This window comes from Lissotriton helveticus, chromosome 5_1, assembly GCF_964261635.1.
Source record: "Lissotriton helveticus chromosome 5_1, aLisHel1.1, whole genome shotgun sequence".
Lineage (NCBI taxonomy): Eukaryota > Metazoa > Chordata > Amphibia > Caudata > Salamandridae > Lissotriton > Lissotriton helveticus.
Genome location: NC_136065.1, coordinates 845,828,438 through 845,900,526, shown reverse-complemented (window position 1 = coordinate 845,900,526; position 72,089 = coordinate 845,828,438).

Here is a 72,089-nt window from a genome sequence, read left to right as displayed (position 1 = left end):
CCCTTGTTCACTTGGCCACTGGATTCAAGATAGCCTGGCTGATGAGGATTATGAATCCGAAACCGGTCCCAGGATGCTTGTTTCCGGTCCAAGGAAGACATGGCTTGGCAGTTCGGGCTGGACTGTTCCCATAAGGCACAGGGTCAGATTGATTTGCATATAGCCATGTCTGAACTGGGGTGGCTGAGTGAACTAAAGAATGGTGATGGATTAAACCCAGATCAGTTGACTGGGGGTGAGTGTTTGATTTGTTCAAACGCTCTGTCCATCATCCCCTTTTGTATCGCTTTGTTCGACCTAAGTGTGGCAGGGTATGCTCAGACGTGAGTCCCTTGTTCACTTGGCCACTGGATTCAAGATAGCCTGGCTGATGAGGATTATGAATCCGAAACCTGTCCCAGGATGCTTGTTTCCGGTCCAAGGAAGACATGGCTTGGCAGTTCGGGCTGGACTGTTCACATAAGGCACAGGGTCAGACTGATTTGCATATAGCCATGTCTGAACTGGGGTGGCTGAGTGAACTAAAGAATGGTGATGGATTAAACCCAGATCAGTTGACTGGGGGTGAGTGTTTGATTTGTTCAACCGCTCCGTCAATCATCCCCTTTTGTATCGCTTTGTTCGCCCTAAGTGTGGCAGGGTATGCTCAGACGTGAGTCCCTTGTTCACTTGGCCACTGGAATCAAGATAGCCTGGCTGATGAGGATTATGAATCCGAAACCGGTCCCAGGATGCTTGTTTCCGGTCCAAGGAAGACATGGCTTGGCAGTTCGGGCTGGACTGTTCCCATAAGGCACAGGGTCAGACTGATTTGCATATAGCCATGTCTGAACTGGGGTGGCTGAGTGAACTAAAGAATGGTGATGGATTAAACCCAGATCAGTTGACTGGGGGTGAGTGTTTGATTTGTTCAAACGCCACGTCCATCATCCCCTTTTGTATCGCTTTGTTCGCCCTAAGTGTGGCAGGGTATGCTCAGACGTGAGTCCCTTGTTCACTTGGCCACTGGATTCAATATAGCCTGGCTGATGAGGATTATGAATCCGAAACCGGTCCCAGGATGCTTGTTTCCGGTCCAAGGAAGACATGGCTTGGTAGTTCGGGCTGGACTGTTCCCATAAGGCACAGGGTCAGACTGATTTGCATATAGCCATGTCTGAACTGGGGTGGCTGAGTGAACTAAAGAATGGTGATGGATTAAACCCAGATCAGTTGACTGGGGGTGAGTGTTTGATTTGTTCAAACGCTCTGTCCATCATCCCCTTTTGTATCGCTTTGTTTGCCCTAAGTGTGGCAGGGTATGCTCAGACGTGAGTCCCTTGTTTACTTGGCCACTGGATTCAAGATAGCCTGGCTGATGAGGATTATGAATCCGAAACCGGTCCCAGGATGCTTGTTTCCGGTCCAAGGAAGACATGGCTTGGCAGTTCGGGCTGGACTGTTCCCATAAGGCACAGGGTCAGACTGATTTGCATATAGCCATGTCTGAACTGGGGTGGCTGAGTGAACTAAAGAATGGTGATGGATTAAACCCAGATCAGTTGACTGGGGGTGAGTGTTTGATTTGTTCAAACGCCACGTCCATCATCCCCTTTTGTATCGCTTTGTTCGCCCTAAGTGTGGCAGGGTATGCTCAGACGTGAGTCCCTTGTTCACTTGGCCACTGGATTCAAGATAGCCTGGCTGATGAGGATTATGAATCCGAAACCTGTCCCAGGATGCTTGTTTCCGGTCCAAGGAAGACATGGCTTGGCAGTTCGGGCTGGACTGTTCCCATAAGGCACAGGGTCAGACTGATTTGCATATAGCCATGTCTGAAATGGGGTGGCTGAGTGAACTAAAGAATGGTGATGGATTAAACCCAGATCAGTTGACTGGGGGTGAGTGTTTGATTTGTTCAACCGCTCCGTCAATCATCCCCTTTTGTATCGCTTTGTTCGCCCTAAGTGTGGCAGGGTATGCTCAGACGTGAGTCCCTTGTTCACTTGGCCACTGGAATCAAGGTAGCCTGGCTGATGAGGATTATGAATCCGAAACCGGTCCCAGGATGCTTGTTTCCGGTCCAAGGAAGACATGGCTTGGCAGTTTGGGCTGGACTGTTCCCATAAGGCACAGGGTCAGACTGATTTGCATATAGCCATGTCTGAACTGGGGTGGCTGAGTGAACTAAAGAATGGTGATGGATTAAACCCAGATCAGTTGACTGGGGGTGAGTGTTTGATTTGTTCAAACGCCACGTCCATCATCCCCTTTTGTATCGCTTTGTTCGCCCTAAGTGTGGCATGGTATGCTCAGACGTGAGTCCCTTGTTCACTTGGCCACTGGATTCAATATAGCCTGGCTGATGAGGATTATGAATCCGAAACCGGTCCCAGGATGCTTGTTTCCGGTCCAAGGAAGACATGGCTTGGCAGTTCGGGCTGGACTGTTCCCATAAGGCACAGGGTCAGACTGATTTGCATATAGCCATGTCTGAACTGGGGTGGCTGAGTGAACTAAAGAATGGTGATGGATTAAACCCAGATCAGTTGACTGGGGGTGAGTGTTTGATTTGTTCAAACGCTCTGTCCATCATCCCCTTTTGTATCGCTTTGTTCGCCCTAAGTGTGGCAGGGTATGCTCAGACGTGAGTTCCTTGTTCACTTGGCCACTGGATTCAAGATAGCCTGGCTGATGAGGATTATGAATACGAAACCGGTCCCAGGATGCTTGTTTCCGGTCCAAGGAAGACATGGCTTGGCAGTTCGGGCTGGACTGTTCCCATAAGGCACAGGGTCAGACTGATTTGCATATAGCCATGTCTGAACTGGGGTGGCTGAGTGAACTAAAGAATGGTGATGGATTAAACCCAGATCAGTTGACTGGGGGTGAGTGTTTGATTTGTTCAAACGCCACGTCCATCATCCCCTTTTGTATCGCTTTGTTCGCCCTAAGTGTGGCAGGGTATGCTTAGATGTGAGTCCCTTGTTCACTTGGCCACTGGATTCAAGATAGCCTGGCTGATGAGGATTATGAATCCGAAACCGGTCCCAGGATGCTTGTTTCCGGTCCAAGGAAGACATGGCTTGGCAGTTCGGGCTGGACTGTTCCCATAAGGCACAGGGTCAGACTGATTTGCATATAGCCATGTCTGAACTGGGGTGGCTGAGTGAACTAAAGAATGGTGATGGATTAAACCCAGATCAGTTGACTGGGGGTGAGTGTTTGATTTGTTCAAACGCTCCGTCCATCATCCCGTTTTGTATCGCTATGTTCGCCCTAAGTGTGGCACGGTATGCTCAGACGTGAGTCCCTTGTTCACTTGGCCACTGGATTCAAGATAGCCTGGCTGATGAGGATTATGAATCCGAAACCTGTCCCAGGATGCTTGTTTCCGGTCCAAGGAAGACATGGCTTGGCAGTTCGGGCTGGACTGTTCCCATAAGGCACAGGGTCAGACTGATTTGCATATAGCCATGTCTGAACTGGGGTGGCTGAGTGAACTAAAGAATGGTGATGGATTAAACCCAGATCAGTTGACTGGGGGTGAGTGTTTGATTTGTTCAAACGCCACGTCCATCATCCCCTTTTGTATCGCTTTGTTCGCCCTAAGTGTGGCAGGGTATGCTCAGACGTGAGTCCCTTGTTCACTTGGCCACTGGATTCAAGATAGCCTGGCTGATGAGGATTATGAATCCGAAACCGGTCCCAGGATGCTTGTTGTCGGTCCAAGGAAGACATGGCTTGGCAGTTCAGGCTGGACTGTTCCCATAAGGCAAAGGGTCAGACTGATTTGCATATAGCCATGTCTGAACTGGGGTGGCTGAGTGAACTAAAGAATGGTGATGGATTAAACCCAGATCAGGTGACTGGGGGTGAGTGTTTGATTTGTTCAAACGCTCTGTCCATCATCCCCTTTTGTATCGCTTTGTTCGCCCTAAGTGTGGCAGGGTATGCTCAGACGTGAGTCCCTTGTTCACTTGGCCACTGGATTCAAGATAGCCTGGCTGATGAGGATTATGAATCCGAAACCTGTCCCAGGATGCTTGTTTCCGGTCCAAGGAAGACATGGCTTGGCAGTTCGGGCTGGACTGTTCCCATAAGGCACAGGGTCAGACTGATTTGCATATAGCCATGTCTGAACTGGGGTGGCTGAGTGAACTAAAGAATGGTGATGGATTAAACCCAGATCAGTTGACTGGGGGTGAGTGTTTGATTTGTTCAACCGCTCCGTCAATCATCCCCTTTTGTATCGCTTTGTTCGCCCTAAGTGTGGCAGGGTATGCTCAGACGTGAGTCCCTTGTTCACTTGGCCACTGGAATCAAGATAGCCTGGCTGATGAGGATTATGAATCCAAAACCGGTCCCAGGATGCTTGTTTCCGGTCCAAGGAAGACATGGCTTGGCAGTTCGGGCTGGACTGTTCCCATAAGGCACAGGGTCAGACTGATTTGCATATAGCCATGTCTGAACTGGGGTGGCTGAGTGAACTAAAGAATGGTGATGGATTAAACCCAGATCAGTTGACTGGGGGTGAGTGTTTGATTTGTTCAAACGCCACGTCCATCATCCCCTTTTGTATCGCTTTGTTCGCCCTAAGTGTGGCAGGGTATGCTCAGACGTGAGTCCCTTGTTCACTTGGCCACTGGATTCAATATAGCCTGGCTGATGAGGATTATGAATCCGAAACCGGTCCCAGGATGCTTGTTTCCGGTCCAAGGAAGACATGGCTTGGCAGTTCGGGCTGGACTGTTCCCATAAGGCACAGGGTCAGACTGATTTGCATATAGCCATGTCTGAACTGGGGTGGCTGAGTAAACTAAAGAATGGTGATGGATTAAACCCAGATCAGTTGACTGGGGGTGAGTGTTTGATTTGTTCAAGCGCTCTGTCGATCATCCCCTTTTGTATCGCTTTGTTCGCCCTAAGTGTGGCAGGGTATGCTCAGACGTGAGTCCCTTGTTCACTTGGCCACTGGATTCAAGATAGCCTGGCTGATGAGGATTATGAATCCGAAACCGGTCCCAGGATGCTTGTTTCCGGTCCAAGGAAGACATGGCTTGGCAGTTCGGGCTGGACTGTTCCCATAAGGCACAGGGTCAGACTGATTTGCAGATAGCCATGTCTGAACTGGGGTGGCTGAGTGAACTAAAGAATGGTGATGGATTAAACCCAGATCAGTTGACTGGGGGTGAGTGTTTGATTTGTTCAAACGCTCTGTCCATCATCCCCTTTTGTATCGCTTTGTTCGCCCTAAGTGTGGCAGGGTATGCTCAGACGTGAGTCCCTTGTTCACTTGGCCACTGGATTCAAGATAGCCTGGCTGATGAGGATTATGAATCCGAAACCGGTCCCAGGATGCTTGTTTCCGGTCCAAGGAAGACATGGCTTGGCAGTTCGGACTGGACTGTTCCCATAAGGCACAGGGTCAGACTGATTTGCATATAGCCATGTCTGAACTGGGGTGGCTGAGTGAACTAAAGAATGGTGATGGATTAAACCCAGATCAGTTGACTGGGGGTGAGTGTTTGATTTGTTCAAACGCCACGTCCATCATCCCCTTTTGTATCGCTTTGTTCGCCCTAAGTGTGGCAGGGTATGCTCAGATGTGAGTCCCTTGTTCACTTGGCCACTGGATTCAAGATAGCCTGGCTGATGAGGATTATGAATCCGAAACCGGTCCCAGGATGCTTGTTTCCGGTCAAAGGAAGACATGGCTTGGCAGTTCGGGCTGGACTGTTCCCATAAGGCACAGGGTCAGACTGATTTGCATATAGCCATGTCTGAACTGGGGTGGCTGAGTGAACTAAAGAATGGTGATGGATTAAACCCAGATCAGTTGACTGGGGGTGAGTGTTTGATTTGTTCAAACGCTCTGTCCATCATCCCCTTTTGTATCGCTTTGTTCGCCCTAAGTGTGGCAGGGTATGCTCAGACGTGAGTCCCTTGTTCACTTGGCCACTGGATTCAAGATAGCCTGGCTGATGAGGAATATGAATCCGAAACCGGTCCCAGGATGCTTGTTTCCGGTCCAAGGAAGACATGGCTTGGCAGTTCGGGCTGGACTGTTCACATAAGGCACAGGGTCAGACTGATTTGCATATAGCCATGTCTGAACTGGGGTGGCTGAGTGAACTAAAGAATGGTGATGGATTAAACCCAGATCAGTTGACTGGGGGTGAGTGTTTGATTTGTTCAACCGCTCCGTCAATCATCCCCTTTTGTATCGCTTTGTTCGCCCTAAGTGTGGCAGGGTATGCTCAGACGTGAGTCCCTTGTTCACTTGGCCACTGGAATCAAGATAGCCTGGCTGATGAGGATTATGAATCCGAAACCGGTCCCAGGATGCTTGTTTCCGGTCCAAGGAAGACATGGCTTGGCAGTTCGGGCTGGACTGTTCCCATAAGGCACAGGGTCAGACTGATTTGCATATAGCCATGTCTGAACTGGGGTGGCTGAGTGAACTAAAGAATGGTGATGGATTAAACCCAGATCAGTTGACTGGGGGTGAGTGTTTGATTTGTTCAAACGCCACGTCCATCATCCCCTTTTGTATCGCTTTGTCCGCCCTAAGTGTGGCAGGGTATGCTCAGACGTGAGTCCCTTGTTCACTTGGCCACTGGATTCAATATAGCCTGGCTGATGAGGATTATGAATCCGAAACCGGTCCCAGGATGCTTGTTTCCGGTCCAAGGTAGACATGGCTTGGTAGTTCGGGCTGGACTGTTCCCATAAGGCACAGGGTCAGACTGATTTGCATATAGCCATGTCTGAACTGGGGTGGCTGAGTGAACTAAAGAATGGTGATGGATTAAACCCAGATCAGTTGACTGGGGGTGAGTGTTTGATTTGTTCAAACGCTCTGTCCATCATCCCCTTTTGTATCGCTTTGTTCGCCCTAAGTGTGGCAGGGTATGCTCAGACGTGAGTCCCTTGTTCACTTGGCCACTGGAATCAAGATAGCCTGGCTGATGAGGATTATGAATCCGAAACCGGTCCCAGGATGCTTGTTTCCGGTCCAAGGAAGACATGGCTTGGCAGTTCGGGCTGGACTGTTCCCATAAGGCACAGGGTCAGACTGATTTGCATATAGCCATGTCTGAACTGGGGTGGCTGAGTGAACTAAAGAATGGTGATGGATTAAACCCAGATCAGTTGACTGGGGGTGAGTGTTTGATTTGTTCAAACGCCACGTCCATCATCCCCTTTTGTATCGCTTTGTTCGCCCTTAGTGTGGCAGGGTATGCTCAGACGTGAGTCCCTTGTTCACTTGGCCACTGGAATCAAGATAGCCTGGCTGATGAGGATTATGAATCCGAAACCGGTCCCAGGATGCTTGTTTCCGGTCCAAGGAAGACATGGCTTGGCAGTTCGGGCTGGACTGTTCCCATAAGGCACAGGGTCAGACTGATTTGCATATAGCCATGTCTGAACTGGGGTGGCTGAGTGAACTAAAGAATGGTGATGGATTAAACCCAGATCAGTTGACTGGGGGTGAGTGTTTGATTTGTTCAAACGCTCTGTCCATCATCCCCTTTTGTATCGCTTTGTTCGACCTAAGTGTGGCAGGGTATGCTCAGACGTGAGTCCCTTGTTCACTTGGCCACTGGATTCAAGATAGCCTGGCTGATGAGGATTATGAATCCGAAACCTGTCCCAGGATGCTTGTTTCCGGTCCAAGGAAGACATGGCTTGGCAGTTCGGGCTGGACTGTTCACATAAGGCACAGGGTCAGACTGATTTGCATATAGCCATGTCTGAACTGGGGTGGCTGAGTGAACTAAAGAATGGTGATGGATTAAACCCAGATCAGTTGACTGGGGGTGAGTGTTTGATTTGTTCAACCGCTCCGTCAATCATCCCCTTTTGTATCGCTTTGTTCGCCCTAAGTGTGGCAGGGTATGCTCAGACGTGAGTCCCTTGTTCACTTGGCCACTGGAATCAAGATAGCCTGGCTGATGAGGATTATGAATCCGAAACCGGTCCCAGGATGCTTGTTTCCGGTCCAAGGAAGACATGGCTTGGCAGTTCGGGCTGGACTGTTCCCATAAGGCACAGGGTCAGACTGATTTGCATATAGCCATGTCTGAACTGGGGTGGCTGAGTGAACTAAAGAATGGTGATGGATTAAACCCAGATCAGTTGACTGGGGGTGAGTGTTTGATTTGTTCAAACGCCACGTCCATCATCCCCTTTTGTATCGCTTTGTTCGCCCTAAGTGTGGCAGGGTATGCTCAGACGTGAGTCCCTTGTTCACTTGGCCACTGGATTCAATATAGCCTGGCTGATGAGGATTATGAATCCGAAACCGGTCCCAGGATGCTTGTTTCCGGTCCAAGGAAGACATGGCTTGGTAGTTCGGGCTGGACTGTTCCCATAAGGCACAGGGTCAGACTGATTTGCATATAGCCATGTCTGAACTGGGGTGGCTGAGTGAACTAAAGAATGGTGATGGATTAAACCCAGATCAGTTGACTGGGGGTGAGTGTTTGATTTGTTCAAACGCTCTGTCCATCATCCCCTTTTGTATCGCTTTGTTTGCCCTAAGTGTGGCAGGGTATGCTCAGACGTGAGTCCCTTGTTTACTTGGCCACTGGATTCAAGATAGCCTGGCTGATGAGGATTATGAATCCGAAACCGGTCCCAGGATGCTTGTTTCCGGTCCAAGGAAGACATGGCTTGGCAGTTCGGGCTGGACTGTTCCCATAAGGCACAGGGTCAGACTGATTTGCATATAGCCATGTCTGAACTGGGGTGGCTGAGTGAACTAAAGAATGGTGATGGATTAAACCCAGATCAGTTGACTGGGGGTGAGTGTTTGATTTGTTCAAACGCCACGTCCATCATCCCCTTTTGTATCGCTTTGTTCGCCCTAAGTGTGGCAGGGTATGCTCAGACGTGAGTCCCTTGTTCACTTGGCCACTGGATTCAAGATAGCCTGGCTGATGAGGATTATGAATCCGAAACCTGTCCCAGGATGCTTGTTTCCGGTCCAAGGAAGACATGGCTTGGCAGTTCGGGCTGGACTGTTCCCATAAGGCACAGGGTCAGACTGATTTGCATATAGCCATGTCTGAAATGGGGTGGCTGAGTGAACTAAAGAATGGTGATGGATTAAACCCAGATCAGTTGACTGGGGGTGAGTGTTTGATTTGTTCAACCGCTCCGTCAATCATCCCCTTTTGTATCGCTTTGTTCGCCCTAAGTGTGGCAGGGTATGCTCAGACGTGAGTCCCTTGTTCACTTGGCCACTGGAATCAAGGTAGCCTGGCTGATGAGGATTATGAATCCGAAACCGGTCCCAGGATGCTTGTTTCCGGTCCAAGGAAGACATGGCTTGGCAGTTTGGGCTGGACTGTTCCCATAAGGCACAGGGTCAGACTGATTTGCATATAGCCATGTCTGAACTGGGGTGGCTGAGTGAACTAAAGAATGGTGATGGATTAAACCCAGATCAGTTGACTGGGGGTGAGTGTTTGATTTGTTCAAACGCCACGTCCATCATCCCCTTTTGTATCGCTTTGTTCGCCCTAAGTGTGGCATGGTATGCTCAGACGTGAGTCCCTTGTTCACTTGGCCACTGGATTCAATATAGCCTGGCTGATGAGGATTATGAATCCGAAACCGGTCCCAGGATGCTTGTTTCCGGTCCAAGGAAGACATGGCTTGGCAGTTCGGGCTGGACTGTTCCCATAAGGCACAGGGTCAGACTGATTTGCATATAGCCATGTCTGAACTGGGGTGGCTGAGTGAACTAAAGAATGGTGATGGATTAAACCCAGATCAGTTGACTGGGGGTGAGTGTTTGATTTGTTCAAACGCTCTGTCCATCATCCCCTTTTGTATCGCTTTGTTCGCCCTAAGTGTGGCAGGGTATGCTCAGACGTGAGTTCCTTGTTCACTTGGCCACTGGATTCAAGATAGCCTGGCTGATGAGGATTATGAATACGAAACCGGTCCCAGGATGCTTGTTTCCGGTCCAAGGAAGACATGGCTTGGCAGTTCGGGCTGGACTGTTCCCATAAGGCACAGGGTCAGACTGATTTGCATATAGCCATGTCTGAACTGGGGTGGCTGAGTGAACTAAAGAATGGTGATGGATTAAACCCAGATCAGTTGACTGGGGGTGAGTGTTTGATTTGTTCAAACGCCACGTCCATCATCCCCTTTTGTATCGCTTTGTTCGCCCTAAGTGTGGCAGGGTATGCTTAGATGTGAGTCCCTTGTTCACTTGGCCACTGGATTCAAGATAGCCTGGCTGATGAGGATTATGAATCCGAAACCGGTCCCAGGATGCTTGTTTCCGGTCCAAGGAAGACATGGCTTGGCAGTTCGGGCTGGACTGTTCCCATAAGGCACAGGGTCAGACTGATTTGCATATAGCCATGTCTGAACTGGGGTGGCTGAGTGAACTAAAGAATGGTGATGGATTAAACCCAGATCAGTTGACTGGGGGTAAGTGTTTGATTTGTTCAAACGCTCCGTCCATCATCCCGTTTTGTATCGCTATGTTCGCCCTAAGTGTGGCACGGTATGCTCAGACGTGAGTCCCTTGTTCACTTGGCCACTGGATTCAAGATAGCCTGGCTGATGAGGATTATGAATCCGAAACCTGTCCCAGGATGCTTGTTTCCGGTCCAAGGAAGACATGGCTTGGCAGTTCGGGCTGGACTGTTCCCATAAGGCACAGGGTCAGACTGATTTGCATATAGCCATGTCTGAACTGGGGTGGCTGAGTGAACTAAAGAATGGTGATGGATTAAACCCAGATCAGTTGACTGGGGGTGAGTGTTTGATTTGTTCAAACGCCACGTCCATCATCCCCTTTTGTATCGCTTTGTTCGCCCTAAGTGTGGCAGGGTATGCTCAGACGTGAGTCCCTTGTTCACTTGGCCACTGGATTCAAGATAGCCTGGCTGATGAGGATTATGAATCCGAAACCGGTCCCAGGATGCTTGTTGTCGGTCCAAGGAAGACATGGCTTGGCAGTTCAGGCTGGACTGTTCCCATAAGGCAAAGGGTCAGACTGATTTGCATATAGCCATGTCTGAACTGGGGTGGCTGAGTGAACTAAAGAATGGTGATGGATTAAACCCAGATCAGGTGACTGGGGGTGAGTGTTTGATTTGTTCAAACGCTCTGTCCATCATCCCCTTTTGTATCGCTTTGTTCGCCCTAAGTGTGGCAGGGTATGCTCAGACGTGAGTCCCTTGTTCACTTGGCCACTGGATTCAAGATAGCCTGGCTGATGAGGATTATGAATCCGAAACCTGTCCCAGGATGCTTGTTTCCGGTCCAAGGAAGACATGGCTTGGCAGTTCGGGCTGGACTGTTCCCATAAGGCACAGGGTCAGACTGATTTGCATATAGCCATGTCTGAACTGGGGTGGCTGAGTGAACTAAAGAATGGTGATGGATTAAACCCAGATCAGTTGACTGGGGGTGAGTGTTTGATTTGTTCAACCGCTCCGTCAATCATCCCCTTTTGTATCGCTTTGTTCGCCCTAAGTGTGGCAGGGTATGCTCAGACGTGAGTCCCTTGTTCACTTGGCCACTGGAATCAAGATAGCCTGGCTGATGAGGATTATGAATCCAAAACCGGTCCCAGGATGCTTGTTTCCGGTCCAAGGAAGACATGGCTTGGCAGTTCGGGCTGGACTGTTCCCATAAGGCACAGGGTCAGACTGATTTGCATATAGCCATGTCTGAACTGGGGTGGCTGAGTGAACTAAAGAATGGTGATGGATTAAACCCAGATCAGTTGACTGGGGGTGAGTGTTTGATTTGTTCAAACGCCACGTCCATCATCCCCTTTTGTATCGCTTTGTTCGCCCTAAGTGTGGCAGGGTATGCTCAGACGTGAGTCCCTTGTTCACTTGGCCACTGGATTCAATATAGCCTGGCTGATGAGGATTATGAATCCGAAACCGGTCCCAGGATGCTTGTTTCCGGTCCAAGGAAGACATGGCTTGGCAGTTCGGGCTGGACTGTTCCCATAAGGCACAGGGTCAGACTGATTTGCATATAGCCATGTCTGAACTGGGGTGGCTGAGTAAACTAAAGAATGGTGATGGATTAAACCCAGATCAGTTGACTGGGGGTGAGTGTTTGATTTGTTCAAGCGCTCTGTCGATCATCCCCTTTTGTATCGCTTTGTTCGCCCTAAGTGTGGCAGGGTATGCTCAGACGTGAGTCCCTTGTTCACTTGGCCACTGGATTCAAGATAGCCTGGCTGATGAGGATTATGAATCCGAAACCGGTCCCAGGATGCTTGTTTCCGGTCCAAGGAAGACATGGCTTGGCAGTTCGGGCTGGACTGTTCCCATAAGGCACAGGGTCAGACTGATTTGCAGATAGCCATGTCTGAACTGGGGTGGCTGAGTGAACTAAAGAATGGTGATGGATTAAACCCAGATCAGTTGACTGGGGGTGAGTGTTTGATTTGTTCAAACGCTCTGTCCATCATCCCCTTTTGTATCGCTTTGTTCGCCCTAAGTGTGGCAGGGTATGCTCAGACGTGAGTCCCTTGTTCACTTGGCCACTGGATTCAAGATAGCCTGGCTGATGAGGATTATGAATCCGAAACCGGTCCCAGGATGCTTGTTTCCGGTCCAAGGAAGACATGGCTTGGCAGTTCGGACTGGACTGTTCCCATAAGGCACAGGGTCAGACTGATTTGCATATAGCCATGTCTGAACTGGGGTGGCTGAGTGAACTAAAGAATGGTGATGGATTAAACCCAGATCAGTTGACTGGGGGTGAGTGTTTGATTTGTTCAAACGCCACGTCCATCATCCCCTTTTGTATCGCTTTGTTCGCCCTAAGTGTGGCAGGGTATGCTCAGATGTGAGTCCCTTGTTCACTTGGCCACTGGATTCAAGATAGCCTGGCTGATGAGGATTATGAATCCGAAACCGGTCCCAGGATGCTTGTTTCCGGTCAAAGGAAGACATGGCTTGGCAGTTCGGGCTGGACTGTTCCCATAAGGCACAGGGTCAGACTGATTTGCATATAGCCATGTCTGAACTGGGGTGGCTGAGTGAACTAAAGAATGGTGATGGATTAAACCCAGATCAGTTGACTGGGGGTGAGTGTTTGATTTGTTCAAACGCTCTGTCCATCATCCCCTTTTGTATCGCTTTGTTCGCCCTAAGTGTGGCAGGGTATGCTCAGACGTGAGTCCCTTGTTCACTTGGCCACTGGATTCAAGATAGCCTGGCTGATGAGGAATATGAATCCGAAACCGGTCCCAGGATGCTTGTTTCCGGTCCAAGGAAGACATGGCTTGGCAGTTCGGGCTGGACTGTTCACATAAGGCACAGGGTCAGACTGATTTGCATATAGCCATGTCTGAACTGGGGTGGCTGAGTGAACTAAAGAATGGTGATGGATTAAACCCAGATCAGTTGACTGGGGGTGAGTGTTTGATTTGTTCAACCGCTCCGTCAATCATCCCCTTTTGTATCGCTTTGTTCGCCCTAAGTGTGGCAGGGTATGCTCAGACGTGAGTCCCTTGTTCACTTGGCCACTGGAATCAAGATAGCCTGGCTGATGAGGATTATGAATCCGAAACCGGTCCCAGGATGCTTGTTTCCGGTCCAAGGAAGACATGGCTTGGCAGTTCGGGCTGGACTGTTCCCATAAGGCACAGGGTCAGACTGATTTGCATATAGCCATGTCTGAACTGGGGTGGCTGAGTGAACTAAAGAATGGTGATGGATTAAACCCAGATCAGTTGACTGGGGGTGAGTGTTTGATTTGTTCAAACGCCACGTCCATCATCCCCTTTTGTATCGCTTTGTCCACCCTAAGTGTGGCAGGGTATGCTCAGACGTGAGTCCCTTGTTCACTTGGCCACTGGATTCAATATAGCCTGGCTGATGAGGATTATGAATCCGAAACCGGTCCCAGGATGCTTGTTTCCGGTCCAAGGTAGACATGGCTTGGTAGTTCGGGCTGGACTGTTCCCATAAGGCACAGGGTCAGACTGATTTGCATATAGCCATGTCTGAACTGGGGTGGCTGAGTGAACTAAAGAATGGTGATGGATTAAACCCAGATCAGTTGACTGGGGGTGAGTGTTTGATTTGTTCAAACGCTCTGTCCATCATCCCCTTTTGTATCGCTTTGTTCGCCCTAAGTGTGGCAGGGTATGCTCAGACGTGAGTCCCTTGTTCACTTGGCCACTGGAATCAAGATAGCCTGGCTGATGAGGATTATGAATCCGAAACCGGTCCCAGGATGCTTGTTTCCGGTCCAAGGAAGACATGGCTTGGCAGTTCGGGCTGGACTGTTCCCATAAGGCACAGGGTCAGACTGATTTGCATATAGCCATGTCTGAACTGGGGTGGCTGAGTGAACTAAAGAATGGTGATGGATTAAACCCAGATCAGTTGACTGGGGGTGAGTGTTTGATTTGTTCAAACGCCACGTCCATCATCCCCTTTTGTATCGCTTTGTTCGCCCTTAGTGTGGCAGGGTATGCTCAGACGTGAGTCCCTTGTTCACTTGGCCACTGGAATCAAGATAGCCTGGCTGATGAGGATTATGAATCCGAAACCGGTCCCAGGATGCTTGTTTCCGGTCCAAGGAAGACATGGCTTGGCAGTTCGGGCTGGACTGTTCCCATAAGGCACAGGGTCAGACTGATTTGCATATAGCCATGTCTGAACTGGGGTGGCTGAGTGAACTAAAGAATGGTGATGGATTAAACCCAGATCAGTTGACTGGGGGTGAGTGTTTGATTTGTTCAAACGCCACGTCCATCATCCCCTTTTGTATCGCTTTGTTCGCCCTAAGTGTGGCAGGGTATGCTCAGACGTGAGTCCCTTGTTCACTTGGCCACTGGATTCAATATAGCCTGGCTGATGAGGATTATGAATCCGAAACCGGTCCCAGGATGCTTGTTTCCGGTCCAAGGAAGACATGGCTTGATAGTTCGGGCTGGACTGTTCCCATAAGGCACAGGGTCAGACTGATTTGCATATAGCCATGTCTGAACTGGGGTGGCTGAGTGAACTAAAGAATGGTGATGGATTAAACCCAGATCAGTTGACTGGGGGTGAGTGTTTGATTTGTTCAAACGCTCTGTCCATCATCCCCTTTTGTATCGCTTTGTTCGCCCTAAGTGTGGCAGGGTATGCTCAGACGTGAGTCCCTTGTTCACTTGGCCACTGGATTCAAGATAGCCTGGCTGATGAGGATTATGAATCCGAAACCGGTCCCAGGATGCTTGTTTCCGGTCCAAGGAAGACATGGCTTGGCAGTTCGGGCTGGACTGTTCCCATAAGGCACAGGGTCAGACTTATTTGCATATAGCCATGTCTGAACTGGGGTGGCTGAGTGAACTAAAGAATGGTGATGGATTAAACCCAGATCAGTTGACTGGGGGTGAGTGTTTGATTTGTTCAAACGCTCTGTCCATCATCCCCTTTTGTATCGCTTTGTTCGCCCTAAGTGTGGCAGGGTATGCTCAGACGTGAGTCCCTTGTTCACTTGGCCACTGGATCCAAGATAGCCTGGCTGATGAGGATTATGAATCCGAAACCGGTCCTAGGATGCTTGTTTCCGGTCCAAGGAAGACATGGCTTGGCAGTTCGGGCTGGACTGTTCCCATAAGGCACAGGGTCAGACTGATTTGCATATAGCCATGTCTGAACTGGGGTGGCTGAGTGAACTAAAGAATGGTGATGGATTAAACCCAGATCAGTTGACTGGGGGTGAGTGTTTGATTTGTTCAAACGCCACGTCCATCATCCCCTTTTGTATCGCTTTGTTCGCCCTAAGTGTGGCAGGGTATGCTCAGACGTGAGTCCCTTGTTCACTTGGCCACTGGATTCAAGATAGCCTGGCTGATGAGGATTATGAATCCGAAACCTGTCCCAGGATGCTTGTTTCCGGTCCAAGGAAGACATGGCTTGGCAGTTCGGGCTGGACTGTTCCCATAAGGCACAGGGTCAGACTGATTTGCATATAGCCATGTCTGAAATGGGGTGGCTGAGTGAACTAAAGAATGGTGATGGATTAAACCCAGATCAGTTGACTGGGGGTGAGTGTTTGATTTGTTCAACCGCTCCGTCAATCATCCCCTTTTGTATCGCTTTGTTCGCCCTAAGTGTGGCAGGGTATGCTCAGACGTGAGTCCCTTGTTCACTTGGCCACTGGAATCAAGGTAGCCTGGCTGATGAGGATTATGAATCCGAAACCGGTCCCAGGATGCTTGTTTCCGGTCCAAGGAAGACATGGCTTGGCAGTTTGGGCTGGACTGTTCCCATAAGGCACAGGGTCAGACTGATTTGCATATAGCCATGTCTGAACTGGGGTGGCTGAGTGAACTAAAGAATGGTGATGGATTAAACCCAGATCAGTTGACTGGGGGTGAGTGTTTGATTTGTTCAAACGCCACGTCCATCATCCCCTTTTGTATCGCTTTGTTCGCCCTAAGTGTGGCATGGTATGCTCAGACGTGAGTCCCTTGTTCACTTGGCCACTGGATTCAATATAGCCTGGCTGATGAGGATTATGAATCCGAAACCGGTCCCAGGATGCTTGTTTCCGGTCCAAGGAAGACATGGCTTGGCAGTTCGGGCTGGACTGTTCCCATAAGGCACAGGGTCAGACTGATTTGCATATAGCCATGTCTGAACTGGGGTGGCTGAGTGAACTAAAGAATGGTGATGGATTAAACCCAGATCAGTTGACTGGGGGTGAGTGTTTGATTTGTTCAAACGCTCTGTCCATCATCCCCTTTTGTATCGCTTTGTTCGCCCTAAGTGTGGCAGGGTATGCTCAGACGTGAGTCCCTTGTTCACTTGGCCACTGGATTCAAGATAGCCTGGCTGATGAGGATTATGAATACGAAACCGGTCCCAGGATGCTTGTTTCCGGTCCAAGGAAGACATGGCTTGGCAGTTCGGGCTGGACTGTTCCCATAAGGCACAGGGTCAGACTGATTTGCATATAGCCATGTCTGAACTGGGGTGGCTGAGTGAACTAAAGAATGGTGATGGATTAAACCCAGATCAGTTGACTGGGGGTGAGTGTTTGATTTGTTCAAACGCCACGTCCATCATCCCCTTTTGTATCGCTTTGTTCGCCCTAAGTGTGGCAGGGTATGCTTAGATGTGAGTCCCTTGTTCACTTGGCCACTGGATTCAAGATAGCCTGGCTGATGAGGATTATGAATCCGAAACCGGTCCCAGGATGCTTGTTTCCGGTCCAAGGAAGACATGGCTTGGCAGTTCGGGCTGGACTGTTCCCATAAGGCACAGGGTCAGACTGATTTGCATATAGCCATGTCTGAACTGGGGTGGCTGAGTGAACTAAAGAATGGTGATGGATTAAACCCAGATCTGTTGACTGGGGGTGAGTGTTTGATTTGTTCAAACGCTCTGTCCATCAACCCCTTTTGTATTGCTTTGTTCGCCCTAAGTGTGGCAGGGTATGCTCAGACGTGAGTCCCTTGTTCACTTGGCCACTGGATTCAAGATAGCCTGGCTGATGAGCATTATGAATCTGAAACCGGTCCCAGGATGCTTGTTTCCGGTCCAAGGAAGACATGGCTTGGCAGTTCGGGCTGGACTGTTCCCATAAGGCACAGGGTCAGACTGATTTGCATATAGCCATGTCTGAACTGGGGTGGCTGAGTGAACTAAAGAATGGTGATGGATTAAACCCAGATCAGTTGACTGGGGGTGAGTGTTTGATTTGTTCAAACGCCACGTCCATCATCCCCTTTTGTATCGCTTTGTTCGCCCTAAGTGTGGCAGGGTATGCTCAGACGTGAGTCCCTTGTTCACTTGGCCACTGGATTCAAGATAGCCTGGCTGATGAGGATTATGAATCCGAAACCTGTCCCAGGATGCTTGTTTCCGGTCCAAGGAAGACATGGCTTGGCAGTTCGGGCTGGACTGTTCCCATAAGGCACAGGGTCAGACTGATTTGCATATAGCCATGTCTGAAATGGGGTGGCTGAGTGAACTAAAGAATGGTGATGGATTAAACCCAGATCAGTTGACTGGGGGTGAGTGTTTGATTTGTTCAACCGCTCCGTCAATCATCCCCTTTTGTATCGCTTTGTTCGCCCTAAGTGTGGCAGGGTATGCTCAGACGTGAGTCCCTTGTTCACTTGGCCACTGGAATCAAGGTAGCCTGGCTGATGAGGATTATGAATCCGAAACCGGTCCCAGGATGCTTGTTTCCGGTCCAAGGAAGACATGGCTTGGCAGTTTGGGCTGGACTGTTCCCATAAGGCACAGGGTCAGACTGATTTGCATATAGCCATGTCTGAACTGGGGTGGCTGAGTGAACTAAAGAATGGTGATGGATTAAACCCAGATCAGTTGACTGGGGGTGAGTGTTTGATTTGTTCAAACGCCACGTCCATCATCCCCTTTTGTATCGCTTTGTTCGCCCTAAGTGTGGCATGGTATGCTCAGACGTGAGTCCCTTGTTCACTTGGCCACTGGATTCAATATAGCCTGGCTGATGAGGATTATGAATCCGAAACCGGTCCCAGGATGCTTGTTTCCGGTCCAAGGAAGACATGGCTTGGCAGTTCGGGCTGGACTGTTCCCATAAGGCACAGGGTCAGACTGATTTGCATATAGCCATGTCTGAACTGGGGTGGCTGAGTGAACTAAAGAATGGTGATGGATTAAACCCAGATCAGTTGACTGGGGGTGAGTGTTTGATTTGTTCAAACGCTCTGTCCATCATCCCCTTTTGTATCGCTTTGTTCGCCCTAAGTGTGGCAGGGTATGCTCAGACGTGAGTTCCTTGTTCACTTGGCCACTGGATTCAAGATAGCCTGGCTGATGAGGATTATGAATACGAAACCGGTCCCAGGATGCTTGTTTCCGGTCCAAGGAAGACATGGCTTGGCAGTTCGGGCTGGACTGTTCCCATAAGGCACAGGGTCAGACTGATTTGCATATAGCCATGTCTGAACTGGGGTGGCTGAGTGAACTAAAGAATGGTGATGGATTAAACCCAGATCAGTTGACTGGGGGTGAGTGTTTGATTTGTTCAAACGCCACGTCCATCATCCCCTTTTGTATCGCTTTGTTCGCCCTAAGTGTGGCAGGGTATGCTTAGATGTGAGTCCCTTGTTCACTTGGCCACTGGATTCAAGATAGCCTGGCTGATGAGGATTATGAATCCGAAACCGGTCCCAGGATGCTTGTTTCCGGTCCAAGGAAGACATGGCTTGGCAGTTCGGGCTGGACTGTTCCCATAAGGCACAGGGTCAGACTGATTTGCATATAGCCATGTCTGAACTGGGGTGGCTGAGTGAACTAAAGAATGGTGATGGATTAAACCCAGATCAGTTGACTGGGGGTGAGTGTTTGATTTGTTCAAACGCTCCGTCCATCATCCCGTTTTGTATCGCTATGTTCGCCCTAAGTGTGGCACGGTATGCTCAGACGTGAGTCCCTTGTTCACTTGGCCACTGGATTCAAGATAGCCTGGCTGATGAGGATTATGAATCCGAAACCTGTCCCAGGATGCTTGTTTCCGGTCCAAGGAAGACATGGCTTGGCAGTTCGGGCTGGACTGTTCCCATAAGGCACAGGGTCAGACTGATTTGCATATAGCCATGTCTGAACTGGGGTGGCTGAGTGAACTAAAGAATGGTGATGGATTAAACCCAGATCAGTTGACTGGGGGTGAGTGTTTGATTTGTTCAAACGCCACGTCCATCATCCCCTTTTGTATCGCTTTGTTCGCCCTAAGTGTGGCAGGGTATGCTCAGACGTGAGTCCCTTGTTCACTTGGCCACTGGATTCAAGATAGCCTGGCTGATGAGGATTATGAATCCGAAACCGGTCCCAGGATGCTTGTTGTCGGTCCAAGGAAGACATGGCTTGGCAGTTCAGGCTGGACTGTTCCCATAAGGCAAAGGGTCAGACTGATTTGCATATAGCCATGTCTGAACTGGGGTGGCTGAGTGAACTAAAGAATGGTGATGGATTAAACCCAGATCAGGTGACTGGGGGTGAGTGTTTGATTTGTTCAAACGCTCTGTCCATCATCCCCTTTTGTATCGCTTTGTTCGCCCTAAGTGTGGCAGGGTATGCTCAGACGTGAGTCCCTTGTTCACTTGGCCACTGGATTCAAGATAGCCTGGCTGATGAGGATTATGAATCCGAAACCTGTCCCAGGATGCTTGTTTCCGGTCCAAGGAAGACATGGCTTGGCAGTTCGGGCTGGACTGTTCCCATAAGGCACAGGGTCAGACTGATTTGCATATAGCCATGTCTGAACTGGGGTGGCTGAGTGAACTAAAGAATGGTGATGGATTAAACCCAGATCAGTTGACTGGGGGTGAGTGTTTGATTTGTTCAACCGCTCCGTCAATCATCCCCTTTTGTATCGCTTTGTTCGCCCTAAGTGTGGCAGGGTATGCTCAGACGTGAGTCCCTTGTTCACTTGGCCACTGGAATCAAGATAGCCTGGCTGATGAGGATTATGAATCCAAAACCGGTCCCAGGATGCTTGTTTCCGGTCCAAGGAAGACATGGCTTGGCAGTTCGGGCTGGACTGTTCCCATAAGGCACAGGGTCAGACTGATTTGCATATAGCCATGTCTGAACTGGGGTGGCTGAGTGAACTAAAGAATGGTGATGGATTAAACCCAGATCAGTTGACTGGGGGTGAGTGTTTGATTTGTTCAAACGCCACGTCCATCATCCCCTTTTGTATCGCTTTGTTCGCCCTAAGTGTGGCAGGGTATGCTCAGACGTGAGTCCCTTGTTCACTTGGCCACTGGATTCAATATAGCCTGGCTGATGAGGATTATGAATCCGAAACCGGTCCCAGGATGCTTGTTTCCGGTCCAAGGAAGACATGGCTTGGCAGTTCGGGCTGGACTGTTCCCATAAGGCACAGGGTCAGACTGATTTGCATATAGCCATGTCTGAACTGGGGTGGCTGAGTAAACTAAAGAATGGTGATGGATTAAACCCAGATCAGTTGACTGGGGGTGAGTGTTTGATTTGTTCAAGCGCTCTGTCGATCATCCCCTTTTGTATCGCTTTGTTCGCCCTAAGTGTGGCAGGGTATGCTCAGACGTGAGTCCCTTGTTCACTTGGCCACTGGATTCAAGATAGCCTGGCTGATGAGGATTATGAATCCGAAACCGGTCCCAGGATGCTTGTTTCCGGTCCAAGGAAGACATGGCTTGGCAGTTCGGGCTGGACTGTTCCCATAAGGCACAGGGTCAGACTGATTTGCAGATAGCCATGTCTGAACTGGGGTGGCTGAGTGAACTAAAGAATGGTGATGGATTAAACCCAGATCAGTTGACTGGGGGTGAGTGTTTGATTTGTTCAAACGCTCTGTCCATCATCCCCTTTTGTATCGCTTTGTTCGCCCTAAGTGTGGCAGGGTATGCTCAGACGTGAGTCCCTTGTTCACTTGGCCACTGGATTCAAGATAGCCTGGCTGATGAGGATTATGAATCCGAAACCGGTCCCAGGATGCTTGTTTCCGGTCCAAGGAAGACATGGCTTGGCAGTTCGGACTGGACTGTTCCCATAAGGCACAGGGTCAGACTGATTTGCATATAGCCATGTCTGAACTGGGGTGGCTGAGTGAACTAAAGAATGGTGATGGATTAAACCCAGATCAGTTGACTGGGGGTGAGTGTTTGATTTGTTCAAACGCCACGTCCATCATCCCCTTTTGTATCGCTTTGTTCGCCCTAAGTGTGGCAGGGTATGCTCAGATGTGAGTCCCTTGTTCACTTGGCCACTGGATTCAAGATAGCCTGGCTGATGAGGATTATGAATCCGAAACCGGTCCCAGGATGCTTGTTTCCGGTCAAAGGAAGACATGGCTTGGCAGTTCGGGCTGGACTGTTCCCATAAGGCACAGGGTCAGACTGATTTGCATATAGCCATGTCTGAACTGGGGTGGCTGAGTGAACTAAAGAATGGTGATGGATTAAACCCAGATCAGTTGACTGGGGGTGAGTGTTTGATTTGTTCAAACGCTCTGTCCATCATCCCCTTTTGTATCGCTTTGTTCGCCCTAAGTGTGGCAGGGTATGCTCAGACGTGAGTCCCTTGTTCACTTGGCCACTGGATTCAAGATAGCCTGGCTGATGAGGAATATGAATCCGAAACCGGTCCCAGGATGCTTGTTTCCGGTCCAAGGAAGACATGGCTTGGCAGTTCGGGCTGGACTGTTCACATAAGGCACAGGGTCAGACTGATTTGCATATAGCCATGTCTGAACTGGGGTGGCTGAGTGAACTAAAGAATGGTGATGGATTAAACCCAGATCAGTTGACTGGGGGTGAGTGTTTGATTTGTTCAACCGCTCCGTCAATCATCCCCTTTTGTATCGCTTTGTTCGCCCTAAGTGTGGCAGGGTATGCTCAGACGTGAGTCCCTTGTTCACTTGGCCACTGGAATCAAGATAGCCTGGCTGATGAGGATTATGAATCCGAAACCGGTCCCAGGATGCTTGTTTCCGGTCCAAGGAAGACATGGCTTGGCAGTTCGGGCTGGACTGTTCCCATAAGGCACAGGGTCAGACTGATTTGCATATAGCCATGTCTGAACTGGGGTGGCTGAGTGAACTAAAGAATGGTGATGGATTAAACCCAGATCAGTTGACTGGGGGTGAGTGTTTGATTTGTTCAAACGCCACGTCCATCATCCCCTTTTGTATCGCTTTGTCCGCCCTAAGTGTGGCAGGGTATGCTCAGACGTGAGTCCCTTGTTCACTTGGCCACTGGATTCAATATAGCCTGGCTGATGAGGATTATGAATCCGAAACCGGTCCCAGGATGCTTGTTTCCGGTCCAAGGTAGACATGGCTTGGTAGTTCGGGCTGGACTGTTCCCATAAGGCACAGGGTCAGACTGATTTGCATATAGCCATGTCTGAACTGGGGTGGCTGAGTGAACTAAAGAATGGTGATGGATTAAACCCAGATCAGTTGACTGGGGGTGAGTGTTTGATTTGTTCAAACGCTCTGTCCATCATCCCCTTTTGTATCGCTTTGTTCGCCCTAAGTGTGGCAGGGTATGCTCAGACGTGAGTCCCTTGTTCACTTGGCCACTGGAATCAAGATAGCCTGGCTGATGAGGATTATGAATCCGAAACCGGTCCCAGGATGCTTGTTTCCGGTCCAAGGAAGACATGGCTTGGCAGTTCGGGCTGGACTGTTCCCATAAGGCACAGGGTCAGACTGATTTGCATATAGCCATGTCTGAACTGGGGTGGCTGAGTGAACTAAAGAATGGTGATGGATTAAACCCAGATCAGTTGACTGGGGGTGAGTGTTTGATTTGTTCAAACGCCACGTCCATCATCCCCTTTTGTATCGCTTTGTTCGCCCTTAGTGTGGCAGGGTATGCTCAGACGTGAGTCCCTTGTTCACTTGGCCACTGGAATCAAGATAGCCTGGCTGATGAGGATTATGAATCCGAAACCGGTCCCAGGATGCTTGTTTCCGGTCCAAGGAAGACATGGCTTGGCAGTTCGGGCTGGACTGTTCCCATAAGGCACAGGGTCAGACTGATTTGCATATAGCCATGTCTGAACTGGGGTGGCTGAGTGAACTAAAGAATGGTGATGGATTAAACCCAGATCAGTTGACTGGGGGTGAGTGTTTGATTTGTTCAAACGCTCTGTCCATCATCCCCTTTTGTATCGCTTTGTTCGACCTAAGTGTGGCAGGGTATGCTCAGACGTGAGTCCCTTGTTCACTTGGCCACTGGATTCAAGATAGCCTGGCTGATGAGGATTATGAATCCGAAACCTGTCCCAGGATGCTTGTTTCCGGTCCAAGGAAGACATGGCTTGGCAGTTCGGGCTGGACTGTTCACATAAGGCACAGGGTCAGACTGATTTGCATATAGCCATGTCTGAACTGGGGTGGCTGAGTGAACTAAAGAATGGTGATGGATTAAACCCAGATCAGTTGACTGGGGGTGAGTGTTTGATTTGTTCAACCGCTCCGTCAATCATCCCCTTTTGTATCGCTTTGTTCGCCCTAAGTGTGGCAGGGTATGCTCAGACGTGAGTCCCTTGTTCACTTGGCCACTGGAATCAAGATAGCCTGGCTGATGAGGATTATGAATCCGAAACCGGTCCCAGGATGCTTGTTTCCGGTCCAAGGAAGACATGGCTTGGCAGTTCGGGCTGGACTGTTCCCATAAGGCACAGGGTCAGACTGATTTGCATATAGCCATGTCTGAACTGGGGTGGCTGAGTGAACTAAAGAATGGTGATGGATTAAACCCAGATCAGTTGACTGGGGGTGAGTGTTTGATTTGTTCAAACGCCACGTCCATCATCCCCTTTTGTATCGCTTTGTTCGCCCTAAGTGTGGCAGGGTATGCTCAGACGTGAGTCCCTTGTTCACTTGGCCACTGGATTCAATATAGCCTGGCTGATGAGGATTATGAATCCGAAACCGGTCCCAGGATGCTTGTTTCCGGTCCAAGGAAGACATGGCTTGGTAGTTCGGGCTGGACTGTTCCCATAAGGCACAGGGTCAGACTGATTTGCATATAGCCATGTCTGAACTGGGGTGGCTGAGTGAACTAAAGAATGGTGATGGATTAAACCCAGATCAGTTGACTGGGGGTGAGTGTTTGATTTGTTCAAACGCTCTGTCCATCATCCCCTTTTGTATCGCTTTGTTTGCCCTAAGTGTGGCAGGGTATGCTCAGACGTGAGTCCCTTGTTTACTTGGCCACTGGATTCAAGATAGCCTGGCTGATGAGGATTATGAATCCGAAACCGGTCCCAGGATGCTTGTTTCCGGTCCAAGGAAGACATGGCTTGGCAGTTCGGGCTGGACTGTTCCCATAAGGCACAGGGTCAGACTGATTTGCATATAGCCATGTCTGAACTGGGGTGGCTGAGTGAACTAAAGAATGGTGATGGATTAAACCCAGATCAGTTGACTGGGGGTGAGTGTTTGATTTGTTCAAACGCCACGTCCATCATCCCCTTTTGTATCGCTTTGTTCGCCCTAAGTGTGGCAGGGTATGCTCAGACGTGAGTCCCTTGTTCACTTGGCCACTGGATTCAAGATAGCCTGGCTGATGAGGATTATGAATCCGAAACCTGTCCCAGGATGCTTGTTTCCGGTCCAAGGAAGACATGGCTTGGCAGTTCGGGCTGGACTGTTCCCATAAGGCACAGGGTCAGACTGATTTGCATATAGCCATGTCTGAAATGGGGTGGCTGAGTGAACTAAAGAATGGTGATGGATTAAACCCAGATCAGTTGACTGGGGGTGAGTGTTTGATTTGTTCAACCGCTCCGTCAATCATCCCCTTTTGTATCGCTTTGTTCGCCCTAAGTGTGGCAGGGTATGCTCAGACGTGAGTCCCTTGTTCACTTGGCCACTGGAATCAAGGTAGCCTGGCTGATGAGGATTATGAATCCGAAACCGGTCCCAGGATGCTTGTTTCCGGTCCAAGGAAGACATGGCTTGGCAGTTTGGGCTGGACTGTTCCCATAAGGCACAGGGTCAGACTGATTTGCATATAGCCATGTCTGAACTGGGGTGGCTGAGTGAACTAAAGAATGGTGATGGATTAAACCCAGATCAGTTGACTGGGGGTGAGTGTTTGATTTGTTCAAACGCCACGTCCATCATCCCCTTTTGTATCGCTTTGTTCGCCCTAAGTGTGGCATGGTATGCTCAGACGTGAGTCCCTTGTTCACTTGGCCACTGGATTCAATATAGCCTGGCTGATGAGGATTATGAATCCGAAACCGGTCCCAGGATGCTTGTTTCCGGTCCAAGGAAGACATGGCTTGGCAGTTCGGGCTGGACTGTTCCCATAAGGCACAGGGTCAGACTGATTTGCATATAGCCATGTCTGAACTGGGGTGGCTGAGTGAACTAAAGAATGGTGATGGATTAAACCCAGATCAGTTGACTGGGGGTGAGTGTTTGATTTGTTCAAACGCTCTGTCCATCATCCCCTTTTGTATCGCTTTGTTCGCCCTAAGTGTGGCAGGGTATGCTCAGACGTGAGTTCCTTGTTCACTTGGCCACTGGATTCAAGATAGCCTGGCTGATGAGGATTATGAATACGAAACCGGTCCCAGGATGCTTGTTTCCGGTCCAAGGAAGACATGGCTTGGCAGTTCGGGCTGGACTGTTCCCATAAGGCACAGGGTCAGACTGATTTGCATATAGCCATGTCTGAACTGGGGTGGCTGAGTGAACTAAAGAATGGTGATGGATTAAACCCAGATCAGTTGACTGGGGGTGAGTGTTTGATTTGTTCAAACGCCACGTCCATCATCCCCTTTTGTATCGCTTTGTTCGCCCTAAGTGTGGCAGGGTATGCTTAGATGTGAGTCCCTTGTTCACTTGGCCACTGGATTCAAGATAGCCTGGCTGATGAGGATTATGAATCCGAAACCGGTCCCAGGATGCTTGTTTCCGGTCCAAGGAAGACATGGCTTGGCAGTTCGGGCTGGACTGTTCCCATAAGGCACAGGGTCAGACTGATTTGCATATAGCCATGTCTGAACTGGGGTGGCTGAGTGAACTAAAGAATGGTGATGGATTAAACCCAGATCAGTTGACTGGGGGTAAGTGTTTGATTTGTTCAAACGCTCCGTCCATCATCCCGTTTTGTATCGCTATGTTCGCCCTAAGTGTGGCACGGTATGCTCAGACGTGAGTCCCTTGTTCACTTGGCCACTGGATTCAAGATAGCCTGGCTGATGAGGATTATGAATCCGAAACCTGTCCCAGGATGCTTGTTTCCGGTCCAAGGAAGACATGGCTTGGCAGTTCGGGCTGGACTGTTCCCATAAGGCACAGGGTCAGACTGATTTGCATATAGCCATGTCTGAACTGGGGTGGCTGAGTGAACTAAAGAATGGTGATGGATTAAACCCAGATCAGTTGACTGGGGGTGAGTGTTTGATTTGTTCAAACGCCACGTCCATCATCCCCTTTTGTATCGCTTTGTTCGCCCTAAGTGTGGCAGGGTATGCTCAGACGTGAGTCCCTTGTTCACTTGGCCACTGGATTCAAGATAGCCTGGCTGATGAGGATTATGAATCCGAAACCGGTCCCAGGATGCTTGTTGTCGGTCCAAGGAAGACATGGCTTGGCAGTTCAGGCTGGACTGTTCCCATAAGGCAAAGGGTCGGACTGATTTGCATATAGCCATGTCTGAACTGGGGTGGCTGAGTGAACTAAAGAATGGTGATGGATTAAACCCAGATCAGGTGACTGGGGGTGAGTGTTTGATTTGTTCAAACGCTCTGTCCATCATCCCCTTTTGTATCGCTTTGTTCGCCCTAAGTGTGGCAGGGTATGCTCAGACGTGAGTCCCTTGTTCACTTGGCCACTGGATTCAAGATAGCCTGGCTGATGAGGATTATGAATCCGAAACCTGTCCCAGGATGCTTGTTTCCGGTCCAAGGAAGACATGGCTTGGCAGTTCGGGCTGGACTGTTCCCATAAGGCACAGGGTCAGACTGATTTGCATATAGCCATGTCTGAACTGGGGTGGCTGAGTGAACTAAAGAATGGTGATGGATTAAACCCAGATCAGTTGACTGGGGGTGAGTGTTTGATTTGTTCAACCGCTCCGTCAATCATCCCCTTTTGTATCGCTTTGTTCGCCCTAAGTGTGGCAGGGTATGCTCAGACGTGAGTCCCTTGTTCACTTGGCCACTGGAATCAAGATAGCCTGGCTGATGAGGATTATGAATCCAAAACCGGTCCCAGGATGCTTGTTTCCGGTCCAAGGAAGACATGGCTTGGCAGTTCGGGCTGGACTGTTCCCATAAGGCACAGGGTCAGACTGATTTGCATATAGCCATGTCTGAACTGGGGTGGCTGAGTGAACTAAAGAATGGTGATGGATTAAACCCAGATCAGTTGACTGGGGGTGAGTGTTTGATTTGTTCAAACGCCACGTCCATCATCCCCTTTTGTATCGCTTTGTTCGCCCTAAGTGTGGCAGGGTATGCTCAGACGTGAGTCCCTTGTTCACTTGGCCACTGGATTCAATATAGCCTGGCTGATGAGGATTATGAATCCGAAACCGGTCCCAGGATGCTTGTTTCCGGTCCAAGGAAGACATGGCTTGGCAGTTCGGGCTGGACTGTTCCCATAAGGCACAGGGTCAGACTGATTTGCATATAGCCATGTCTGAACTGGGGTGGCTGAGTAAACTAAAGAATGGTGATGGATTAAACCCAGATCAGTTGACTGGGGGTGAGTGTTTGATTTGTTCAAGCGCTCTGTCGATCATCCCCTTTTGTATCGCTTTGTTCGCCCTAAGTGTGGCAGGGTATGCTCAGACGTGAGTCCCTTGTTCACTTGGCCACTGGATTCAAGATAGCCTGGCTGATGAGGATTATGAATCCGAAACCGGTCCCAGGATGCTTGTTTCCGGTCCAAGGAAGACATGGCTTGGCAGTTCGGGCTGGACTGTTCCCATAAGGCACAGGGTCAGACTGATTTGCAGATAGCCATGTCTGAACTGGGGTGGCTGAGTGAACTAAAGAATGGTGATGGATTAAACCCAGATCAGTTGACTGGGGGTGAGTGTTTGATTTGTTCAAACGCTCTGTCCATCATCCCCTTTTGTATCGCTTTGTTCGCCCTAAGTGTGGCAGGGTATGCTCAGACGTGAGTCCCTTGTTCACTTGGCCACTGGATTCAAGATAGCCTGGCTGATGAGGATTATGAATCCGAAACCGGTCCCAGGATGCTTGTTTCCGGTCCAAGGAAGACATGGCTTGGCAGTTCGGACTGGACTGTTCCCATAAGGCACAGGGTCAGACTGATTTGCATATAGCCATGTCTGAACTGGGGTGGCTGAGTGAACTAAAGAATGGTGATGGATTAAACCCAGATCAGTTGACTGGGGGTGAGTGTTTGATTTGTTCAAACGCCACGTCCATCATCCCCTTTTGTATCGCTTTGTTCGCCCTAAGTGTGGCAGGGTATGCTCAGATGTGAGTCCCTTGTTCACTTGGCCACTGGATTCAAGATAGCCTGGCTGATGAGGATTATGAATCCGAAACCGGTCCCAGGATGCTTGTTTCCGGTCAAAGGAAGACATGGCTTGGCAGTTCGGGCTGGACTGTTCCCATAAGGCACAGGGTCAGACTGATTTGCATATAGCCATGTCTGAACTGGGGTGGCTGAGTGAACTAAAGAATGGTGATGGATTAAACCCAGATCAGTTGACTGGGGGTGAGTGTTTGATTTGTTCAAACGCTCTGTCCATCATCCCCTTTTGTATCGCTTTGTTCGCCCTAAGTGTGGCAGGGTATGCTCAGACGTGAGTCCCTTGTTCACTTGGCCACTGGATTCAAGATAGCCTGGCTGATGAGGAATATGAATCCGAAACCGGTCCCAGGATGCTTGTTTCCGGTCCAAGGAAGACATGGCTTGGCAGTTCGGGCTGGACTGTTCACATAAGGCACAGGGTCAGACTGATTTGCATATAGCCATGTCTGAACTGGGGTGGCTGAGTGAACTAAAGAATGGTGATGGATTAAACCCAGATCAGTTGACTGGGGGTGAGTGTTTGATTTGTTCAACCGCTCCGTCAATCATCCCCTTTTGTATCGCTTTGTTCGCCCTAAGTGTGGCAGGGTATGCTCAGACGTGAGTCCCTTGTTCACTTGGCCACTGGAATCAAGATAGCCTGGCTGATGAGGATTATGAATCCGAAACCGGTCCCAGGATGCTTGTTTCCGGTCCAAGGAAGACATGGCTTGGCAGTTCGGGCTGGACTGTTCCCATAAGGCACAGGGTCAGACTGATTTGCATATAGCCATGTCTGAACTGGGGTGGCTGAGTGAACTAAAGAATGGTGATGGATTAAACCCAGATCAGTTGACTGGGGGTGAGTGTTTGATTTGTTCAAACGCCACGTCCATCATCCCCTTTTGTATCGCTTTGTCCGCCCTAAGTGTGGCAGGGTATGCTCAGACGTGAGTCCCTTGTTCACTTGGCCACTGGATTCAATATAGCCTGGCTGATGAGGATTATGAATCCGAAACCGGTCCCAGGATGCTTGTTTCCGGTCCAAGGTAGACATGGCTTGGTAGTTCGGGCTGGACTGTTCCCATAAGGCACAGGGTCAGACTGATTTGCATATAGCCATGTCTGAACTGGGGTGGCTGAGTGAACTAAAGAATGGTGATGGATTAAACCCAGATCAGTTGACTGGGGGTGAGTGTTTGATTTGTTCAAACGCTCTGTCCATCATCCCCTTTTGTATCGCTTTGTTCGCCCTAAGTGTGGCAGGGTATGCTCAGACGTGAGTCCCTTGTTCACTTGGCCACTGGAATCAAGATAGCCTGGCTGATGAGGATTATGAATCCGAAACCGGTCCCAGGATGCTTGTTTCCGGTCCAAGGAAGACATGGCTTGGCAGTTCGGGCTGGACTGTTCCCATAAGGCACAGGGTCAGACTGATTTGCATATAGCCATGTCTGAACTGGGGTGGCTGAGTGAACTAAAGAATGGTGATGGATTAAACCCAGATCAGTTGACTGGGGGTGAGTGTTTGATTTGTTCAAACGCCACGTCCATCATCCCCTTTTGTATCGCTTTGTTCGCCCTTAGTGTGGCAGGGTATGCTCAGACGTGAGTCCCTTGTTCACTTGGCCACTGGAATCAAGATAGCCTGGCTGATGAGGATTATGAATCCGAAACCGGTCCCAGGATGCTTGTTTCCGGTCCAAGGAAGACATGGCTTGGCAGTTCGGGCTGGACTGTTCCCATAAGGCACAGGGTCAGACTGATTTGCATATAGCCATGTCTGAACTGGGGTGGCTGAGTGAACTAAAGAATGGTGATGGATTAAACCCAGATCAGTTGACTGGGGGTGAGTGTTTGATTTGTTCAAACGCCACGTCCATCATCCCCTTTTGTATCGCTTTGTTCGCCCTAAGTGTGGCAGGGTATGCTCAGACGTGAGTCCCTTGTTCACTTGGCCACTGGATTCAAGATAGCCTGGCTGATGAGGATTATGAATCCGAAACCGGTCCCAGGATGCTTGTTTCCGGTCCAAGGAAGACATGGCTTGGCAGTTCGGGCTGGACTGTTCCCATAAGGCACAGGGTCAGACTGATTTGCAGATAGCCATGTCTGAACTGGGGTGGCTGAGTGAACTAAAGAATGGTGATGGATTAAACCCAGATCAGTTGACTGGGGGTGAGTGTTTGATTTGTTCAAACGCTCTGTCCATCATCCCCTTTTGTATCGCTTTGTTCGCCCTAAGTGTGGCAGGGTATGCTCAGACGTGAGTCCCTTGTTCACTTGGCCACTGGATTCAAGATAGCCTGGCTGATGAGGATTATGAATCCGAAACCGGTCCCAGGATGCTTGTTTCCGGTCCAAGGAAGACATGGCTTGGCAGTTCGGACTGGACTGTTCCCATAAGGCACAGGGTCAGACTGATTTGCATATAGCCATGTCTGAACTGGGGTGGCTGAGTGAACTAAAGAATGGTGATGGATTAAACCCAGATCAGTTGACTGGGGGTGAGTGTTTGATTTGTTCAAACGCCACGTCCATCATCCCCTTTTGTATCGCTTTGTTCGCCCTAAGTGTGGCAGGGTATGCTCAGATGTGAGTCCCTTGTTCACTTGGCCACTGGATTCAAGATAGCCTGGCTGATGAGGATTATGAATCCGAAACCGGTCCCAGGATGCTTGTTTCCGGTCAAAGGAAGACATGGCTTGGCAGTTCGGGCTGGACTGTTCCCATAAGGCACAGGGTCAGACTGATTTGCATATAGCCATGTCTGAACTGGGGTGGCTGAGTGAACTAAAGAATGGTGATGGATTAAACCCAGATCAGTTGACTGGGGGTGAGTGTTTGATTTGTTCAAACGCTCTGTCCATCATCCCCTTTTGTATCGCTTTGTTCGCCCTAAGTGTGGCAGGGTATGCTCAGACGTGAGTCCCTTGTTCACTTGGCCACTGGATTCAAGATAGCCTGGCTGATGAGGAATATGAATCCGAAACCGGTCCCAGGATGCTTGTTTCCGGTCCAAGGAAGACATGGCTTGGCAGTTCGGGCTGGACTGTTCACATAAGGCACAGGGTCAGACTGATTTGCATATAGCCATGTCTGAACTGGGGTGGCTGAGTGAACTAAAGAATGGTGATGGATTAAACCCAGATCAGTTGACTGGGGGTGAGTGTTTGATTTGTTCAACCGCTCCGTCAATCATCCCCTTTTGTATCGCTTTGTTCGCCCTAAGTGTGGCAGGGTATGCTCAGACGTGAGTCCCTTGTTCACTTGGCCACTGGAATCAAGATAGCCTGGCTGATGAGGATTATGAATCCGAAACCGGTCCCAGGATGCTTGTTTCCGGTCCAAGGAAGACATGGCTTGGCAGTTCGGGCTGGACTGTTCCCATAAGGCACAGGGTCAGACTGATTTGCATATAGCCATGTCTGAACTGGGGTGGCTGAGTGAACTAAAGAATGGTGATGGATTAAACCCAGATCAGTTGACTGGGGGTGAGTGTTTGATTTGTTCAAACGCCACGTCCATCATCCCCTTTTGTATCGCTTTGTCCGCCCTAAGTGTGGCAGGGTATGCTCAGACGTGAGTCCCTTGTTCACTTGGCCACTGGATTCAATATAGCCTGGCTGATGAGGATTATGAATCCGAAACCGGTCCCAGGATGCTTGTTTCCGGTCCAAGGTAGACATGGCTTGGTAGTTCGGGCTGGACTGTTCCCATAAGGCACAGGGTCAGACTGATTTGCATATAGCCATGTCTGAACTGGGGTGGCTGAGTGAACTAAAGAATGGTGATGGATTAAACCCAGATCAGTTGACTGGGGGTGAGTGTTTGATTTGTTCAAACGCTCTGTCCATCATCCCCTTTTGTATCGCTTTGTTCGCCCTAAGTGTGGCAGGGTATGCTCAGACGTGAGTCCCTTGTTCACTTGGCCACTGGAATCAAGATAGCCTGGCTGATGAGGATTATGAATCCGAAACCGGTCCCAGGATGCTTGTTTCCGGTCCAAGGAAGACATGGCTTGGCAGTTCGGGCTGGACTGTTCCCATAAGGCACAGGGTCAGACTGATTTGCATATAGCCATGTCTGAACTGGGGTGGCTGAGTGAACTAAAGAATGGTGATGGATTAAACCCAGATCAGTTGACTGGGGGTGAGTGTTTGATTTGTTCAAACGCCACGTCCATCATCCCCTTTTGTATCGCTTTGTTCGCCCTTAGTGTGGCAGGGTATGCTCAGACGTGAGTCCCTTGTTCACTTGGCCACTGGAATCAAGATAGCCTGGCTGATGAGGATTATGAATCCGAAACCGGTCCCAGGATGCTTGTTTCCGGTCCAAGGAAGACATGGCTTGGCAGTTCGGGCTGGACTGTTCCCATAAGGCACAGGGTCAGACTGATTTGCATATAGCCATGTCTGAACTGGGGTGGCTGAGTGAACTAAAGAATGGTGATGGATTAAACCCAGATCAGTTGACTGGGGGTGAGTGTTTGATTTGTTCAAACGCCACGTCCATCATCCCCTTTTGTATCGCTTTGTTCGCCCTAAGTGTGGCAGGGTATGCTCAGACGTGAGTCCCTTGTTCACTTGGCCACTGGATTCAATATAGCCTGGCTGATGAGGATTATGAATCCGAAACCGGTCCCAGGATGCTTGTTTCCGGTCCAAGGAAGACATGGCTTGATAGTTCGGGCTGGACTGTTCCCATAAGGCACAGGGTCAGACTGATTTGCATATAGCCATGTCTGAACTGGGGTGGCTGAGTGAACTAAAGAATGGTGATGGATTAAACCCAGATCAGTTGACTGGGGGTGAGTGTTTGATTTGTTCAAACGCTCTGTCCATCATCCCCTTTTGTATCGCTTTGTTCGCCCTAAGTGTGGCAGGGTATGCTCAGACGTGAGTCCCTTGTTCACTTGGCCACTGGATTCAAGATAGCCTGGCTGATGAGGATTATGAATCCGAAACCGGTCCCAGGATGCTTGTTTCCGGTCCAAGGAAGACATGGCTTGGCAGTTCGGGCTGGACTGTTCCCATAAGGCACAGGGTCAGACTGATTTGCATATAGCCATGTCTGAACTGGGGTGGCTGAGTGAACTAAAGAATGGTGATGGATTAAACCCAGATCAGTTGACTGGGGGTGAGTGTTTGATTTGTTCAAACGCTCTGTCCATCATCCCCTTTTGTATCGCTTTGTTCGCCCTAAGTGTGGCAGGGTATGCTCAGACGTGAGTCCCTTGTTCACTTGGCCACTGGATCCAAGATAGCCTGGCTGATGAGGATTATGAATCCGAAACCGGTCCTAGGATGCTTGTTTCCGGTCCAAGGAAGACATGGCTTGGCAGTTCGGGCTGGACTGTTCCCATAAGGCACAGGGTCAGACTGATTTGCATATAGCCATGTCTGAACTGGGGTGGCTGAGTGAACTAAAGAATGGTGATGGATTAAACCCAGATCAGTTGACTGGGGGTGAGTGTTTGATTTGTTCAAACGCCACGTCCATCATCCCCTTTTGTATCGCTTTGTTCGCCCTAAGTGTGGCAGGGTATGCTCAGACGTGAGTCCCTTGTTCACTTGGCCACTGGATTCAAGATAGCCTGGCTGATGAGGATTATGAATCCGAAACCTGTCCCAGGATGCTTGTTTCCGGTCCAAGGAAGACATGGCTTGGCAGTTCGGGCTGGACTGTTCCCATAAGGCACAGGGTCAGACTGATTTGCATATAGCCATGTCTGAAATGGGGTGGCTGAGTGAACTAAAGAATGGTGATGGATTAAACCCAGATCAGTTGACTGGGGGTGAGTGTTTGATTTGTTCAACCGCTCCGTCAATCATCCCCTTTTGTATCGCTTTGTTCGCCCTAAGTGTGGCAGGGTATGCTCAGACGTGAGTCCCTTGTTCACTTGGCCACTGGAATCAAGGTAGCCTGGCTGATGAGGATTATGAATCCGAAACCGGTCCCAGGATGCTTGTTTCCGGTCCAAGGAAGACATGGCTTGGCAGTTTGGGCTGGACTGTTCCCATAAGGCACAGGGTCAGACTGATTTGCATATAGCCATGTCTGAACTGGGGTGGCTGAGTGAACTAAAGAATGGTGATGGATTAAACCCAGATCAGTTGACTGGGGGTGAGTGTTTGATTTGTTCAAACGCCACGTCCATCATCCCCTTTTGTATCGCTTTGTTCGCCCTAAGTGTGGCAGGGTATGCTCAGACGTGAGTCCCTTGTTCACTTGGCCACTGGATTCAATATAGCCTGGCTGATGAGGATTATGAATCCGAAACCGGTCCCAGGATGCTTGTTTCCGGTCCAAGGAAGACATGGCTTGATAGTTCGGGCTGGACTGTTCCCATAAGGCACAGGGTCAGACTGATTTGCATATAGCCATGTCTGAACTGGGGTGGCTGAGTGAACTAAAGAATGGTGATGGATTAAACCCAGATCAGTTGACTGGGGGTGAGTGTTTGATTTGTTCAAACGCTCTGTCCATCATCCCCTTTTGTATCGCTTTGTTCGCCCTAAGTGTGGCAGGGTATGCTCAGACGTGAGTCCCTTGTTCACTTGGCCACTGGATTCAAGATAGCCTGGCTGATGAGGATTATGAATACGAAACCGGTCCCAGGATGCTTGTTTCCGGTCCAAGGAAGACATGGCTTGGCAGTTCGGGCTGGACTGTTCCCATAAGGCACAGGGTCAGACTGATTTGCATATAGCCATGTCTGAACTGGGGTGGCTGAGTGAACTAAAGAATGGTGATGGATTAAACCCAGATCAGTTGACTGGGGGTGAGTGTTTGATTTGTTCAAACGCCACGTCCATCATCCCCTTTTGTATCGCTTTGTTCGCCCTAAGTGTGGCAGGGTATGCTTAGATGTGAGTCCCTTGTTCACTTGGCCACTGGATTCAAGATAGCCTGGCTGATGAGGATTATGAATCCGAAACCGGTCCCAGGATGCTTGTTTCCGGTCCAAGGAAGACATGGCTTGGCAGTTCGGGCTGGACTGTTCCCATAAGGCACAGGGTCAGACTGATTTGCATATAGCCATGTCTGAACTGGGGTGGCTGAGTGAACTAAAGAATGGTGATGGATTAAACCCAGATCTGTTGACTGGGGGTGAGTGTTTGATTTGTTCAAACGCTCTGTCCATCAACCCCTTTTGTATTGCTTTGTTCGCCCTAAGTGTGGCAGGGTATGCTCAGACGTGAGTCCCTTGTTCACTTGGCCACTGGATTCAAGATAGCCTGGCTGATGAGCATTATGAATCCGAAACCGGTCCCAGGATGCTTGTTTCCGGTCCAAGGAAGACATGGCTTGGCAGTTCGGGCTGGACTGTTCCCATAAGGCACAGGGTCAGACTGATTTGCATATTGCCATGTCTGAACTGGGGTGGCTGAGTGAACTAAAGAATGGTGATGGATTAAACCCAGATCAGTTGACTGGGGGTGAGTGTTTGATTTGTTCAAACGCTCCGTCCATCATCCCCTTTTGTATCGCATTGTAATTATGTAGCATATAAGTATGTGGCACTAAGTGGTATTGTGTGGAGTGTGTGTTGCATTCAGTAGAGTGTAATTATGTGGCACTCAGTGGTATTTGGAGTGTATGTTGTGTTGAGAGCAGTGTAATTATGTACAATATAATTATGTGGCACTGAGTGGTATTGTGTGGAGTGTATGTTGTGTTCAGTAGAGTGAAATTGTGTGGTGTGGGTTCATTGACATTAAGTAAGGCACTGGCTGAAGAAGGCAGAAACACTGCCCCTCCCGATATATATTGTGGGGTGATTAGAATGTGAGTGACACTTCAAACAAGAGAGAGAGGGGGAGAGGGAGAGAGAGGGGAGTGCAAGAGAGAGAGGGAAGGGAGAGATAGGGGAGTGCAAGAGAGAGAGGGAAGGGGGAGAGAGAGCAGAGGTCAAGAGAGAGAGGGAAGGGGAGGGAGAGGGGGTGCAAGAGAGAAAGGGAAGGGGGAGAGAGGGGGTGCAAGAGAGAGAGAGGGGAAGAGAGGGGGGTGCAAGAGAGAGGGGAGTGCAAGGGGTAGAGGGAGAGAGAGGGGGTGCAAGAGAGAGGAAGAGAGAGGGGAGTGCAAGAGGGAGAGAGAGAGAGAGGGGAGTGCAAGAGAGAGGGGAGAGAGAAGGGAGTACAAGAGAGAGGGCGGAGAGGGGAGTGCAAGAAAGAGGGAAGAGGGAGAGAGAGGGGAGTGAAAGAGAGAGAGGGAAGGGGGAGAGAGAGGGAAGGGGGAGAGAGAGGGAAGGGGGAGAGAGAGGGGAGTGCAAGAGAGAGAAGGAAGGGAGAGAGAGGGGAGTGCAAGCGAGAGAGGGAAGGGGAGAGAGAGGGGGTGCAAGAGAGAGAGGGAAGGGAGAGAGAGAGAGAGGGGAGTGCAAGAGAGAGAGAGGGAAGGGGGAGGGAAGGGGGAGTGCAAGAGAGAGGGGGAAGGAGAGAGAGAGGGGAGTGCAAGAGAGAGGGGGAAGGAGAGAGAGAGGGGAGTGCAAGAGAGAGGGAAGGGGGAGAGAGAGGGGAGTGCAAGAGAGAGGGGGGAGAGGAGTGCAAGAGGGAGAGGGTAGTGGGAGAGAAAGAAGATGAGGAGAGCGCTGGAAGAGGGAGAGAAAGAGGGAGTGTGAAGAGGGGAGAGAGAGAAGAGGAGAGAGAGAGAAGAGGAGGGAGAGGGTGGGAAGAGAGCAGAGAGGGAGGGAAGGAGAGAGAGGGGTGGTAGAAATTGTGGGAGATAGAGGGAAGAGAGGGAAGTGGGAGGGAGAAGAGGGAGGGTGGAAAAGAGAGAAAGAGGGAAGAAGAAGACACACACAGGAGAAAGTGAAATATGAGCAAAGAGAAACAAGTACGGGAAATGCAAGCGGCGGGGGGGCGGGGAGCGGATCCCTTTAAAGTAGCTCATGGCCTCGCGGCCGTGAAAGTGAAAGCAAAGCAATTAAGGGGAGGTGGGATGGAGGCTGATGGCTTTGATGTGTGAGCGCACGCTGATAAGCTTGTGGGAGGGAGGCTGGGCTGCCTTTGATTTGGTAATGCGAGGCAGGCAGGCAGGCGACTGGTGGCATTGTAGGGCTCACAATGAGAAGCAGGAGGAACAAGCAATAGCGACTCTGTAGACATAACATCATTTTACTTAATATACCTACATTTCTGTTCCACTAAAGAAAAAGTGTATACTTTTCAGATCACGTTAAATTTTGTGGCTATATTTATATTATATATTCGCCCAGTCTACGGTATGAAATCAGGTGACGTGTGTGCTTCTTGTCCATTACAGCACTCTAATTTCATGTGTTCCCTAAATACCATGCGGGGCAAAAAATTAAGCGATCTAAAATAAAAGACAGGAAGGAGATGCATTCTGTTTCTACATCGTTCGGATAAGCGCGTCAGCAAAACCTATCGCTTTGTTTCATATAATTACATTATGTGATATTGACACGCCAGGGCGCAGATAAGGAAAGTGAGGCGGTCGGAGAGACAGGGTTAGAAAGACAGAAGGAAGTAACGGAGAGAGGCATTGAGAGACAGAGTGGGAGGAGCGAGAGACAGGGATAGAAAGACAGAAGGAAGTAACAGAGAGAGGCATCGAGAGACAGAGTTTGAGGAGCGAGAGACAGAAATAGAAAGACAGAAGGAAGTAACAGAGAGGCATCGAGACTCGAGAGACAGGGTTGGAGGAGCGAGAGACAGGGATAGAAAGACAGAAGGAAGTAACAGAGAGAGGCACAGAAAGACAGAGTTTGAGGAGCGAGAGACAGAAATAGAAAGACAGAAGGAAGTAACAGAGAGGCATCGAGACTCGAGAGACAGGGTTGGAGGAGCGAGAGACAGGGATAGAAAGACAGAAGGAAGTAACAGAGAGAGGCACAGAGAGACAGAGTTTGAGGAGCGAGAGACAGAAATAGAAAGACAGAAGGAAGTAACAGAGAGGCATCGAGACTCGAGAGACAGGGTTGGAGGAGCGAGAGACAGGGATAGAAAGACAGAAGGAAGTAACAGAGAGAGGCACAGAGAGACAGAGTTTGAGGAGCGAGAGACAGAAATAGAAAGACAGAAGGAAGTAACAGAGAACAAGATGGAGGGCATTGCTGTGGGGAGGGGGGAGGAGAAATGCGACACGGGGCGGAGCAGGGAGAGCGGCGAGTCTGAAGCAGCAGGGGCCTTTGAAGTGAAGCTAAGCTTCACTTCAAAGGAGTGGGAGGAGTGCAGCATGGGGAACAGATGGCGATTTGATGATGTTATGTTATGTTATGTTACATACATTTGTATTGCGCATAGCTGCCCCAGCTAAGGGGCGTCCTAGCGCATGGCAGGTAATATGCAACACCTACAGGGAAACACAACAGATAAAAAAACAAAGAGCTGGTTTATTAAAACAAAAAGGTTTTTAAAGCTTTACAAAAAGCTAAAAGGTCATCTAGTAACCGCAACTCTACCGGAAGAGAGTTCCAGAGCTCGGCTGCTCTGACCCGGAAGGATCGGCCACCAACCCGACACAACCTGTATCGAGGGATCACAGTAAGCGCTTGGCCCAAAGATCTCAAGGACAGGGTAGGCACATACCAGGACAGAAGGTCCGCAAGAATTTGAGGACCCCCTCCCCTCAAAATCTTGAACGCCAGGCACAGCACTTTAAACTGGATTCTTGCCCTGATAGGCAGCCAATGCAGTGATCTCAATGTGCCGGAGACGGAACTTGTTCGGGGTAAGCCAACAATGGCTCTCGCCGCGGCGTTCTGAGCGCGTTGGAGGCGGGTAACCTCAGCCAGATTGGAACCTACCAGGAGAGAGCTTGCATAGTCCAGGCGGGATAACACAGTAGCCTGGACTATCAGCTGCCTGGTACGATGGTCAAAGAACTTCAGGATGGGACGCAGCGACCGTAAGATGCCAAAGCAACAGGCCGCGGTTTTCTTCGAGTGGCCCACAAAACTGAGAGCAGGGTCCATCCATACTCCCAAGTTCTTTAATTCAGTGACCGGAAGGGGGGCCGGCCCCAGCTCAGCAGGCCACCACCTGTCCCCCCATAGTTCCGCCCTCCTACCGACGATCATGATCTCGGTTTTCTTAGCGTTGAGCTGGAGACAGTTGTTCTTCATCCAGCTTGCCACCGCCCTGTGCACGCGCCATGTGCACGCGCATTTTAGGTCAATGCGCTTGCGCATTGACCTAAAAGCGCACGGGCACAGCATCAAATCGCCAGTCTAGGTAAACCTTGTTTAAGCCCCTATAGTCTCGTTCAATGCGCATGCGCATTGAGAGGCGAGACCTAAAAACACACTTTACTGAACATAAATCCAACATTCGAACACGCAATATGAAGTCCACAGTAGCTACCCACTTTCTGGAAGAGCATCACAATATATCGCAACTGAAATTTTTGGTCTTGGAAACCATAGAAAGGAAAAAAGGGAGAGACAATAATAAATATTTATTGCAACGTGAAAATGCTTGGATACAGAAGATGAGTTCCAGCAAACCAAATGGTCTCAATGACCAGATAGAACTTTCATGTTATCTTTGATTACACTTCATAGCTGTTTGCTGTTATTTGAGCTGCCTGCAATCTTGGAAACCAGTTTGGTGTTTGCTGTACTTTATTGCATTCATCGTGCGAATGATATTCATTTTACTACTTTGAGCTGTAAATATATTGTTTTTCATATCATATTACCAGTACACGCATTAATTTGCACTATTTTTCTTTTTTGATGTCACACGCTTCGTGTTTTTTTACATTCCACATATTTAGTTTTTTCATACACTCCGGGGTAGGCACACTTCGTTTTAAAGGAGTGAGGTTTATAAGGTTTTACTCTTTGAGCATTGTAAACATTTGAAGATAGGGACGGTGGCTGTTTTCTTTATGCAGTCGTGATGGAATCTGTTGTTTTTATCCATTACGGGGTAGGGACCACGTGACCATACGCGTAGCATCCAATCGCGCACACTTCACTTTTTGAACACGGAAGCGCTGAGAGCGTTCCACAAAGGTCGGGAGAAGGCTTTTATGCAACTGAAGAATTTTCATTGAAAGTAAGTTCACCCGCACGTTGTGGGGTTAAGAATGGCAGTGTTCAACATGGCAGTGTGTTAAGATGTGACGATGATGTTGCTTTCTTTGTATTTTCAGACGTATGAGCACGCACGATTTAAGGACATGTAAGTTTGGATATAGTGATATTTGTACAGTTCATATCGGTTGTCGGTTCACACAGGCACTATACACATCGCACGGGCACTTTTAAAAAAAAATTTCACCATGAGGCATTATAATCACGACATGTTTGCCATGGCTTAAAAGTTTGACAAAGTGTGTTACTGCATTGATGATTTTTCACAGATGATGGATAAATGTTTATGTTGTTATTCTTTGAATTAATAGTGACGCTCCCTGAGGAAGGGCTTTTCAGCCCGAAATGCATAGGAGTTGAATAAGTAACAATGTCATAGTAGGACAATTATGGAAAATGGAAATGAAATGATGTATAGATTTCATTAACCAAGTATGAAACAAGTGGATAAAGAATAAAGGAAAAATTTTGAACAACTGAATTCAACTGCTTGGGAGTCCTCAGTCTTTTTTTGAAGGAACCAGAGAAAGAGTGCCTATGGGGATGCAGCTAATGGTTCATTAGAAGCACATTTTCATAGTTTTAAACGTCTAGGACGGAAGACGCCACCCGTGGAGCACCTGAGAAATTATAAATACATTTTTTTTAATTCACATTGAAGTATCAGAAAAAACAAGGCTGTGTACCTGCACCAAACAAGTTTGCATCTTTCACAAATTTTTGCAACACACTCTCTCGGCTCCCAGCTGATGTGGGCTACAAGTTGCTGGATTCCAGGACGGCAAGGTCACAAGGACACACTGCAAATAGCACCTGCAGCAATGTCCCCATGTGCATACAACCTGTTGCATGTTTTGAGATTGGGACAACCTATGCCCTCACCAACTGGCATGTACATGTGGAAAATGTTGAAGGGCAATTTCCTCACATATATTGCTGCACCTGCCGTTCTCCTGACAATACTGATGTATAAGTGGGGAATGTCACACATGGAAATGCACTCATGTGCCTGTGAAGTCATACATTTCAAAGACAACAGCACACCTACCCAGGTGTGTTTCAAAAACAATTTATTGTGCACAAATGAAACACCCTGTCCACCCCACAAGGCAGACTGTAAACCGAAATAGTTCATGTTGATGTAGTGGAAGCAAAGATGCCATGCGTAACGTAGCAGACCTCAGCCAAGCCAAAGTATAGCCCAATAGTACCTCATCACAGATACGCATCAGATCCACATTGACCCTCAAATACTACAAACCCATTACCTTCCCCAAGGCCTCCTCCAGGGCACTCCCATCACCGTCCAAGGCACTCCCCTCTGTGTCAGGCAACCCTCGTGGACCATTCTGGCCAGCTGCTTCCCCAATGGTGTTGGGCCCCTCTTCTTCCCTGCCCTCGGCTGATGCTGTAACAGAATGAGACATAGGTTCAATATGATGGCCTTGCCAAAAATCTGCAAGCAAATCTATATTCAACTTTTCACACATTAGTATGCTAAATTACTTGTACATGGGTTGGCTGCATAAGCACAACCTTTGGCATGAGAACATGATGTATTGACACATGATGTTTTGGTCAATGCCAGTAACTATATCGCATGTGTCCACATATACATCTTACATCCTATAGTGTTGAACAAGACATACCTGCATCCTCTAAACTTGGTCCTCATACAATGGAGTAGTGTCCCCCTGACATTTCATTGAAAGGCTTGATGCTTACACCACTACCCATACAAACTGAGCCATGCAACTAGTGAAAGATCTTGCATGCATACACTAGTAATTTTTTTACTGTAGAACACCTGCTTGGGATAAGTGGCATCACAATCAGAAGTCATAATTGACGTGGAAGTGGACACCACACCCAACTGACATCCCTAATTATCAGTCTCACTGCTGTCTACTTCCAGAAGATGCAGTTGACACATTCAGATCGCAGGACTCACTACGTGTCACATGTAGTTCGGATAAATATGTATTGACCACTATGCAATAGTGCAAGCAAAGAACAATGCACATGAGGATGGCTCGGGCAATCTAAGTCAAGGGCATTGCATGTGAGCAGACTTCATCCACAGAATACATTTCAATGTCTGTACAACCCTTAAGAGGACAGAAGTCCTTCGAATTAGCCCATACTTGAAGATGAGAGTGGCCTCCACAAGGACAGGGAATGTGCGGTCCTAGCTATTATCTGGTCCCTGTCATCCCCATGTTGTACTGACTGCTGACGCACAGGGCACGTCCATGGCTCAAGATATCACTCCCTGATGCATGTCAGCAGCCACACCATGACAGGACACTAATGCACATGTCTACCCCTCCTCAATGCATACAGTAAGCTCTGCCACTCAGATAAACATTGGTTGACTCAATTGCAATGTACAGTTCAAATATCTCAAACATACTAACGTTTTCACTCTACGTGATCCCATCCACCCATGTCAAACCTTAGGGGTGGACACATCCACCCAATCCAGACACACTGCCTCATTGCATCAACCTTGCACTGTCTGACCATCACAAAGACATTTTGATATGTACACAATGTACAAATAGACATCACCTAATGCAAGCAGATTTTTTACAATCTACACCCTCAGCTCATTTGTGCGGCTGCTGTAACTGTGCCAGGAAAACATCTATTGTGATGCTATGCAGCTGGTAGGGCAACAAAAAAGTATAGTGATGAAGGAACACATTTCTAAAAGTATTTTACCTCCTGGATTACCTTAATTAATCATAGGTGCTTTCACATACTTCTAGCATATTTATTCACAGTGTTTCAATCAGGGTTACACTTAACTCCTTCCACAAGATTTATACATTATGCTTAGTGTCGCACATAACATTTATGTACATAGAAAAAACATCAAAATTACAAATAGATGTACTTGACTCTAAATAAACAAAATACATTAAAAAATATATATATATATATATATATATATATCCCATACATATATTCTTTTCACTCTTCTCATTTTTTCTATCAATTAATTAAAAGTGGCAGTGTTTTCTAATCCTCACACAGTCCACTAGTGGAGGTAGTCTATATGTGGTGCAACTTTGAGGTAACCAATTTACTCCAGGTGTATCAATTTATGTGCCAAAAGTCCTTAATCCATTTATATTCAATATAAAAAAGAGAGGGCTCCTCCAATGTAACTGTCTGTCAGCTCGTTTCAGCTTTGTTATTCCAGCCTCTTCAGGACAAATGAAAAACAAGGTGTTGTGGCACATGTATATAAATGTTATGTGCGACACTAAGTAAAATGTATACATCATGTGGAAGGAGTTAAGTGAAACCCTGATTATGACACTGTAAATAAATATGCTAGAAGTATGTGAAAGCACCTACAATTAATTAAGGTAATCCAGGAGGTAAAATACTTTTAGAAATGTGTTCCTTCATCACTATACTTTTTTGTTGCTTTATATTTAGCCCAAGTAATGTGGGGATATTAGGGCTGACCCCTATATGGATTGTGGCTATGCAGCAGGTAGGCATCTACATAGTAAACTGTGGTGCTTTCATCTGAATAATTTTTCCATACACAACACATAGAACAAGGGGATATTGAGCAAACTCCTCCCTGAGTGCTTAATAGGCCATGCCACAAGCCACTGCTACGTCATCCTACGGGTCACAGTAGTCAGTGAGCCACACTGCACACACCAGGATGACAAGTATCCTGTGTGAGACAATTTACACACTTCTTTTCATGTGTCTGAATGGGTCAGTTCAGACATAATTCTCCAGATGGGTTTGAAGAAATCAAAAAACCTTCTTAGGGGTCCCACAGATACTTGGTCCTTTTAAACCAACAAAGAAGAAATTGGCACAGAAGCTGAAATATAAAAGAGCATCTTTATTAACCTCAAATGAGTGAGACTACGTCACACAGAAGCCTTAGCAACTGAATGAGGCAGTCTGAGGAGTACAGAAAAGAGAGGCCTTATATATGCTTAGGGTTACATACTCAGCATAAGACCAAGGGGCAGTCCTGGCTCATGTAAGCAAGCAAAATAACTGATATGGGCATTCAAGATCTGCTTGCTCAATAAAGTGGGAGGAGAGTTACTTCTCCACACAGCAGCAAAAATAGCCTGACAGTTATACTAGAGAAGCAGGTGCATTCTACTAGCTAGGCCCTTCTGGGCATGTGCGAAGGTGGAAGATGCTAAATATAGTTCGTTTCTAGGCAGATTACAAGAGCAGTCAACACTGAGGGAGGACACATGGCGAGCACGTGGCAGCACATGGCTAACTAAAATTGCTGCCAGAATACAAAATGGCTTTCAGCTTATGCTAACAAATCCGTCCAATATTTAACAGGTTCTGCAACTAGGATAACATTTGTTTGGGGGACACTGCATATTTTTATGCTACAGAAAGTGGAGACAGTCATAAACACCAGGCATCTACTGCCATTCCCACACAAGCAACTTTCGACAAATTGCATGGTACACGAGTCCTCTTGATGCTTCATGGAGTGATGATGGCTGTGATAAAAGGTTGTTATCCATGCACAAAATGACACTCAGCCCAATACTCACCCCCAACTAGCTGCTGTTGGGCCCTCAAACGTCCATCAAGCTTTGGCTGGGTCACCGTCAGAATGCGGGCCATTAGGGAGGCCAAGGTCGAGCGCGCCAACCTTCCACTTTAGGGAGCCAACCCCAGCTGCATCTTAGTGACATTCTTGCTGAGGTGGCAGATGTAATCCCACCTCTTGTGACAGTGTGTACTGCACCAGTTGGAGATCCCCAGGGTCGGCACCTTCTGTGCGATGACCTTACAGATGGCCTTTAGCTGATGGACTTTGAGCTGTAGGCATGGAAAACATGTCGAAACAGATTGTCACAGATATGTAGTTGACCATTGTGTGCAAGTTATGCGGCAACTTGACACCTATGACACAAATGAATCTATGGACAGCATAGTCATGCAGACCATGCCACACTCAAAAAGAGTTCAGAAAATCAAATGGCAACGTATGTGAGGATGAACCTACAACCTGGTCATTACATCCACATACTGAGGCTGGCTACTTAGATCAAGTTGTCCAAGGACCGCCTTGGTGGTACGTATTGTGAGGGACCATGACAGACAGTACACCGTCATGAAATTCTCTAGGCAAAACTCACTGTGGCTGACAGCCCAAACACCTTTACAGCCAGGCCCATTGCATTGTAGCACTTGGCACATAAGGCACAGTAAGGTATATAACACAACATGCACTCACTAAGGTGACATGGTAAGGGCTGGCATGTGTGTTAATAAGAGCTATTACAGTTTGGCGCTATATAAGAGTGTGCGCTACTAACGTCTAACCTTGCCAGTTTTGAGATGTGGCCTTTATACATTGTGGATTCACAGGACAGCCCTTTAGTAAAATGTGACACTGAAAATAGGATGCCATCGCAATTGTCACCTGCATGTGGAATGTAGATGATTAGACAGCAGTTACACATGTTGTTCTCACCACAATATCCTACCAATAGTAGGATTACATCTACACTACACATGTCTCAGACGTGTAAGAGGGGTGTTCGGCTTAAGCTACACAATCAAAAAGTCAAGCAATGCTCGCTGTGGCCAGACAGCACTCATCTCCATTGTGTGTAAGAAATACCAATTTACCAACCGTATGTGTCCCCTCTGCCCAAAAGACATGTCTCATATGCTTTATTTAGACATTCTAAGGGTGATTGTGAATTAGAAACACCTCCTAGGGAACTGGTACACAAAGTGTAAATTGGCCCATTCATCAGTGGAATTGTCCAGTTGGCAAAACTCATTCTATCTAACTTCTCATTGTATCCAGTCAGGGCTCATGTGAAATAAGGCTCTACAGACCATTGAACCATAAGCATGTAGTCATTAAGCAAGTCGAAGTAGCTGACATGAATCAGAGCAATACCGATAGGAATATCTGAGGTAAAAGTTTCAAAGAGAGCTACACTCATTGCAATGAAGCCATACTCTCCATAGACTTACGGGCAACGTATGCATTTTCTTGTATGGCCATGTAGTGTTACAACAATCAACACATCTACAATGGCTTGCACTCTGAGGCACATACTAGTCTACATTAACAGAAGATAAGCATTCAAAGGAAGTCAAAATCTGAAAATGTACGCTTAACGGTACCTCTGGCGAACAAAATAGGCATCCGTACTGGCCAAGGCCCTTGTCCAGCAGGAGCTCCAGCTCCTCTGGAGTGAAGGGATGGGTCCTTACCTTCTCTGTACGGACCATGAGGACTCCCAGAGGGATCAAACAACAGCAGGTGATGGAGAGTTCTAGCAGGCAGTAGTGTCTGTAGGCAAGTGACAAGCATTACTAAATGCTACCTATAAATAGGTCACAAGGGTGGTGTCAGTGCTTGATATGCTTTGCTATTGGTCTGTGTTGGTCGCATTTTACAATTGTGGCCAATGGCAGTGGACGCCGTGGATGAGGATGCCTACCGCGAACTTCAAAGCCACAAGCGGTGGCCAATATACCAGGGTCCTTTGGCTGCCATGTTATTCTCATGGGTGGGCTTAGACTGTGGGGGTCACAATTTCGCCATTGCGTTTCTCGCATTTTACAATTGGGGCCAATTGCAGTGGCCGCCGTGAATGAGAAGGCCTACCAGGAGCTACAAAGCCACAAGTGGTGGCTGAGATACCAGGGCCCTTTGGCTACCATGTAATTCTCATGGGTGGGCTCAGACTGCGGGGTCACAATTTCGCCACCTCGTCTCTAGCATTTTACAATTGGGGCCAAAGGAAGTGGCCGCTGTGGATGAGCATGCCTACCATGAGCTACAAAGCAGCAAGCGGTGGTCGAGATATCAGGGCCCATTGACTGCCATATTATTCTCATGGGCGGGCACAGACCGCAGGGTACACAATTTGGCCACCGCATTTCTCGCATTTTACAATTGGGACCAATGCCAGTGGCTGCCGTGGCTGATAACTACCGCACGGGTCACATCAGCTGGTGTTTGCGGTTACTGCCTAACAAATTGCAGCATTGTGCTCCACACAATATCAGGCATCAGTAGCACTTTGTAAGGGGACTCAATAGTGTGAAACTAATTTTTTCAGCTTTCACATGAAATTGTTGCAACCAGAGGTTTACCAGCATTGCTCTACCATGCCTCACATGTAAGTGTTATCCATGTGTGCATGGACACACGTCACCAGTCAAGCTGTGTATCCTTCTTGTGACTGTGCCAGGGTGTGTAATGCAGTCTCCTCAGACAGTTATAGTGGGCTCTGCACAAAAGGTGTGTATATGATGTACACAGTGCTGTGACAGACTCATGTGTTGTCCGGAATTGAGGAAATGGCAGACTATGAGGATGCTGGTGTGCATCCTTTATATCAAGGTGTGTCATGTTAAGAGATAACAAGTATATCAATATCCAGCCTAATGATGTTTTCACACCTCACATGGCTGAGTATCCATGATTTTGCAATGGCCTAAATGACTGTCACCTATACCACGACCCCCATACTGTTAGTTTGTATGTACATATTGTCAACGTCATAACCTAAAGGATGACAATGTATGACTGCAGTTTCCACCGCATGAAACTGTTTCCAAATGACTGTTCATCTTGTGCTGGTATGAGTCAATGTGTACTTTGTAACCAACATCTTTTCGTTTCCTGTTTCCACACATGTATACCCTGGCAGAAGGAGAAGGAGTCAAGCTCCTGTCTACCGGCCTTTTCCAGACTTGTTGGCCATGGAGGAGAGCGACATCATTAAGAAGATCAGACTGAATACCCTGAGTTGGCACCTAAGTTAAGGGCTCACAGAACCTATCCCACAGTTCTGACCCCAACAGTGAAGGTGCTGGCCACACTGCATTTGTTTGCCACTGGTTCATTTCAGTACACAGTGGCAACATCTGGTGGTATGTCACAACCGATGTTCAGTATGGTGTAACGTGATGTCCTGTATGCACTGATGCAACACATGGACAGTTATATTCATTTCCCAAGAAGAGAAGAATTGAAAACTGTAAAGGGTGACTTTTATGATCTAGGTTGCATCCCACTTGTTGTAGGATCCATCGATGAGACACACATTGCACTTGTACTGCCTCAAGCACATGAGCAGATATATAGGAACCGCATTCATTATCATTCAATCAACGTGCAAGTGACATGCCTTGCGGATTTGACCATTTCAGATGGCTGTGCCAAATTCCCAGGATCTGCCCATGACTCCTATGCCCCATGTCATGCGGAACAGCAACATACCCCATTTGATGTCACCACTTCAACCAGAGACGGCCTGGCTCATTGGTGAGTGAGAAGTGTCCATCTTTTGTGTCTGTGTGCGTGATACGTGCTGCCATCCTCAGAAAAATTCAGAGTCATGATTGCACATCTGTTTGTCTCACATCTAGGTGACTCAGCATATCCTAACCGGCCCTGGTTGCTGACCCAGCTGAGAAACCCAACAATGGGAGGGCACTTTGGGTAGTGGAGCGGCTTTTGAGCTTGAGAAGGCCAGATTCCACTATTTGGACGAGGCCGGGGGAACACTCCTCTACTCACCCAGGAAGGTGTGTCAGATCACAGTTGCTTGCTGCATGCTTCACAACCTTGCATTTCGCAGGAACATCCCTCTGATTGTGGAGGATGGAGACCAGCAGGACCCCCCAGGTAAGAATCCTGACATAAACACTGACGATGACAGTGGCGAAGAGGAAGGGCTTGACCTGCGTCAACAGCTCACCAACATCTATTTCCCTGGAGTGTAAGTAGGCAAAAAGATGTCATGACTGTGACAGTTACATTTGCTGTTGTTGTGAAGCAGTGAGGATGTTGTGTGTTGCTGACTTTGTTGTGGACAACTGTGGGGTGCTTTGTGCAGAGCTGTATTTGGATGAGCTCCTGACTGATGTATACGTTGATTATATAGCTTTGTGTTGTCTGATCTTATCCATATACTGTATACTCCAGAATCGGACTGTTATTATTGTGACATTATTGAACTGCTCTCTGATATATCCTTGTTGTGTTGTTGTTAGTCCCTTTGCTCTGTCATTTTCATCTTGACTGTCAGTGTATTGACATCAGCTGCACTATGATGCTGTTCTGCCTGGCAAAATGGACATGAGGTGTTCCTGGGAATGTCTGACTCTGACTTTGTGAGTTCAACTCAGGTTCCCAAACAACTTGCACAGTGAGAGGATTGATGTTTCAGCTATACTTTGGTATTTCTATTCTGTTGTGTGTTGGTGGATTGCCTATGTGTTCCATTGTGTTCTCCAACACATTGTGTTTGTTGGCCAATATATGTTTGTCACTGTTCACATAGATTGCTACCTTTCTGTGGGTGAATTGGATGTAGGTGTACATGTGTCCCATGATTGTATGCCACAAAGCGTAAGTGACACCATTGACAGATGTGCAAAACTAGCCAAAATATGCATCTACACCTGTTTGGAGTATAAAAGTGCCGAGTTAACTGTTTAAAACCCCCTCTTGCTGTTTGTGTTTGGCTATGTGAAGTCTATTGTGGGCCACTTAACATGCCTGGGACTGCATCAATGACAGATCTGTGAGATCACTCTGGCATTAAACAGTGTCTGATGTTTCCTGTCCCTACTTCTATCTGAGATGTACATATGTGAGAAAACTGTACTTGACATTCGACAAGTGACAGATGTGTCTTGTTATTGTGTGGATGGAATTCTCCTTGTAAATACCTACGGTTGTGATATTGTGATAAAGATATTTGTGTACTTTGCACTTCAATGTCTGTGTTTGGTAACATGTTGAGTATACTCATCTGCAATGTTAGCTTGAGCTGAGCCAAATGCCTGCATAAATCAGTTACAACAAATTACATCTGGTGATACATTAGCAGTCAACCTCATGGAGTACTACGTTCGATAAATAAACCAGGGACAAGTGGATGTGTAAAACGGTATTTTTATGGTGCATAAGGTGAGTAAAACGTAGTTGTATACAAAAAAGGGGGGGACGGAGGGCCTTTTTCCACTCAGCCAGGAGTGGGAAGGTCCAGCATAAAAGGGAGGCCCCAACGAACGTGTTCAAAATGTGGGTTTATGCTGTTCCTCTGGGATAGGTGTTTGTAGAGTCCTGAGTGACTGGGTCCCACTATTCCCTGTGAGGGTCATAGATGGTAATCCATATGTTGAATTGTAATGCCCTCACACACACTTTCAGGTGTCATGCTTCATCATCTGGGCTCCTCCTCGTTGGGTCGGCGGTGCAATACCCAACCGGCTCCCTAAAGTAGGGGCACTTTATCGGAGATCTTTTATCCAACAACTGTTTGGTGAAGTGCAGGTGTGGGGCCAGAACTGTGTAGATGTGGTGCAGTGATTAAAATAGGATTGGGAGTACGTAGAAGGACAAACTTTATTCTGGGGGTCTCCTACCCTAAAAAAAACAGTGAACAAGGCACTCGCCCGAGTATTATGTCTCGCATGGTGGTGTCCTTGTTAGAATGTGTGGGTCAACATGTTTCTCGCTCTAAGTTCATTGAACTTGCGATTCTTCAGGACCAAGGTAATTAAACTATCTACATCTAGGGTTGGTGGCATACAATTTTAATCACAAGATTAGTGTCTATTACTAAATGTACCTTTCACACCCTGGTTCTACCTGTTATGGGAGACAAAAGCGTAGAGGTATCATTCAAGATGATGTACATCACAAGCATAGACATGGTCTCAACGTGACTCTAAAACCTAATATTAACATACGTGAAGTGAATGCAAATGCATCTAGAGGATACTAAATTGCATGTAATGGCCAAGCTTAATTAACTAATTTATTATGCATCTCATCATAAAAAGTACGCATTTTGTCATTATCTAATCGGAAATTGCGCAAATATGGTTTCTGTCTGTTTATTTGTGGCATCAATCATGAAGATTGGTAAGTAAATTCACGCATATGTGTTGCTTAAAGCTAGGTAAATACTAACTGGGATACTATTAGAAGGGGGGAGGTAAACAGAAGGGCTTTATTTCTCAAATTTATGTTTATTTGTGTTTGTTTCTATAATAGTTCCCAAATTGAGGCATATGTGGCCTAAGAAAATGGAAGCTGAATGTGACTCTAAGGTGGCGATCTAAGTGCGCATGCGCTAAAAGAAGACCGAGCTGCCTGTGCCTGTGTAGAATGGGTCAAGGACAGCGTGGCCTGCCACTTGGGACAGATGCCAACTTTTTTGAATGTCAGCATCTTGAACGTGGGAATAGGGCATCGAATAACAAATTAAAGGACACAACGGAAGAAGCATGACATGAACAATGGGTTTACTATTTTTTCTATTATTACTATGACTCTGCGAAAATTGAAGAATAAGGGGATGAGGTGATAGTCATCCACCCCTTAATTGACCAATCATGGACACTCCAGGACTTTAGAGGTATGAATTTTAGATAGATAATTTAGTGAAAAAAGGGTATAAAAGAGGACATTTGGGACAATGAAAAAGCTTGCTTTCCGATCTAATCTTTGCACCCTGAGATGCTGTCGGACTGTGCAATTTTCCTATGGCGCAGGGACTTTGGTAATATCAATTTTCTTATTTTCTGAACTGTCATGCTAATTAATGAATGTTTTGAATGAAAAAATTTCTTTTAGATTATTAATGCCTAATTGAATTTTATTCTGAAACTAGCAGCCCGTCCCGACCTTGCCCGGGTGCAACAGGCTTCCCCGACCCCCGCCCGCCCTGACATTGTGCAGCAGCCCGGGCCCCCGCCCGGTCCGTACCCCGCCTGCCCCAACCCCCGCCTGACCCGACATGGGTCCCCTTACCTGAGCCGCCGCTCCTCCCGCCTGTCCGCTGCTCGCACCGCCGCTGGCCTGTCCGCTGCTCCTCACGTCACCGCTCCTCCCCCGCGCCATGCCCACCGCTCCCTTACCTCAGCCGCCGCTCCTCCAGCCTGTCCGCTGCTCGCACTGCCGCTGGCCTGTCCGCTGCTTCTCACGTCACCGCTCCTCCCCCGCGCCATGTCCGCCGCTCCTCGTCACGCTCCTGGACACTGCTCCTCCCCGCGCTCCTGACGTGAGCACGCACGTCGCGGCCGGCGCTACTTCGGAGGGACTACGTTTTTTTTTACTGTACATTTTTTTAAATCACGTTTTTTTATTCATTTATATAGCCTATAACCATCTACACACCCTGATGATTCCAACGGTGTATCGGGTGTGTGGATTGGCGCTGTGGTTCCCGAGTTTACCCGCCTCAAAGGCTGAAAGTTCTTCCTTTATTATAGTAGTATAGATACATCATAGAGGTCATGCTAGGGGATTTTATCTCTAAATAAAAAAATGAGAATTAAGCAGGTCTTGTTATACTTTAGTTAACTTTTACTAGCAGATCCATTGACAAATAACGGTGGGGTGTTTGAATTGTTTTCCTTGAATCAAACCCATGGTATTAAAAATTAAACTGCAAATGTAAATAATGTATAAAATGTTAGTTATAGACACTCCACTATAATCCAGCAGCTCTCCTTTGGCCTTTACTGAATCCTCGGAGCAGAGTAAATGTGTTTATGAGTGACTTGCAGTGATATGGGCCCACTGATGAGTAAGTTGTGAATTGCTCCCTGGGTTAAGGTGATGGTTTATATAACATTTCTGGAGCTGCGCTGCATCAGTATTACTTGGTAGCAGAGCATAGGTTGCTATAGGTTGACTAGGATATATGATGTGTAGAATAGAGTATATAGAATTTTGATGTACAGAATTCATGACTAACATCTGTTGAGTTTGTATGACGTTATATGTAGTCTGGAAAAGGCTTCCGGAAAGTATGGGAAGCTGGTCACTCTGTCTGCAGGCAGAGGAAGTGTGGCAAGTGAAGTCGCACATCACATAGTCTGTGTCAAAGTTAGACATTGTCGTATGTTACAAGTTTAGGGACCTTTACGTGTAAAAGTGGTGAATGTATAGCGAAGGCAACCTGTGAAATCTTGGGTCTGAGCATAGGGATCATTGCGTATTCTGGCTAAAACTCTACCCAGAGAGAGTAATAAAGTTTAACCTAAGCTTGAGAGAAGGGTACGGTAGAGGGAAGTGCTACTTAATCAGCAAAAGTAAAATTCTGTGGTAGAGAAGAGGTAAGCGTTGTCTACTGGAAATACAGAATACTTGTGTGATTGAGGAAACTATCATTTGATTTTAGCGAAACAGACGAATGGAGTTGTTTTATGTAGTTACTAACTGATTTTGCTGTATAAAATTGTAAATACATTGTGCCAATAAAAATTGTAAAGGAGGGGTCAGTCGAAGCTGCAGAAGCTAGAGCAGGGCTGACGTCAAAGGTGACGCGCAGGGATTGGTCCCCGTGTCCAGGACAGAGTAAGGGCTGATTGCTGCATCAGTGAAAAGCAGCAAAATAATTGGTTGAGCACTACTGAAACGTATCTTATTCTAATTGGTGCGTTAGTGTGAACCGCGCTGTGATAGGCTGGTGTTACGAAGCAGTTTACAGAAGAGTACGCGATCTTTTGAAAGACAGGAGGCTAATAGAAAATGGAATTTTACTATGGAATGGAGAGAGAAAAATCTTCATGGTTCCAAAAATTGAAAAATTTGTTTAAAAAGGATAAAGTAATTTAAACAAGAGAGGGAAAAATAATTCCTCCGCCTAAAACGCTTGAATCATACATGATGACAAAATATGGCTATCATACATGTATATGGTTAGAAAATTGGGCAAGGTATACCAAAAATGATGATGCATTAGCTTTCCCCGAAGTAGGATCTTTCAGTGTTGCAGTGTTGAGAAATTTGAGAGAAAAGATGATGAAGCTTGAACCAAGACCTAGACCGACTCAGTTTGAAGCTTTAGCTGAATGGGAAGATGAAATGCATGATTTAGAGCAAGAAAGGTTTGAAGATTACATGGGACCAAAGAATAGATGTCGTAGATTTTGGAGAGAAACACATGAGAATAGAATGAGGAGATGGAGAAATGCTAACATGTGTATTGGAATGTATCCGGTCAGATTGGTTGATTAGGGGTAGGACGAAAATGTACAGAAACGAGAAATAAAATACAGACAGGAAGGAGAAGTTATGAGGATTGTGAATCTGAGGATACAGTGCTAGAGGAGATCCTAAATAGGAGACCACCACCATATCAACCAAACTTTATGGGTACAACCCCAAATGCTCCACAGTTAGAGGATAGACTTGCAGAAACTCCAAAACAATTTTCAAATTTTAGAGATCTTCCAGAAAGAATAGAAATGAGATTTGATTCTGATGTTCCATTAATAGGAACCAGATTTACTGGGACACCTAAACAAAGTGATCAAACAAGGAAAAATTAGAATAGAGTAGAACAACAAATAGAAGCACAAAAGAGTACTTCTGAATATATACGTTCAACAAATGAATTGGCATAAAAGATACAAGAACTTACTAAAAATATAGAAGCTGTAACTGTTCCAGTAACAATAGGTCCTGTAATTCCAGTGTTTGAGAATCAAAAGATAAAAGAACCGTCTTTAACTATTCCTTTAAATGAGAGTCTACAAAGAGTAAAGGAAAAGGTTTACCCAGACTTGTCAGAAGTTAAATGTACTAATCAAATGACACCGCCTGATTTAACTTTTAATCAGAGTCTTTCGTATAAATTCCCAACAGGAGCAGAGTCTGATTCTATGACTCCTGAGAAAAGTGTAGAGAAAATCGATTTGACACAAACTCCAGTAGGACCATCAGAGCAGGAATTAAATGATTGGATTAAAACTCTAAAATTAAAAGAAAATGAACCAAAAACATTAGATGTGGCTAGACTAAAAATTGATATGGCAGAAGTAATAATTGGAACGATTGGGACAGATAGATTGAAAAGTCATCAAGATGACAAACTAATGTTTATGTGTAAAAGTATTACATGGAAAACCAAAAACATGCATGATCGATTTGAAGGGTTAGCAAGTGAAAAGGATGTAGATTTATCAAAATTTAAAGCGTTGCAAAACCTTATAGAGTGGATTTTTCCAAAAAAGATATAGAAAATATGAATACAGCAGGAATAATTACCCAAATAAAAGAATTGATTGTGTTGTTGAGAAAATGGGGAGACATTGATAAGCGGAAAATGATTTGGACAAAGAAAAGAGAGGAAAACAGTGACTAATCCACATTAGCGTTCCCAGTAAAAGAGAAAGAAGAAGTGGTAAATGAATTTCCTATGAGAGAAATACCAGGAGGAGGATATGTACATGTACCTTGGAGCAGACAGGACATTTTATCATTTACAAATGACTTTCCCAGGTTGAGAGAGAAACCAGTAGAATGGTATAGGCAAGTAGATCGATTTGTAAAGGTTTCAAAAGTCTTGTTGAAGATTTGGATGGATTATTTGACATAGTAGTACCAGCAGATCTAGGGTCGGATTGTAAGATTACCGTAGATTGGCCAAAATCTGAATATCCACGAGATAAAGTGACAGGTGCTCCTGGACCTGAAGTAATGTGAAAATATGAACAAGTGATAGTGTTTCTGAAAAATAACATTCCACCAAAAGAGACAGATTGGGTAAAAATAGATAGGACAATACAAGAAGCAAAAGAATCAGTTCATGCATTTTATGAGAGACTGTTATTAGTGTTTAAACAATACAGTGGGTATGAGGAACTGAATGTAAAGGATTTGAGTCATTTTGTATATCGTTTTGTGTTTGGTCTAAGACCAGAAATAGGGGATAAGATTAAACATAATTTGATGGGATGGCAGTCATGTTCAGTAGACGAGGTTTTGAGACATGCAAAATACTGTAGTGATGAAATTGAAGTAAAGCAAAGGAAACTTAAAGAAAAAGCAATGTGGGCACAAGTGAAAGTTGCAGAACATCAGGTAGCTCAATTAGAGAATACAACTACAGAAGGAAACCAGAATAGAGTGAAGGGAAATGTCAGTAAGCCAAAGTTAACAGGAAATATAGAAGAATGAAAGAAGAAATATCCATGTCATAATTGTGGAAGGATGGGGCATTGGAGAAAAGAGTGTACTTATCCACTGAGAGTTAATTCAGAAAATACATCATTGAATCCGCAGGTGCAGAATGAGGTAATTCAACAACCATCGCCACAGCAATAGGTAGTTAATCCACAGTGTCAGGTGCCACAACCTCCACTTCCTCACAGTGTAAGCCTACAGAAATACAGTACAGAGACAGGATTCTGCGCAGGAGATCAGGTAATAAGAAACCAAAGAGTGAATGTAAGTCCGCAGTATTGGCTGAAGGAAGATGGGAGTGAGTCGGATGACAGTTTATAACGGTGCCTGAGAGAGGGAGAAGAGTGCGTACTTGCCGCTACTTCAGAGGTAGATCAATCTGGTCCTTATGTGAATGGAAAGGTGAATGATGTAGATGTGACTTGCCTAGTGGTCACAGGTGCTACCCGTTCTACTGTTAGATCAGTGGAAATTCAAAATCGTACTTTCTCGGGTGAACACATTCAAGTTGTAGGTGTAGCTAATAAGCAGATTAAAACGTCTTTAACAAAACCAGTTGAAATAGTAATTGGAAACTTCAAAGACATGCATCGATTTGTGGTGTGTGACAGTAGTTCTGTTAATCTTCTTGGAAGGTACATACTGTGCAAAATGAACTGTGACATTTACTGTTCACCAGATGGCATTGAGCTTCAAACCCCAGATGAGGATAGCTTGTATAAAATGACAATGTCACTAATAGAATCAGAAAAGAATAGTACGTTTCCTGTTTCTGATCGAGAGAAAATGCCTGATGAATTGAAGGAGGTAGTCACAGAACAAGTGTGGGATTTCACAGGAGAAGATATTGGCTTGATGAAAAACGTAGATCCTGTGAAAGTTTCTGTGAAGGAAGGAATAAGTTACGAAAATATTCCCCAATTCAAAATGACAGCTGAAATAATTGAAGGAATAACGCCAGTGATAAATAAAATGATCAAACAAGGGATCTTGAGAGAAATAGAAAGCACTCCTTGTAATTCGCCTATAATGGGATTGAAAAAGCCTAGCGGAACATTCAGAATAGTGCAGGATTTGAGAAAGGTAAATAAAATTGTTGTTCCATGTGGTCCAATTGTGCCAAACCCAGCAGTAATTCTACACCAAATTCCACATGATGCAGAATGGTATACAGTCATTGATCTATGTAATGCGTTCTTCACTGTTCCATTACACCCTGAAACCAAGCCAATATTTGTGTTCCGGTTTGGAGACTGTATCTTGGCATGGTGCTGAATTCCTCAGGGGTATACTGAAAGTCCATCCATCTTTAATAAATTGCTAAAGAAATCATTAGAAAGTTTAAGTATGCCTGGAGAATAAGTTCTAGCGCAGTACATAGATGATTTGTTAGTGGCATCAAAAACAAAAGATGCATGTGTTTCAGATACTGTTGCATTGTTAAATCATTTAGCAGAAGAAGGACATAAAGTGTCACCGTCAAAACTACAGTTTTGTCAGAAAGAAGTACAATATTTAGGCTACAAGATTGCTAAAGGAATTAGACAAGTCACCATAGAAAGAATCAAAATGATACAAGGAATGAAACCTCCAAAAATACAGGGACAAGTGAGAATGTTTCTTGGAATGGTAGGATACTGTCGACAAAGGAGTAGTGGATTTTCACTAATAGCTAGACCGCTACAGAGATTGACAAAAGCAAACGTAAAAGATCCAATAATACTGAATAAAGCAGAATTAGAAGCTTTCGAGCAGCTAAAAACAAGTCTATGTGAAGCACCAGCATTAGGAATGCCAGATTATGTAAAAGAATTTGAACTGTATTGCAGTAAGAGAGAAGGATGTGCATTGTCAGTTCTAATACAAAGACATGGAAAACTGAGAAAACAAATTGCATACTTTTCTGCTGTTTTAGTTCCCGTTGTAAGAGCATAGCCGGGATGTTTAAACGCAGTAGCTGCTACAAGAATGAGTCTGGAACAAAGTGAAGGTATAGTGATGGGATTTCCTTTGAGAGTATATGTACCTCATTCGGTGGAAATTCTCCTCTCTAGAACCAAAACTCAGTACCTTACCAATAACAGAATTACAAAATATGAGAAAACAATCTTAGGTGCCGATAATGTGACAATTTCAAGATGTGTAAATGTGAATCCATCTACACTGTTACCTGATGTTATGGATGTGGAAGTAAGAAATGAAGTTGATTACAAATGTTTGGCTGTTCTTAAATACTGTACCAAACCAAGGCCTGACCTCAAAGATGTGCCATTGCCTGAATCTGAATATGTGATGTTTGTTGATGGCTCTTGTTTAAGAACAGATGAAGGTGTATTGAGTGCTGCATATGCTGTTTGTACAGTAGCAGATGTCCTAGAATCATCTTGTCTGAAAGGAATTTGTTCTGCTCAGATTGCAGAATTGATTGCTTTAATTAGAGCATGTGAGTTGGGAAAGGAGATAAGGCTCACCATAGTGACTGACAGTCAATATGGTTTTGGGGTTGTCCATGATTATGGTCAACTGTGGTCCCAAAGGGGTTATATCAATCAATCAGTCAATCAATCAATCATTACATTTCTAAAGCGCGCTACATACCCGTTAGGGTCTCAAGGTGCTGGAGGGGGGTGGGGGGGCCGCTACTGATCAAAGAGCCAGGTCTTGAGGAGTCTTCTGAAGGCCAGTAGGTCCTGAGTCTGTCGTAGGTTGGTTGGGAGGGTGTTCCAGGTCTTGGCGGCGAGGTAGGAGAAGGATCTTCTGCCGGCTGTGGTTTTCCGGATGCGAGGGACTGTGGCGAGGTTGGCTGAGCGGAGGCTTCGGGAGTGGGTGTGGAAGTTGAGTCGGTTGTTGAGGTAGGTGGGTCCGGCGTTGTGGAGTGCTTTGTGTGCGTGGATGAGGAGCTTGATGGTGATCCTCTTGTTGACGGGGAGCCAGTGCAGGCCTCTCAGGTGCGGTGTGATATGACTTCGGCAGTATCCCCCATCAGAAATGCTGAATTTGTGAGAATGTTGATTGATGCAATTGATTGATGCAATTCATATACCTGACAAGATAGCTGTTGTGAAATGTGCAGCTCACAAGAAAGGAGATGATTATATTACGAGAGGCAACAAATACGTTGACTCAATTGCAAAATATTGTGCCAAAAATCTTGCATCCATAAATCGGGATAGACAAACTGAACATGTTTCAAGTCCTTTAATGCTAACCACAATAGTTGAGACATGGCAGGAGGTGAGACAAATGCAGGAGGAAGCCAGCAGGGCCAGACTGGGAACCAAAACTGGCCCTGGCAAAGTACTCGGCCGGCCTCCCTCCCCAGTGGAGGGGGTGGGGCCGATTGGGGGGTACGGCCGCGCTCTTTGCTACGGCCGGTTTTTTGGCCGATTTTGTTACAGGGACATTGTAATATGGCTGGCGGTGTCCATTGGACACAGCCACCATATTATTCCATTACCGCCGCGGTCGCAAGGCGACCGCGGCGGTAAAGCGGCAGATGGTCTTTCCGTCCGCCGTGCTCCCCCCGCCATCCTAACTGGGCGGGGGGAATCCAGGCATAGGTGTCGGGCAGATTGCCTCCGCCAGGCCGGCGGTGGCTACTGCCAGCCTGGCGGAGGCTATCCGCCCGACATCATAATGGACCCCTAAGTGTTCTATTTTTAGAAAATGGTGTAGATTGTGGTTACTATGCACTGGAATATTAAAGTTAGTATGGTTAATTATTGCTATTATCATTCCTTTTAGACCTGATTTTGAAAAATTGAAAGCAAATGAGAGTTTGAAAGATAAGAATAATGAGTTGAATAAATGAAAAATTACATGTATGTAGGCCTGAAATTCATCAAGATAAGTCAATTAGTGACTTTTCACAGAATACTTTTTCGAGACTATTATCTGAATATGTGAGGACAATGGATGCCAGCGACTGCTATGTCTGTGTAAAACTGCCAGCATCTGTTTCCGAGGGTGTGACTTACCACCATTTACCGTTAATATATGGAGTAACATGTAGTGTAATAAAAAGTTTATTTTATAGAACAGGAAAATTTGAATATTACTATTTTGATAATGTATTTGTAAAATTGAAAATTGTTGCTGAACTAAATCAAATTAAGTCTGCTAAAGTTTTTGGAGAATATTTCTTAGAAACGCAAGAGTTGACACATGATTATGCTTTTAAACATAATTTGACTTGTAAAATGAGAAATGAAGAGAACGTTTTTCTGAATACGGTTGAGGAAAGGAGACAACAATATAAGCGACAGGAAAAAGTGAAACAAACTAAATCTACAAAGTGGGCGTTTTCAGATGATAATATTGAGGGACATAATGTAAATGTGGCTATAAACAAAGATACACCATTATTGGGAAACTTATGTATTCGAAGAGATAACACTGTGTATGACAATTATTTTGTGGGTGCAAGTCAATGTGAAAGCATATATATCTTAAAAGGGGGGTGGGGATTTAAAGGTGGTAATGACCCAGTTTTTCATGGGATTTATTTCCTGTGTGGGAACAAAGCTTATTACAAATTACCCGATCACTGGTATGGCTCATGTTACCTTGAGTTGGGCTTTCCAAAAATCTTTCATGTAGATAGAGGTACTAATGGAATTCATGAAATAGGTAAACCGCTAAGTCGTAAAAGAAAAGAAAGTGTAATTGAAATAATAGGTGATGTTTTTGGAGCACTGATACCAGCAGTGGGTATATCCTTTAATGCAAACAGAATTAGAAAATTGTCAACCATAGTAGATCGATTGTCAATAGACACAGCTGGAGGATTTTTAATGGTAAACACTGAAATGTTTGCTATGAGAAGTATGGTGATGCAAAATCAACTTGCTTTAGATATCATTTTGGCAAAAGAAGGAGGAGTTTTTGGAATTTTAAAGGTGCAACATTGTTGTACCTACATTCCTGATAAAAGTCAAAACATTGAGAAATATATTACAAATATTAAAGAATTGCATATAGAAATAGAACCACTGGAGTTTGATGGTGTTCTTGAGAAACTTGATAGAAGTTTTTCAGCATTTAAAAATTGGTTTTATGAAATAGGTAGATCTATTATAGGGAAAATACTAATACTAGTAACTGTAATAATAATAGTGATCTTAGTTTTGAGATTAAGTTGTCAATGTAAAAAGAGACGAAATGTTAAAAAGTCTTTAAAGAAAGTGATTGAAGAAAAACAAGACAGGGAAAGAGAAAAGGGTGATATTGAGATGGAGGAGTTTAAAGAGAAACTTTATCAAGACAGGAAGAAAATGGAAGAAACGAGTATAACTCATTCCAATTAAAAGAATTTGAAACATGTTGAGATAAAAGTTTGGGAGATGTTTGGTGATAAAATCACCAAAGGGGGAAGTTGATGGAGCAAAGTGGAAACAAACATTTTTGTATACCCCTTGTTAAGTCAATTCTCCATAACAGTAACATGTATTAATCGTGTGGTTTTGAAATTAACCAAGATAGAATAGAATGCACCTACACAAATACACGTGGGATACTGAATTGCATGTAATGGCCAAGCTTAATTTACTAATTTGTTATGCATCTCGTCATAAAAAGTACGCATTTGTCATAATCTAATCGGAAATTGCACAAATATGCTTTCTGTCTGTTTATTTGTAGCATAAATCATGAAGATTGGTAATTAAATTCACGCATATGTGTTGCTTAAAGCTAGGTAAATACTAACTGGGATACTATTAGAAGGGGGAGGTAAACAGAAGGGCTTTATTTCTCAAATTTACATTTATTTGTGTTTGTTTCTATAATAGTTCCCAAATTGAGGCCTATGTGGCCTAAGAAAATGGAAGCTGATTGTGACTCTGAGGTGGCGATCTAAGCACGCATGCGCTAAAAGAAGAGCGAGCTGCCTGTGCCTGTGTAGAATGGGTCAAGGACAGCGTGGCCTGCCACTTGGAACAGATGCCAACTTTTTCGAATGTCAGCATCTTGAATGTGGGAATAGGGCATTGAATAACGAATTAAAGGACACAATGGAAGAAGTATGACATGAACAATGGGTTTACTCTTTTTTCTATTATAACGATGACTCTGCGAAAATTGAACAGTAAGGCGATGAGGTGATGCTCATCCACCCCTTAATTAACCAATCACGGACACTCCAGGACTTTAGAGTTATGAATTTTAGATAGATAAGTTAGTGAAAAAAGGGTATAAAAGAGGACATTTGGGACGATGAAAAAAGCTTGCTTTCCGATCTAATCTTTGCACCCTGAGATGCTGTCGGACTGTGCAATTTTCCTATGGAGCAGAGACTCTGAAATTTTTCTGAACTTTAACTTCTGAATGGGTGCAGAGTCCTATGTGAGGGGAACATCAAGAGAGATAGAGAGGTGTTCTTTGGGAACTATTCTGTCTTACACTGATGTCTGTGTTTCTACATTTTGGCAATATTAATTTTCTTATTTCCTGAACTGTCATGCTAATAAATGAATGTTTTGAATTAAAAAATTTCTTTTAGGTTATTAATGCCTTTGAAATAAATCATAGCGGTCATGCTAGGAGATTTTACCTCTAAATAACAAATAAAAAAATGGAGAATTAAGCAGGTCTTGTTATCCTTTCAGTTAACTAGCAGATCCATTGACAAATAACGGTGGGGTGTTTTAATTGTTTTCCCTGATTCAAACCCATGGTATTAAAAATTAAACTGCAGATGTAAGTAATGTATAAAATGTTAGTTCTAGACACTCCGCTATAATCCAGCAGCTCTCCTTTGGCCTTTACTGAATCCTCGGAGCAGAGTAAATGCGTTTATGAGTGACTTGCAGTGATATGGGCCCACTGATGAGTAAGTTGTGAATTGCTCCCTGGGTTAAGGTGATGGTTTATATAACATTTCTGGAGCTGCGCTGCATCACTACCTACCTATAAAGAGAAGAAGATGAGTATAATGGCCCTCAAGTGAGGATGGGGTCAAAGCAGTGTCACATCCGGTTCAGTGTAGAGAGAAGAGGGCCTGGTGGGTGTTGGAGTAGTGTTCTCCCGTCCCAACCCCCTCCAGTGAAATGGCTACCTACCTGTAAGGAGAAGCTGAGGGGTGAAATGGCTGCCAAGTGAGGATGAGATGGGGTGGTGCCACAACCTGTAGTGGTTAGGGAAAAGAGAGCCTGGTGAGAGATGTAGCGGTGTTCTCCTGTCCCCCCCCCCCAGTAAGAAGGCCACCTACCTGTGAGCAGTCGCGGCCGGTAGTGGGAGTACCGGCCGGGCGGTGACGTGGGGAGGGGGAGGGGCAGGGTGGGGGGTAGTAATGTTTGGATTACAGACCTTAACAGGTAAGTAAACATATAAATAAATAAAACGAATTTCGTTGCGCGCACTGCATCGAATATGGTGATGCAGTGCATGCAACGAAATTCGTTTTATTTATTTATATGTTTAGTTTCCTGTTAAGGTCCGTAATCCATACATTACTACCCCCCACCCTGCCCCTGCCCCTGCCCCTCCCCACGTTACTGCCCGGACGGTACTCCCACTACCGGCCACGGCTGCCTGTGAGGAGAAGCAGAGGAGAGAAATGGCTGCCACGTGAGCATGGGGTGGGAGCAGTGCTACATCCTGTAGAGTGGTGAGGAAAGAGGGCCTGATGCTGGCTGCCTATCTAAACCCCACCTAGTGAGATGGCTACCTACCTGTAAGGAGAAGCAGAGGAGTGAAATGGCTGCCAAGTGAGGATGGGGTGGGAGCAGACCTTGACCCTTTTTAGGCAGGTCGCTCCCCACGCCGCACAGCACCACCTGTGTGCCCATGCCCTTAGCCCAGCTGCTGCTGCCGCTGACGGAGTTTGAGGCCCTACACCACCCGCAGGCTACCACTTGTGCCTCATCCCTGGCGGCCAGTGGAAGGCCGTAGGTTTGTCTTTTGCTCTAATTGTATTGCCTCTGCTGTATTTGTCTATTTGTTCTTCCCCCCTTGTTCCCTGCATAATTTCTGTGTCCTGTGCCCTTTTGCCATCTGCCTCCTCTTGCTGTCCCTGCCCCCGTTTTTGCCGTAATTGTATTGCCTCTGTAATATTGTTTATTTGTTCCTGTTTATTTGTTCTCCCCCCCTTGTTCCCTTGGCCCCAGCGAACACCACGTCGCCCGTCTCCACTACGATTCCATCACCCTCCACGCACTCAACGCCGGACAATCACACACCTGCTGCCTGGCCGCCCGAAGCGCACCCAAGGACCCTTCTCCTGCCGGAACTGCAGCTTCACCAGCATCCGTCCTGCCAACCCACCGACCAGGAAAGAACCAAACTACCTCAGATGCATTATTCTCAACACCCGCTCCGCCCGCAAACACACAGTTGAACTACTCAACTCAACCTCCCCAGAAGTTGCCTTCCTGACGGAGACCTGGCTGAACCCCGGCTTCACATCCTGACATCGCCATAGCCATCCCGGAAGGCTACAAGATCACCCGCAGGGACCGCACCAACGGAGTAGGAGGAGGAATCGCCATCATCAATAGGAACACTCTCAGAGTCTCGACCAACACCGACAACACTCTCAGCACATCCGAACACCTGCACTTCCAGATCCACACCAACGCCAACACCACCCTCAGAGGAACCCTCGTCTACAGACCGCACGGACCCCGAACACAGTTCAGCGACTCCATCTTCGACTTCGTCAGCACACACGCCCTCGCCTTCACGGACTACATCCTCCTCGGGTACCTGAACTTCTATCTTGAGAACAACTACAACACCAACTCCACCACCCTGATTGACAACCTCGCCAACCTCGGACTCAGAAAACTTGTCACAACACCCACCCACTCCGCCGGCCACACACTTGACCCCATCTTCTCCGCTAGCATCCACGTCTACTTCAACCACACCACCAAACTCCACTGGACCGACCATCGTTGCATCCACTTCACCTTCCGGAAACCCACGATGCACCACCGCACCCAACAGATCCCCCGCCTCTTCTGGAGCAAAGTGATTGAAGACCAGCTAACCACCACCTTCGCCCGAAGCCCCCCCTGCTGACCCCACCCACCCCAACCCCACCGCCTGCAACCTCAGGCAGTGGATCAATGACTGCTCCAACACCGTCGCCCCGTTCTAGAAACCCTCCAACACCCACACCAGCAAGAAAGCCAGCTGGTTCACTGAAGACCTCCCGGCTTCCAAGCAAACCTGCCGAAAGCTAGAGAAGAACTGGCACTGTGAATGAACACCGGACAGCTACGCAGCCCACAAGAACGCCACCCGCAGACACCATCACCTCATCAGATCCGCCAAAAGGGCCTCCTTCAAAGACCGCCTAGACAACAACACACACAACAGCAAAGAGTTCTTCTACATTGTGATGTAACTCTCCAACCCCAGCTCCAACACTAACGACATCCCACCTTCACAAGACCTGTGTGACTCACTTGCCACCTTCTTCCATTGCAAGATCGCAGACATCCACGACAGCTTCAACGCCACGACCGCCCAGACAACCACTGAGACCTCCGACCCCATGACCACCATCCGCACCGACCACCTGCTCTCCTGGACCAACATAAACAACGACTACACAATCAAAATCATGAACACCATCCACTCCGGATCTCCGTCAGACCCATGCCCACACCACATCTTCAACAAAGCCAGCACCACCATCGCACCACCATCGAACCCCATCTCCGGAAAGCCATCAACATTTCCTTTGAGATAGCAACCTTCCGGGAGAGCTGGAAGCACGCCGAGATCAACGCCTTACTCAAGAAACCCAAGGCGGACCCCAAGGACTTCAAGAACTTCCGGTCCATCTCCCTGCTCCCGTTCCCGGTAAAGGTCATCGAGAAGACCGTCAACCAGGCGCGGTTCCTGCATGAGGGCGTATGAGGCGGAGTACCACCAGTCTCAGAGGACGGAGGAAAGAGATTGAAAGACTGGTCTGAGGCTGTCTGCACCACTTATACAGTCTGGTATCAGTGCAGAACGGCCGCGTACAAACACACACTGCGAATGCGAGGTGGAAGACTTCAAAATCGCCCAAATCACGCAAGTGCATTGTGTGTCTGTGAGGCAGTGGTGAGGGCAAGCAGGCGATAAATGAAGCAGCTGTTTTTCCAGGGTTTTCGGTCGAATACTCGGCTCGCCCGGATGTACCTCAGGACATTCTGCTAAGATCCCGCCTCCTCTTCTGACTGGCTGACCCTTGAGACGGTCACCTTATGACAATAGGAGGCGGGACTTCAACTACTGCTTCCTGTGTTTTGTTCCGATTCCCCTCCTTCCTTCAACCATTTTCAGCCGGCCCGAGAGAAACCTCTGGGAGAAACGTTGTGATCAAGCTGCAAACAGTGAGTTTGTCAAGCTGCCTTAGAGGTCTGACCCGCGTCATCTGCCTTCCAAATTTACAGTCTGCAGTGAGCTAGGTGAGTGTCCCACCCCGTCTGCAGTCTGGGGGGGTCCGCTTTTAGTGAAGTGTCTGTGTGGTGAGGCCCTTCTCAGCCACGGCTCTCTGGCCAGTCCAATAAAACTGACCACAAAACACTGCTTACTGTTTCCACCTCTCTCGAAGGAAGAAAAGCACGATGCACTCCGACCTCAGCAACAGGAACACAACCCTTTCGAGCTGCCTTTTCAGTTGACATTGTCTTACCACACACTTGCCTAACTTGGTCCAGGCAGGAAAGCTCCAGTGTGCACCAGCTCACAAAGTTAAACTGTTTTCCAATTCTTAATAGTTTTTTTTTAAATCACTGGTCACCTCTCAGTGAGACTTTAAATTGGACAAGCACACCTGTTGAGCGTCATTAGTTTACGTTGCTTTTGCAGAAATGGTGCCCATTTTCCACATAAAGGTGCAATTTAAAAATAAAAATGCCCAACGGAAATTTATAAATAAATGTGGTACATAGAGTGAAGCAGCTGTTCCATTCCAATTTTATGTCTTGCCTACCAGGTGGTTTCAGAATGTATTTGACCCCGTGTATCGAGCATATTTTCTTTTCCAAACAGCATAGATATTTGTCTTTTTAAAATCTCTAGAACAAAACAACAATAGTAAGTATCCGTTTGACTCCATTATATAGTGCACGAGGCCCCGTTACCTGCCTCTGTTGAATATGATACTTGTTTGAAAATTTCTTGCATGCTGTTATTACATACAAGCTTTCATTAAGATGTATTCATTTATTTTTAGGTTGTTTTTTCCTTTAAACTCCCGAGCTAAAAAAATGTATTCTCTACAAAACACCGCAGGGAAGACCCTTCCTTTGGAACAGGCTTGGATATATTCTCCTGCTTACTTCACCACACTACATACATTCTCCTTGCCAGCCTCGCTTCCATACTTTCTGCTCATTGATTCCCACCAGCCTCCCTACTGACTCCCATCTTACTTCCGTGTTCTTGCTTTGTTGGAGCAGCACAGCTACAGAATGTGCAATATTATGCCACATCATTTGCTTTTTCTTGCCGCATAATAAACAAAACGCCCCTCCACTTTTAAAGTTCACTGGCCGCCACTGCCGTCAACAAACAACTGACCCGCTACCTCTAGGAGAACAGCATCCTGTACCCGTCCCAGTCTGGGTTCCACAGCAATCACAGAACCGAAACTGCCATCATCACCACCACTGATGACATCAGGGCCCTGCTAGACAACGGAGAAACCGCGGCCCTCATCCTCCTGGACCTGTCAGCCGCCTTCAACACGGTCTGCAACCGCACAATTCAATTCAGTTCAATTCAATTTGTTTATTTTGGTTCAGAACTCCTACGGAGGTCCACAAAAATATATCAATACATTTAAAAAAGTACAAAATTCTTTCTTATACATCGCTACATCCCAAGGGTAATTCTTATATCGGGCGTACTGTATAATGTGCAAATAGTACAATAAATAGATAAGACAATCAAGAATCCGACCAGCTCACATAATATAACATTGGAATAAAACAACTATAAAAAATCTTTTTCCTAATAAATAGACAAAAATGTTTTCAAAAATTGATATATCTTATGGCAAACCATTTCATTTGGGGGAGACCGAACCAGAGATTGCGCTTCCTGGGCAGAGTGAATATTACATTTGATAAAAAATGGCTATAAGAACACTCGCCTAGCTCTTTGCAATTTTGTACATACAAATAAAACATGATTTAGATCTTGAATATGTGAATGGCACAGTTCACAGATTCTTTTCTCTCTTGGTATTTTTCCCAGATACCGGTAACTTCTCATAGAGGAATCAAATTAAGTCTCAGTAGGAGTATCAGCCTTCTAGTCCCATGAGGCATATTCCAAGATAGATAGGGTTGTGGTTTATTCCCCAAGGCACTCCCACTGACCACCTCATTACTGGGCCTGGACAGACTTAAAGCAACATCTCTAGCCAAACTGAGAAAGGTAATAGACTTCTTTAAAAGCTGTTTCAAAACAGACTTGGGCATAGGAGAAGCTGGGTTCAAACCAAGACCAAATGTTTCATCTGCAACAACTAAAGATATAAAAAACTTTGATTGATCTTTTAATGTGTCAAAAATCTCTGTTATCAGGGCAGCCCTAAGTGTACCCTCCTCCCCCCAGAAGAGTGAATTTCCCCACCGCAGAGCCCCTGCCAAGGATAAAGCAAAAGACGAAACTAAACCAAATTCAAGATGCAGTACATGTGAAGCAGCCAAAGAATTTAAATTACAAATTTGACGCAAGATTGGTCCTTCTGCCTTATCAAAGGAGAGCCAGTAATTCATATCTAATACCTTGGCAGCATATATTAGTGAGGGAGCGATTTTTACCTTAAAAACTGATAACACATGGCTGAAATGGCGTCTCCCGCAAGTTTTGTAAAATCTAATTAATGCACTCACCTGGGAGACAGCCTTACTAACACAGTGTTTAATTTGCTCCAAGTCTCGGCCTGTTTTTGAAAAAACTTTCCCCAAATATAAGTGTGAGTCGACTAATTCCAATTTTTTAAAGCCAAGCATCCATTTTAGACATCTCTTTATTCTAAGCCCCTTCTTGCGAAAGACCAGAATCTTGCTCTTTGTAATATTAATTTTCAGGAAATGGACCTCTGCATATTTACTTAGGGCATCCAGACGACGTTGCAAGCCAATAGCATTGAATCAAATATTGCCACATAATCTGCGTATAATAGAGAACCAACGGACACTGCGCCAATTCTAGGGGCATCTCCCCTCACGAGTTCAGAGCACCGGGGAGATCAGCAATATACAGGGAGAACAAGAGAGGTGCTAATAAGCAACCCTGCTTAAGCCCATTATGTGTTCTAATTTTGCATGATAACCCCTGTGAACCTCCCATCAGAACCTGGCACCAGGTGTCTGTGTGTAATTCCATAATAAGGCCCAGAAGATGATATGGTATGCAGCTTTCTCCACAGCGTTTGGCGGTCCACTTTGTCAAACACTGTGGAAATCAATAAAATACATACCTCGTGAAAAAACATATTTCTCCACAATAGTCTGTACGACCGCTATATTGTCCAGGGCGCCATGATTCTTTCTAAAACCAGCTTGTTCCGGAGGTATAATATTCGGATCATACGCCCTTTGTTGAAGATGACATAATATACTTTTTGCAAATAGTTTACCTGAGGGGTCCAACAGGGCAATCTGTCTAAAACTGTCCGGCAGCGTTTTTGGTCCCTTTTATACAAAGGGACTACAATACTCCCCTTCCAAGAAAGGGGGATTGTATTCGTAATAAACCAATAGTTAAACAATGGCTCTAAAAAATCACCCCATGCATCTGGCTCCTTTTTGATTAATACAATTGGAATTCCATCTGGCCCTTGAGCGCCGTAGGTTCTAGCATTCCTTATGTATCTTACCACTTCCTCTGCTGATGGGGGGCCAAAACCACCAAATTGAATAAAAGTTGATTTGACCCCGTCACAGGAGAACATGGGATATTATTTTTATGTAATAGGGAAATATGGTCCACCCATTCCCTCTCTGGGATTGGCATGGGTCGAGCCCTTTGCCTAGAATCACAATATTCTGCGATCAGGTGCCAGTATTTTCTTGATTTTTTTTGCCCTTGCAGCTTCCCTCAGCCCAATCCACTTAACGTCATACTCCCTCCTTTTTTCACTAAGCTTACAGCACACTATGCACACGCCTCCACGATTCCGGGATCCAAGAGAACGTCATGGACTGGACAACCTCCTTCCTCTCCGGCAGAACACAGGGCGTCCGCCTCTCCACCTTCCGCTCCAAAGCCACCGAGATCATCTGCAGCGTACCCCAGGGCTCATCCCTCAGCCCAATGCTGTTTAACATCTACATGACACCTCTTGCCCTGCACGACCTCAACATCATCTCTTACGCCGATGACACCCAGCTGATCCTCTTCCTCACCGAGGACCCCTGCACCTCCAAAACCAACCTCCACAAAGGAATGAAAGCCGTCGCCGAGTGGATGAAGAACAGCTGACTGAAGCTGAACTCGGACAAGACGGAGGTCCTCATCATCAGATCCACTCCCTTGGCCTGGGACGACTCCTGGTGGCCAACCGCACTGGGAACAGCCCCAACACCCACTGACCACGCAGGCAACCTAGGGGCCATCCTCGACTTCACCCTCTCCATGACAAAGCAGGTCCACACCATCTCCTCCTCCTGCTTCAACACCCTCCGCATGCTCCGCAAGATCTACAAGTGGAACCCCACCGAAATGAGAACGGTCACCCAGGCCCTCGTCAGCATCAGGTTGGACTGTGGAAACACCCTCTATGCAGTAGCCTCGGCCAAACTCCTGAAACGACTTCAACTCATCCAGAACGCCTCTGCATGCCTGATCCTCGACATCCCTCGCCGCAGCCACATCACACCCCACCTGAGAGACCTGCACTGGCTTCCCATCAACAAGAGGATAACCTTCAAGCTCCTCACCCACGCACACAAGGCGCTCCACAACACCAGACCAGCGTACCTCAACAGACGACTCAGCTGGTACACCCCTACCCGCCAGCTCCGCTCCGCTGACCTCGCCCTCGCCACAGTCCCCGCATCCGAAGAGGGACCTCCGGCAGCAAATCCTTCTCCCACCTCGTCG